The following is a 70,242-nucleotide window of genomic DNA, read 5'->3' on the forward strand; positions in this document are numbered from 1 at the left end:
TGTCCAGCAGATCATACCCACAGCCACAGTGGTACCTGGTGGCTATAGCATTGTCACCCACTTCACCCCTGGCATCTTCTCCCATGCTGTCGTGGGAACCCAGGGTGTAATGAGAAACTCTGTGCAGTGGCGATGGGAAACAACAGAATATGCTATGCAGCATGGAACGCTGTACTGATGGGAACAGTCATTGCTTTAATATTTAATTCGAAGCGATCCAGCTCTGAGAAATGGATCAGGAGCTGCCACAGCTTCAAGCACATGCTCAGCGCTTGCAGAGGGATTTCCACGGGGTTTGCTACGCTGCGGACTTATCGATATTCTGGCTGGGTGACATGGTAAAGCACCTCATTAATTAACCAACTCACAGAGTCATATTCCTTCCATTCCCTTTAATTAATCAAGCATTAAACACTTCTAGGGCTCGCTTGGACACTGGGTTGTCATTCAAAGAGTCTTCGCTCCATTGGACCCTGGCTTGTGGTCTCTGCAGAGCAAACGTGGGCTGCTCACGTTGAACTAGGTGGCATTTCAGGAGGGAATTTCCTTGCGTCATGAGCCTGTCAAACAGTGCAATGCAGATAAGATTCAATCCTGCCTCTTACCAGTAGGAACTCCCTGGTGCTGTACGGGCTCACGTTGTGGTGAGACCAGAAATGAAGAGCTGGGCTGATACAGGCAAGAGATGGGTCTCACTTAAAACCTGCCCGTTCTTTGCCCTTTTAGGTGGGTTCAATTGGTCCCAAACCATTTCTGGGGCTGAGATTCAGCCCGCAGCAGAGCCAGGTTTCCTCCGTGCATTGGTCTCCTGTCTTCAGAAATCCCTTTGCATGCTCCAGACAGTTTGGGTATCATCACCAGGGAGCTGGGCTTCAAGGGAGCCTGATTGCCACCATGATGGCAAACAAACGACCTGGAGAAGTGGACTGGTCAGAACTATAATCCAGGTAGGTCCTAGTTCCTTGCTTGTACAAAACCATCTGCTTTTTATCGTTACATCTGCCTCTCTCTGGTCCTTCTGCAGCCCCCATCCCTGCAGGACCCAAATCCCTCATGGCCTTCAGAGTTCAAGTGTGAGCAGTGGGAGCAGATGGCGAAAAGACTTTGAAGCCTAAATGCTAATGTTTTAGCTTTGGCTGACACGTCCCAAACTGTAGTCCTGACCTGCCCCTCACTGGCACTCACATCTCCCTTGACCACCTAATTCCACCAGCCCATTTTGCTCCTCAGATCCCCTGGACATCTCCTACTTGTGGACCAGCACAAGTTGGCATGATGATGCAGTGCTGGGGAACAGTTTGCTACACCAGCTTGCCCTAGGGATGGGTTTGGGGGTCCTTGCTTTGGCATGGGCCAAGATGAACCTTCTCACCTTGCTCTCCCTGCTCTCTCTCTTGGTCCTTCCCACTCTGCTAACCCAATGACTGTGTAGCTGTGCCATGAGACATAGCTGCATGTCCCTTCTCCAAGACCTCTCCTGGTCCCCTGTGCCTTGCTGCGGGTGAGGAGATGGAACCTCAGCACTTCACCCCCCAGGGCAAGGCCCTCTGCACCATGAGACACCTTGCCAGGTTTGTCGGGGGAAAGGCATGAGCTTCACCAAACTGCCTTCATGCTGTGCTACCCAAAGCCATGTCCTACCATTTCTCAGTCCTGCTGAGTAATAACACTGTCATGTATTTTTGCTGTTCCTTGTCTCTCCTTAGCGTCCATGTCTGAGGCATGGCCCCAAAGGCCCACGGAAAGCAAGAATGCTGAAGAAAATCCAGATATGCCTCTGCTTCTTCTTCGTCTCGGGCATTTTGTACGAGATCTCCCTGCTGTCCGGCTGCTTCTCCTCCTGTATGCCTACGTCCAAACACTTCCTGACACCTGAGCAGGTCTTGAACCTCGGCAAAAGCATCATCTTTCTGGAGACAACGGAGCGCCTGGAGCCGCCCCCGCTGGTGTCCTGCTCCGTGGAGTCTGCCGCCAGGACTTACCAGGACCGGCCGATCATCCTCTTCATGCAGGGACTTACGAATGAGACGGCGTTGGACTTGAACACCAGCTATGCAGCCTTCTCGCTTTTGTCTTCTATGAAGAATGTCTTCATTTTTCCTCTCCAGATGGAAACTGTCTTCCAGGAGACCCCTCTGCTCCAGTGGTACAACCAGGTGAGAGTTATAATAAGGGTAAAATAGGGAAATAGGAAAATAGTTAAAAGTGTGTGTGTGTGGGGGAAGTCTGAAGTAGGCTTAAAATGAAAGGAGGAACACAGGACTGTCTTTGTGAAATGAGTCGATTTTATTTTTTTGGTTCGGAATAGATTCCTTTTTGCCATGTATTGCAGTGTATTCGTCTATCTGTTTGTTGAACACATTATCAGCATTTCCCCCCCTATCTGGAGAATCAGATTTTTTGGCAAATGAAACGCTGGTAAAAATAGATTGCATACGTGTTTTGATAAAACATCGCTGAGTAATCTTTCTCAACAGAAGCTGGTTGAACAAAATGTGCTACCCGAGTCATCTGAGCGCTTGTTAATGCTGCCACACACCGACAGAGCCCACAGTAGATAAGATGTGGGGAGTGATTTCAGTTTTTCTAAAAGCAATATGCAAAACCAAGGCTGGATCTTGCAAGCTCCACCCTGGAAAGAAGTTCCTGGCAAACTGCTTGCAAGTCGCTTCTGTCAAATCTGTTTGACTCCTTCTCTGTGCAGGGCAGGCATATTTTTTCCAAACTCTTCCTTCTAAGGAAAAATGACTCCAAATACCAACAGCACCAATGATAACCCTCCAGCCTGTTTCAAAGTGCTGGGAGTGATCAGGGAGTGTGTTAAGTGGGTTGTGTCCCACTGAAATAGCAGGCAATGATTCATGGCGTCGTTGATTTAATGTTGTAGTTCCATCAAAACACCCATGAAACGTTCCTGCATTCATTCATATTAACAAAGCATTGCTCTGCAGTGCCCTTTTACCTTCTTCCAATAAAATTCAATAGCTGGAGGAAGAACAGGCAGTCAGGGAAGTTTGCAGGTGTGCAGGTGTAGTTTTATGGTGCAATTTGCAGCCCAATGGATGGATGTGGTCAGTTCTCTGCCGGTGGCATCACTGTCTCTTCTTTCCAACTCCACAGGTAGTGCCGGAGCAGGAGAAGAACTGGGTCCACGTCAGCTCCGATGCCAGCAGACTGGCACTCATTTGGAAGTATGGGGGCATCTACATGGACACAGATGTCATCTCCATCAGGCCCATCCCCGAGGAAAGCTTCCTAGCAGCTCAGAAGTCGCAGTTCTCCAGCAACGGGATCTTTGGCTTCCCTGCCCACCACAAATTTGTTTGGGACTGCATGGAGAACTTTGTTCTCAAGTACAATGGGAGGATCTGGGGGAACCAGGGGCCATATTTAATGACAAGGATGCTCAAAACCATCTGCAATCTCACGGATTTCAAAGGCACTGAGGACCACAGCTGCCAGAACATCTCCTTCCTCAATCCCCAGCGTTTCTACCCCATACCATACCCAGCCTGGGGCCGATACTACGAGGTGTGGGACAAAAGCCCTAATTTCAACCACTCCTATGCGCTGCACTTGTGGAACTTCATGAACCACAACCGGAAAGCCGTTGTTGCGGGCAGCAACACGCTGGCTGAAAAACTGTACAAAGCTTACTGCCCCACCACGTACGAGGACCTGATCCAAAATGCAGAGCTGAGGGATTTCACACACTCTGAGGACGTTGCATGACATGGCGTAAGGAGGAGGTGGGTGATCCTTCCAGCCCTCCCCGTCATGGGGCCAAACACAGTCACCACTGGTGTCAGTAGCTGGCTTTGTAGGAGAAAGACATCTCAGTCCTAGTGAAGGAACGCCAGCATTTCCCTTGTGGGTGATGAAAACGGCCTCTGCCAGCAGCTCCATCGCACCAGCTGACGCATTATATTACAGCATGGAAGTCAAAACACTTCTACTGCTTTACACCAGCTGAAGACCTGTCCCAGGCAAATGAAAGCAAGAACTGAAGAGAAGAAATAAATCTTCAGAGCTACGTTCCCAGGTTGCCTAATGCAGTGATTTTACCCTACCCTTTTAATAACCACCATCCCTACTCCCTTGGGATGTTAAGAAGCATCTGTAGAATGGTGGTGGGTATCCATCAGATATAGCCTTCAGGGACACTAAGGTCACCTTTGCCTCGGTTTTGTTTCCTTATAAGTGCCCATGAATCAAACCCTCCTGAATCCAAGGGATTTACCGGCCTTACTATTCAGCTTTTCTACGGGAAAAATTCCTAGAGAGATGCATAGCCTCCTGGGAGGAATTTCATCTCTGCACCTCTTGGCATTATTGGCAGCTATCAATGTCAGAGAAGTTGCAAACACAACAGGCTTTGGACTGGGCTGAAGCCTCTGAGGCAAGTGTAATGCAAATGTATAGCAGAGAATGGATGACAGTAAGTGCTAATGAAGAGAAGCCCAAACCACGGTCTTTTCATTAATCTGTGTTTTTCTCACACAAACTTCACACCCTACGTTTTTGAGAGGGACCTTACCAGTGCAAGTGAAAATAAAATGGCTAATAAACCACCACTCCTTTGTGCTTGCTTTCCCCTGCACACCCCTAGAAAATGAGTCCTCTTGTTCAAATGTTTGTGCTCCTGTACTTTTTGGCTCCTTCCAGGAAGGGGCTGCACTGCCCCATCCTCCGAGGTCAGTTCTGGCTGGAGAGAGTCACATGTCCCCCCGGAAAGGAGAAGCTGAGGCACCAAGAAACAATGGGGATGCCCCTCCAGGGCTGCCACATCCCTTTGAATCAAATGCATTTCAACTGCTCTGCAAATGAGGTGCAGCAGCTCTCGAAAGGCCCCAGTCACCTTCATCCAGCTGTGCCATCTATTTCTGCAGATTTATCTCTGTTTCATGTTCTTTTTTGGTCTCCTTCCCTCTCGCTGGCATCCTGCTCACCCTGAAGGTGCTGGTTCCCGCAGGGTTTGCTGTTGCCAGCAGCCAGAAGCTGCCACTCCCGCGGGCCTACCAGCCTCTCTGAACCCCCCCCCTGTGCTGCTCCATTTCTGGGGCCATCCATGTATTGTCCAGAGCAGGACCAAGCAGGAGAAAAATCCCCGTTCAACCCCAGCAGGGCACCCAAAGACTCTTTTTTTCTGCCGGAGAGCAATGCATCCCCTTGCATTTACTTTTTTCCCAGGATGATGCCAATCCACCCAACCCCCTGAAAAGAAGCCCAGCGTGCAGATCCCTTCTGAGTCTGCCTGAGCAGCTGTTTTTAACCTGGGAGCAGAAAGGCGGGGGTGGATCGGTGGCCCGTCATCAAATGTTTGCCATCTGCACAATGCTATCTTCTGTACACACAGCAGCTGACCGGCACGCTGCAACCGGCCGCCCGGGTTCTGCAGCGAGGAATCACAGCGGGGTTGATCGGGAGAAGAAAGCCCTCTGTGTGCAGGATTTATGCACGCTTCGTGCCGTGTTTAGACACCGGGCTCACGTCTCCTTCCAGCCCCACAACCACCCCAGTAAATTCAGTCGAGCTGCACCGGTGCGAGGGCAGACCGTGCCAAGCCGAGTGCTGAGGGTTGTCAGTGTGGCGGGGCTGGGGGGGGGAATATTTTGCTGTTCCCTTTGCCAGGGTGAAGTTCTCACAGCTCAGCCTGGGACCGTGAGTTTCACCCGTGAGTTTCACACCTTGGTGCCATCTTTGCTCCCTGCTCTGCTGCAGTGAGTTTTGCCTGCCCACAGCGTCGGGAGCTTCTTTTCCTGCACGGCTTTGACTTTCCTGGGCTGAGGGGCTGCAGGAGGGGAGGGCTGAGGTGAGAAACATTCCCGAGGTTCTGCTGGGTTACGTAGCAGCTCCTCTGCAGATGAGGGCCAACCCCTTCTCACTTGTCTCTCCTGCCTGTTGTTTACTGTCAGGACTTTCACCAAAGCAGGGCTGGTGGCAGCAAGCAGAGCTGATCTCAGCGCAGGTCCTGCATGGAGGCTTTCTCCTGCAGCCGTGTGGGCGAGCCGCTGCTGCTAGACAGGAGTCCCAGGAGATCCCATCTTGGTGAAAGCAGAAGCTGAGAAAGGGAGGGAGGCCATGACCGCTTTTTGGAAGGGTCCGGAGGAGGTGGGGAAGCTGTTCGAGCAGGTCATGAGCAGAGTCTGGGTCTCCTGACACCTCTCTGCTCATGGTAAGGCATCTCCCAACATTTGCAGGCTCCCAGATCGGCAGAGGAGCAGAGGGATGCTGGCACCTGGGGAGTGAAGAAGCCCTTGCAGAGTTCAGGGAGGTGAGGAGGGCCCCAGTGTGTCTGCGGGGAAGGGTGGAAGAAAGCGAAATGAGGAGAAATTTCCCTGCCAAAGGCTAGAGGGTTGCAGGGAAGAGGACCATGCAACAGCCTGCCCCAGCAGCAGTGAGCTGGGACAGCAAACACAGTGCCTGCCATCCTGAAAAATGAAAGCCCATCACTTTTGGAGACCTGACTCTACCAGCACTTCGGTGGAGCTGGTTTTCACGCGGTGAAGTGGAAACAGTGCAGGTGACCACCTTCAGCTCTAAGGTCTGCTGGGTGGTACTAGCTGCTACCTCTGCGATGGGCCTGCACCCCTCGAGGCTGATGTCCTCATCACCCAGTGGGCAAAATCTCAGTCCTAGTGAAGGAACACCAGCTTTTCCCTTGTGGGTGATGAAAACGGTCTCTGCCAGCAGCTCCATCGCACCAGCTGACGTTGCATTATATTACAGCATGGAAGTCAAAACACTTCTACTGCTTTACACCAGCTGAAGACCTGTCCCAGGCAAATGAAAGCAAGAACTGAAGAGAAGAAATAAATCTTCAGAGCTGTGTTCCCAGGTTGCCTAATGCAGTGATTTTACCCTACCAACGTGCTGCTGAAGCCATGGTTGTGCTGTCTGAGGCCTTATATATAGCATTTTGTAAGAAGTGGAGGGGAAAACCCAGCAGGCTCCAGCAGCCACAGGCAAGACTGAAATAGGTGATGGGGCAATCGCAGCCATGCTGCTAAGCAGCAGGTCGGCATTAAAGGCCAGTTGAAACACGGCTGGCTTTGGTGCGTGAAGACCTTGTTAATATTAACGAGGTTGTGCAACACAGCCTGCCTCCTGGAGTATGCAGTAGATCGTTAGGCGATTTTTAATTAGTGGTCCCTGCAAACCCTTCCTCTTTGGGATTTTCTTAATTCGTGCAGCAAATCCTCACCTGCAGGGACCACACAGGGTTGCCCAACATGCCTACATAACATGCAGCTATGAGTCAGGGCTATATTTACATCTGTATATACACATATGTGTATATGTACATGTATACATTCATACCTGTGTACACTTCACTTTGCCTGGTGCAATGAATTGGGTTGTCTGACATTGCAGTGCTGCTAACGGCGTGTGTGTCACAGCAGTGACAACAGGAATGATCTTTGCTGGCTATACAAGCCTGGAAGCGAAGGGGCTTGCTGATCCGGTGTTTTTAGGTAGGCACCAAAAAAAAACCAAAAAAGCAAACTCTAGAGGGAAACTATGATTAACGACGATGTTCACAGTGATCCACAGCCGTTCCCGGAGGCTTTCATGCCTCGTCTGCAGCAGTGTGTGACCCCTTCCTCGGCTAGCTGCAGCCCTGAATCAAGGCTTTCCTGTCTCCTGCTGTCCTGAGGCAGGGGAATAAGAGAGAGAGGGGTGGTACAGAAGAGAAGGTCAGGTAAATCCGGTGTGAAGCTAACAGGTGCTTTAAAGAACCACCCAGGTCAATCCAGACGGGTTTAATGCACTTGTTGACCCCTAGTATTTACATGCAAAAGGGAGGGGCCCTGGTGGGAGGTGGGACTACAGGCAAAAAGATATTTAGGTGCCTGACGAGCTGACTAAGTAGCCTTAGATAAAGGCAGAGATATGATGGGCTTCATGTAGGGCAGGAGGGCACCCTCTGTCCCTGAGAGAGCTTTGCAGAGTTTGCAGTGGGCTTGAATGCTGCTGAGCTGCACTGAGAGCAAACCAGCCTCGCGAGGACATGGGAAGCACCATGCAGGTGAAGCAATCCTGGCAGTGAAGGTAGTGGGGACCCTGGTGTAGGGGTGGAAAAATAGTCCCATGGGATGGAAAGTGCTCACGGCCTTGCAGACCTCACTGGCTGCAGTATCAGCATTGACCAGCTCCATCCTGTGCAACCCCAGATAACTCCTGGGAAACCCTGTGGTTGTTTCAGTATTTAAAAAAAAAAACCCAAAAAACAGATGAGAACAGGATCAGTTTCTCCTGGGACACGTGCAGGCACCATGAAAACTGTCTCTGCTAGGCTCTCAGTTGGAAAACCCTGCATGCAGGGCTGGCTCAGCCTGGCAGCCCCTTGCTCTGCTCTGCCCGTACCACCATCACCCTGTGTGCCTGGTAGGGCCAAGCCTTGGAGAAATGCAAGCTTTGGAGCCTCCCACTTGCAAACAACATTTGGAAGACTGAATTTAGGGCGAAAAAGCTGCTTTGGGCATCCTTTCTGCTGCAAACAGGCAGTGATAACCACTGCACCCTCTTCCTCTGTTAGTTAGCAGAGGAGAGCCGAGGACAGCTTGGCTTTCTGGCACCGTGCACGCAGTTATTCAGCGTCTCCCTGGGTTGCCTGACCGTCCCGGTAGCACAGAAGTAGCTGCAGGCTGTGCAGGAGGCACAGGTGTGTGCAGAGTGGTGGGCTGGCCAGGACTCGCGTTACCACAGTACACAGCACACCCAGCAACACACCGAGACACCAACACTGCTCTGGCTGCTCTGCCCGGCGTCCCGGAGCGCTCAACCTGTGCGGGAGCCCCATCTGCATCCAAAAATATGGTAAGTGGCCTTTCAGCAAAGAGGGTTTTTAAGAAATGAAGTGTCTTAAAGGTGGCAGGTGGGTGTAGCAGAGGGGAAATTGTAACGTGAGGCAGTTGCAAATCCCTAGCTAGACACTAAGAACAATATAGGTCTATTTCACAGATTTAAAATTATGTATTTTAGCTATATTTGTTTAATTCTTGTTCAGGACGCAGCTAGGAAAATGAGCAAACACTGCTTCTGGAAGTGATCTAGGTTTCGGTCGGAGCAGGGCACCGCAGAAGGCAGCAGGGTGTTGTGATATTAAAGCGTGTCCAGTGTTTACTGTGTATTGTGTTCAGAACAGGCTAATTCTGTTTCCCCAGAACAGGTACACTCAGGAGGGATTTACAAGTTCATTCAGAACAGTTTATTGTAAAGAGTTCCAATACGACGCTTTTAGAAGTCTCCCTTTCCAAAAGCAGCTGGTGAACAAACTGGCAGATTTAATTTTTTTTTTTTCAAAATTCAGCAAAGCACTAGATAGCAGTTCTGGACGAGGAGGGAAAAGGAAGGGTTTTGTTTGCTGCCATGTAATATAAGCTCTGACCCACTCCCCAGTGCCCTCAGTGTGTGCAGGCTGGTGGGGGCTGTGGTGGAGCCGGAGGATGGCTGCGGGGCGAGCCCTAACCCATCCCTTTTGCCTTCCAGCACTTTTCTGCAGACTTCTACCACCCGCTGCACCAGCCTGGGGCTGTGGGGATGCCGGGGGCGTCCCCAGGACTCACCATCCCCGTGGACATCCCTGCCTTCCGCTTCCAGCCCCGCCGTGTTGGCCTGGATTGGCGCCGCTTCGTTGCCATCGACGTGGAGCGGGTGGCCCGGGAGGTGGACGTGGCCGCGCTCCAGGAGCACGTTGCCACCATCACCTTCTGCAACCTGGACGGGGAGCGGTGCCCGCACTGCGGGCAGCCGGCGGACCCTGTCCTGCTGAAGGTGCTCAGGATGGCCCAGCTGAGCATCGAGTATCTTCTGCATTGCCAGGAGCGCCTGGGGACCAGCCTGGCCACGCACGCCCAGCGCCTGCGAGCCGCCCACGCCGAGCTGGCTTGCACCCAGCAGCAGGCAGTGGAGCGGGCAGCGCAGCTCCGGGGGGCAAAGGAGGAGAGCAGGAGGTGGAAGAAGCTGATTGCCGTGCAGCAGCTCCTCCTGCAAGCTGGCCCCAACACCTACTGCAAGGTGCATGGTGGAAAGGTGTAAGGGGTGTAGAGTGATTCCCTGTGCAGGATGCTCTTTGTAGCATCCTGGCTTTGTAGCCCGCTGCCAGAAAAGGTGCTTGGCCCTAGAAAAGGTGCTGCCCAGCCCTGCTGCTTTCACCAGCACTGGTTCATTGCCTTCATGGAGACTCCAAAGTCCTTGCCAACCCAGAGGGAATCTCCCTTGTTTCGGGAGGTGCCAACTACAGGTAGTCAGAGCCGCACAGAGAGTGGGAGAGGGGGTCTGTAAAGGGCTGGCTGGGAAGATCTCATGAGATCCCTGTGTCCTGGGGGATATCTCGTGCCAGGGAGACTTTAAGCATCCTCCAGACCAGTGAAAGATTTCTGGATACTCCTGGATTTGGTGGTGATTTTACTGTTTTCCCACTCATTCAGCAGGAAGCTGGCTGGATGTGCCTTTTTTCCTGCTTCTTCCCCATTGCCAAATCAACCTTCTCGCTTACTCCTGCAGAGTAGAAACCACCCAAACCAGGTGATTCAGGTTCTTACTGCCCCGTCATCCCTGCCAGCACAGCTCTGCCTTCCTCTAGGGCCAGAGCAGGACCCTGTTATAAGCAGGACCTCACTGATGCTTTGACAACCTTATTGCACTGCTCTGCTGGGGAAAGCAGCATTTTTTTTTTCCCCCAAGCAGTATCCTTGCACCATCTTGTCTTCTGCCTTCTCCTGACTGCTAAAGGGGATTTCCTTTGGCTTCAGACAGAAAAAAACTCCTAATACCCTCCATCTACATACCTCTGACACAACATCTGCATCTCTTGAGGCCTCCCTTCTTGCTTTAAAGCAGCAAAGCTTTGTCTGCCTCGCTGGCGACACGCGGAGTGCCCCTTTCTGCAGAACCCAGTCCCTCCACTGACTTTTCCTCCATCTCCAGTGCCACTTCTGCGATAAAGCCTTCATGAACGACTCCTTCCTGCAAGACCACGTGCAGCGCCGGCACGCGGAGGCCACCGAGGCAGGTGAGCACTGGGCCAACTTCTCCTTTCACTTTCCCAGGCAGGTTTTCCCCCCATTGGATGTAGATGTTGGAAGCCAGAGTGACCAGAAGAAGTCAAAGAAAATTTCTCATAACTTCTTTCTTCTTCTGAGTTTCTGTGAATAATGACTGAGTGCTTTCTGCTTGCTGCCTTTTCCTCAAGCACAGGTAGGAGATGCAGTTGGATATGAGACTGCCTGTGCGTTTACAGCTCATTTCTGTGCCTCGGTTTCCCTGAGGACCTTCACCCAAAGGTTCCATGGGACCGTGGGGATGGAGCTAAGTTGGGGAGTACGGGAGAGTGTGCTGCTACAGTGGGAGAGGGGTTCACCTTCCCCGTGCCCCCTTTTTGGCAAGGAATTGATGCTTCTTTGCAAAATGTTTTGAAAGCTGCAGGTGTGAGAGCCACGGAGCCGTGTTACAGCATCACCTGCACCCAGCACTTGAACTTGGCAGATAAAAAGAGCTGCTTTTGCTGTTTGCTGGCAGGTTGAATCCCCAGCCCAGGGCTGAAGCAATGCAGCAGGTCCAGCTTTGCTCCAGAGACACCTTCCTCGGTGCAGCCCGAAACGTCCAAGCAGGGCACTTTGGCTGCTCGGGGGAGCAAGCCCAGTGCAAAGCCACGCGTCTCCACGAGCCGCTAATCTCTCAAAGTTCACCAAAATTATAAATAAATAAAAATAATCAGAGGCTGCATGGCCGCGTTTGTCGTGGTTTATCCCGCAGCTCAGCTATCTGCTTCTCCACCCTGAAACCCTACAGCGGTTTTGCTTGATGCCTGAGTAGGATTCCTCCCCACCCAAAGCGAAATCCCAGTAGGAGCTGGCAGATTGCACCCTTGTTCACGTCGCCTCTGTTTCCCTGGGCTTTGCAGAGAGGCAGAAGACAAAGCAGGTGGAGCAAATGGAGGATGAGGTGCAGGAGCTGAAGGCAAAACTGCAGGAGATGCGGCAGCAACTGGAAGCAGAGAAGCTGCGCCGGGAACAGGTATGGGGCGAGGGCACTGCTGCCGGTTTGGAAAAAATGGGGAGAAGAGGGAGAAGCGACGAAACACAGGGTGTTTTTAAAGCACAGGTGAAAAAAGTGCTGAATAATATTTTGTGGCGGGGCTCATGCTTATTTCTTTGGAAAATTTGCCCCCCAGAAATTCCGGTGGGGAGTGTCCTATGAGGAGAGGCTGAGGGAGCTGGGCTTCTTCAGCCTGAAGAAGAGAAGGCTGCGAGGGGACCTTATAAATGCTTACAAATATCTGAAGGGTGGGTGTCAGGAGGATGAGGCCAAGCTCTTTTCAGTGGTGCCCAGTGACCGGACAAGGGGCAATGGGCACAAACTGAAGCACAGGAAGTTCTGTCTGAATATGAGGAGGAATTTCTTCCCTCTGAGGGTGAAGGAGCCTTGGAACAGGCTACCCAGGGAGGTTGTGGAGTCTCCTTCTCTGGAGATATTCAAGACCCACCTGGACAAGGTCCTCTACAGCCTACTGTAGGTGACCTTGCTTCGGCAGGAGGGTTGGACTGGGTGACCCACAGAGGTCCCTTCCAACCCCTACCATTCTGCGTGATTCTGTGTGAAATAAGGACTCTGTAAGTGTGCCAGCCCAGGAGGCTGTGCTGCCTCAGCCTCCCCACGGTGAGCAGGCAGGTTCTGAGCAGTGATGGGTGCAATGAGAGTGTCAGTGCTCATACCGCTGGTGTCAGGGCAGAAGCCCCAGTCCTTGGCACTTCTGCTCTGCAGCCAGGATATCTCTTGCTCTGATTTTGCTCTCCCTTTAGGGAACAGAGAGAGCTCGCCAGCAAGAGGAGGAGGGCAGGAGAGATCTGGAAAGGTGGAAAGAGGAGGAGAGGACGAAGCTGCATGAAGAGATAGATGGCCTGAGGCAGCTCTTCCTTGCTGCGTTCAAGGAGGTGGCCAGCAGGAACAGTGCCATGGAGGGGGTAAGTGAGCCACCCACATGTCCCTCAAGGCAGGCGAGGGGATGTCCAAGCTTGCTGCCTCACCTGGCCCAGGTGGCCTTCAGGTTCACAGCCTAAAGAGGCCTCATTTCTTTCTCCTGGGGCACATGTGTGTTTTGGGGTTGGAGGCAGAAACTGGCCAAGGTGGGGCTCCCCGGGAGGACAGTAGGTCCTCATGTGGGTCACAGCTCCATCCTCTCCCCACTCCAGAAACTGCAGGAGCTTCGGGCCAGAGAGGTGGCGGTGTCCAACCTGGGGACCCTGCGGGATGATGACACCGAAGAGGCATGGTGGGAGTCACCAAAACAAGCAGAGCCGCAGGGCAATTGGGAGCAGATGGCAGTGCAGGTGAGCAGTGTAGTACCTGTGTCCTTAGCCCTGCTGCACATCCCAGAAGGTGCATTTGGGTGAAGGTGGACCTGTGTACATGCATCAATATGTGCATCTGCTTCATGGACGTCTGGTCTCAGCTCGGGCTCAGGTAGTAATGGGCTCCTGATGGTGTAGAGAATGGACAGTGCAAGCTCAGAAATAGGACCTGGAGGGTGCAGAGGGCATGACACAGTCCCAGGTCAGCCCTGCTTCCCGCAGGGAAACCCATCTTCACCAAGGCACTGAAGAAGCTCACCACATGGAAAAACATTTGAAGTAGCAAATAAACGAATTTATTCACCTATGTACCAGCTGCCTTCTCAACATCTAAAAACACCTGAAGAAGTCTTTACCGTGCATGGTACCTCTGAGCATGCAGCAGGGTGGGAAGGGCACTGCTGTTAAAGCGCCAGCTGTTCTTCAGGACCCATGGGAAGCTGAATTTCTTTGAGTATGAACATGATCAGGTGTCCATGCCCGCAAGAAGCCCCAAGCCCACAGTGCCAGGAGGGAAATGCCTGTGTGTTTAATTTGGCAGAGGGCAGAGTGAGGGCAGGCACTGAGGGAGCACTGGGCACAGGAGGTGCAGGTGGGTACCAGATGTCCTGGCAGCTCCCAGGCACCTCGCTCAGAAAAGGCCTGGATGTTTCCCTTATGGTTTTTTTCCATCTTAGCTTCAAACCCCAGATATGTTAGGTCTCTTCAGAAAAAACAGGGGTGCCCTCTCTGCAGATCAGCCCAGTGAGTGGTAGCCAGAAAGAGTCTTGGTTGGACTTCAAAGCCAGGGCAACAGAGTATAGTTATTATTAGAATAAATGAAATAAAGCGACCAAAGCTGTGTCCTGCCGCAGCCTATGCAAAGACACGAGCTTGCCACCAGCAGACTTTGAAGCTGGCCACATGTCTTCTGCAAGGCCAGATCCACCCTTTGGAGGACATCTCAACAATGAACAAAAATCCAGCAAGCTGCCTTTGCTGGTGAAGGGAAGAGGTGGTTTCAAACCCATTTTTACCATGATCAAGCCTTCTCATTCCTCTTTTTGCCCATCTCAGTTGAAGAAAAAGAACAAGACACTTCGTGCCGCCCCATTTCAGGACCAGCAGGCAGTTGTGGACAGTGTCGATCGGCAGAAGGATGCCCTCAGCACCCGGCTCAGGGAGCAGCCCAAGGTCATGAAGTCCCAGGAGAAGAAGGCAAGTGAAATAAAAAAAAAGGAGACCTTGGTTCATGAAGAGGGTTTAAGCAGATGTTTAACTCTAAGCAGTCTTAAAAGATCTGCTGAGTGAAGACTAAGCCTAATTTCAAGCCCATTCTGTAATGCTTTGCTAGGTTCGGCTTTTTTTTGCACTCATTAAACACGAAGCATTTAATGAATATCATCTGGCACGAACCATGCCCGGGGGGGTAGATCACCAGAGCAACACTTTGCATTACAATTTGGAGCATCTCTTACTCGTTATCAGATCTGTGAATAGCACATGAGTATAATAGGATGTGCTCGTGATCGTATTATGGAAAGGAGAGCCCCTAAGCTAACCGCTTGCAGGTATGGCCTGCGTAAGGGAAATAGCACCTGGAGCGTATGTGCCTACTTTAGGCTCTTGCTATTTTCTGCTCCTTTTTCGAATGCATTTAATAATAATACTCTGTAGACAGAGGAGAAGTTACCCAAAATTATAGGCAAAGAAATGATCTTTGAATGATACCCAGTCTGTTTCTTTACAGATCAAGCTGCTATCTGCAAGCAAACCTGAAGGTAATGATTGCATTTTTAAAGTGAATCAATTTGGGTCTAGATAAATTTTTTTACAGCTAACAGCCCTTCAGACTGCAAAGTCTTCTCTGTCTCCCTCTAAAAAAGTGTGCCGTGGAGTTCTCTCCGGGGAGCTGGCTGTGTGTCCTCTCACGTGAAGCCATGGAGTGGACACCTTCCAGTACCTGGGCTATCTGCTGCAGCAGACCACAGACCACAGCTCTGGACGCTGGCACAAAACTAACTTGTCTCTTGGGTGGGTTTTGCTTTGTAGCCATACCCTGAAGGAACGAGATTTCAATCAAGCACTCAGAGCAAATGGATGACCTTGATGCCAGTGGTTATTTGCATAAAAATAAGGAGCTGAGGCATGCTGCCGTTTCTGCTTTACAGTCTGGGTTTTCTATAATCAAGTGCCAGGGAAAGAAAATGGGGACTTCTCATCTCCCCAGTGCCTACAGTGCAGCCGCAGACCCGGCCAGGTGCTGCTGCTCAGAAAACAAAAAAGGCCATAAAATAGGGATGGTTATTAGCAAATACCCAAGGGGTACGTCGTTCACCCCAGCCCTGAGGGGTGGCAGAGGGCTGTTTTCCCACTGACATCCTCTAGCTGGTGGCCTTGGCAGGAAAGCACACCGGGCTTCCCTTGGGGATGTCCTCCAAGGACTGGTGCTAGACTTGGGCCAGCCTTGGCTCCCCAAAAGGACAAGTCTGTCCATACTTCCCATACAGGAAAACCAGGTGGCGATCAGCGCTTGCTTCTACGCTGGGGCCTCCTCTGCTCTTTGACTCTCACAGGCTCCTTTCTTCCCTACAGTGATCCGGGAGGTGACCAAAGTGGTGGCTGCTGGGAAGTCACCAGGTGAGTACTGGAGTTGGGACCATCCCTGTTCTGAGAACACCAGGATGAAGCTGGTGTTTGGCTTGGGGTGTTGTGTGGTGAGGATGAAGGGGTGCTGGGCAGAGCTGGTGGTGAATAGGTGGTGGGCTGGGGGCAGAGGGGATGAGCTCACTGGTTGCCTTTTGGCTGTGCAGACTACGCAAGCTGTCCCAGGCAGCTTCTGGGCTATGGGTGGCAACTTAGGAAATGCTGCAGGCAGGAATTAATCAAATTAGAGGAGGAAGCTGCCCATTGATAGAGGGATGCAGTCTGCTGAGAGCAAGCAGTTGCTTGCTCTGGGTCTGATGGGACCCATGTCCTCAAAGAGGAGGGCCTCACCAGCCCCCTCCCCAGGGCACAGCCCATGCGTTGATACGCTGGTACCAGCACCCACCTTTACTCCAGACAGGGAGGAGGCCACCCTGGGTGGGAAGCAGAGGCTGCTGGTAGCCCTGCAGATAAACCCAAACCTCCTGAAGCAGTTTCGCCCCATCCTGGAGGAAGAGCTGCGGAAAAAGCTGGAGAGCATGGGGATCAAGAGGGTAAGTCTGTCCTTTCAGTGCCAGCATTTGCAATGCCAGCCCTGAGCTGGTGCAGGGACACAAAGACTGCTCTGAACTGATTTGGGGGGGAGGGGGGAGCAACCACAACACTAATAGGCAGTGAAAAAAGACCCCATCTGGAGCAATCACACCCTGAGAGGCAAATGGGAAGGTGGAGGCAGAATCATGCAGTAGCACAGGGAATAAACTGCTGTGCTCCCATCTCTGAGGTTGGTTATTAGTATCTCTCCAGCAAATCTTTCTCACAAGCAGCCTTTCATATGCTAAATTACCCAGGGCTCCCTCTCTTCTAGGGAAGGAGGGTGTTTGAGGGCACAGCAGCCCCTGTCACAGGGATTTCAAGGGGACTTTCACTGTCCCAGTCCTTTTCATGCCAAGCATATTAAATATTACCTCCCACAAACGCTCCCGGCAATGCAACACCACCACCTAGCACCTTGCAGAGCTGATGCAAGGGCAGTGAGCAGGCAGGCAGCAGGCACTGCTGTTGGGGACCCGTGTTGCTCCATCCACCTGCATTTCTGTTTCAGGTCCCAAAGGCACGAAGAGAAAGCAGTGACTGAATGACTTCTTGTGTCATTATTTCGCGTAGGTGCTTTTAATGAGCACTTCTGGGTTCATTTCACGTAGACTGGAGCCCTGGCATGTCCCCCCTTTCCCCAGCATGTTATTCGGGAATGCTGAGGTGGTGTCAAAAGAGACGGAGGTGGCCAAAGCCAGATCCACAGGCAGATACCCCCCCTTCACCTTTGACTTCTTATCATTTTACATCTCTACAAGCCCAGGACATTCATGATCACAAAGCCTCCTCAAGCTGTAAATATCTCCCAAGAGAAAATGCTGCACTTACCCTGTGGCCTAGAAATTGCCCAAAATAGCTGAGATTTATTCCTCAGCAGTCATTCACCAAAGCAGATGAGGGCTTTGCAAATGTGGGTTGTTTGCATGGGATAAGTTGTTCTGTGGAAATGATGGGTGTCAGGGATGGTGAGAGCTTCCTTGGGGTTTGGACAGGGCTTGGAGTTTGCAGGATACTCTTGAGATATGGACAGTGCTGCTGAGGGCTTGTTTCACCGCCCAGCACTGTGGAAAGACCATGTCAGGCTCCTCAGCCATCCTCTGCTTTAGGTTGCGAAGGGGATCTCCACTCGGACTTATAAAAGCCTTCAGGCTCTGGTCAGGCTTCAGCAGCAACAGAAGGCTGAGAAATTTCCTGGTCTTCTCCACCTGAGGGACGAGCTGGTCCAAGCAGTGATGGGGAAAGTCAGGCGATGCAAGCAACCCAGCACTACTTTGCCTCAACAGCGCTCCGTCATCCCAGGTGAAGTGACCTCCTGTTCTCTCTACTTACCAACTGTGGGGACCTGTGGCCACCCACTGATGGCTATAGGATGCTGTTCCCTTACCCAGTGAGACAACAAGACAAACAAAGGGCAGGGAAGAGCATTTAGGGTGATGCCGGTCTCTGCAGTTGCTCTCTGCTTATTGACCTCACGTGGGCTGGCCTGGCATGTTCAGGAAAAAAACATCAGCTATCCCCAAAAGCCCCAGCAGAGTGGGCTTTTTCCTCATTTCTACACAACCCCATGTCGGGTGGGCTGCGTGGCTCTCTCAAGGGTGGCCCACAGGACTACTAGGAGGCAGGTGGTGAAGCTCCTTGCTCTCAATATTGCCTTCCAGCTCAAAGCCCGAAGAGACCCAGGTCCCTTCGTGGGTCACAGCCCATGGTGATACCAGCTGTAGTAGAGCCTAAAGCCTCGGTGATCCCCCAGCTAGCTCCTTGGAGCAAGGCCGGTTCCACCCACAGCCCCCCCGGGACTCCCTGGGGCACCCCGTGGACCTCCAAAGCCAGCAGGTCCCACAGAGCACCTGTTCCACAGCGAAGGTGAGTCTCATCGCCTCCTTTCAGTCTCCAGGCAGGCGGGCAGTGCCCAGGACCCTTGGGCACAACCTGTCCCCAAGTATGCGGAGCATTGCCCAAATACCAGTACCTTTGGAAGCTGCTGAATGGTGGGTGATGTGGCACCCCAGAGAGGTTTGTGTGGAAAAAGCGTTTCCTGGGGTCTCCCTGCCTGTGTGAGATGACTCAGACAACTCATCAAAGTCAGACCTGTGGGCTTGCATCCCACCGTGTGGTGCTGGAGACAAACACAGGACGTTTCCCACTGGTATTAACTCCTGCTTCCCCTCCCAGAACCTCTTTGGGGAGAAGAAGGACTTCTGTTGTGGTTTTGGAGCAAAAGTAGTAAAGATGTAAAATAAAAGCTTGGAGAAACAGTGTAGACCGTGCAGAGAAGAAATCACTTGGAGAGGGTGTGAGATGTTAGCAAAGAGGAAGAGAAGCTCATCTGTAGCCGAGAGCAGGCAAGGAAAAGGAGTTACTGGTTTGCTCCAGAAACAAGAGAAAGCCAGATCTAGGTTTTAAACTCAACCAAAGCAATACCAAACACAGACAAGGTACGAGGTGAGTATTTTTAGGAGACGCTAGCAGTAAGGTGTTTGCAGTCAGTGGGTGCGATGGACCTGTCCATGTCCATGGGGAATGCCAAGCTTCTCCACGGGCTGCCATGCTCAGGCTGGATCACAGCCCAGGGCATCGCAGGGCTTCCCTGCATCTGCTTCTGGAGTGGGGAAGGAGAATGCCAGAGCAACCCCACGCCTGACCCATCTCTCTGTGTACCAGACCAGAAGCTAAGCTGGGAGAGAAGAAGCCCTCCCCTTCCCCCGTGAAGCTCAGCCCTCGGCAAGAGCTGGGGGTCTCTGCAGTGGTGCCAGGGGATGAGACTGACTCCGACGTGTCAGACTTGGACTCCCTGGAGGAACTGGCTGGTTCAGGTATCACCTGTTCTCATAGCAACTACTGTGGGTCAGTAAGGTGGTGGGGAAGGAGCCGGTTAGCACCATTAGTGGTGCTGAGTTACCTTCTTCCCAGGGCTGAAGTGGGACAAGTCTTACCCCACCATTCCCAGTACCCAACCAGGCAATGGGACACTGGTGGCTTTAACCATCTGCAAGGTGTGTGGCTCACCCTGCCAGGGTTTTCTCCTAAGGCACAATAAATCCTGCAGCTGTTTCTTTGCACAGAGGGAAACCAGACTGTCTAGAGTATGATGAAATGCCACAGGACCCAAAGGGCGGCCAAACACAAGAGGAAAGCTTGTTTTAACTGTCAGTTATATGCTGTAAAACCCTGTGTCAGGGGACAAGGTGGGGACTGCTCCTGAGCCCTGGAGAGTTGGGGGGGCAGTGGGGGGCACCTCTTGCCTATGTGTTAACTGCCGACAGCAGCAGGTACTCCTTGTGTGTGGCTTTGGTGTGTCCCAGGCCAAAAAAGAGCTGTCGGTGCTCTGCCACAGACCGCTCGCCCAGACTGGGTGTATGCATGGAGGTTTCCTCCAGCATCCTTGCACGCACAGGAGAGTTACCCACCCGGCGCTTACTCCAGAAGGGAAACCACCCATGTTTTATTGTATGGAAAGAACATTTGCTTCCTGAAACAGCTCCATTGGGACGGGTCCAGATAGTGCTACTGAGTTTAAGCTATTTGGAAACCAACTTCCCCTGGGGCAGCTGGTGGGCCTCTCCCTTCTCACCAAGCTATGCCACCACCCTGCCTTGGGGCTCCCTGTTTAACCTGTGCTGCCCTGCACAGGGACAGCCATGTCCACGATTGTGCGGCGCTTGGAGAGATGCCTGGATGCAGAGGCACGGAGACTGCCCAGTGGAGTGAAACTCTCGTCAGCCCTGAGCTCGGCATCGCCAAAAACCAGTCAGCCCACCAAGAAACTCCAGGTATCTCATGCAAATGGCCACAGCGGTGTTCTCTGACATAATTTCCAGGAAAAAGAGGTGCGTCAAACTCTCTTCGTTGCTCATATCCATCGGCAGTGCCACAGGGCGTAGCCTGTGTGCAGGGAGTTCAAACTTGCAGCAGTGGAGACTTGGCCCTTGGTCCCTTCATCCAGTTGCAGATGTCTGTCCTTCCCCTGATGTTTGTCCATTCACCCTCTTTAGGAAGGGGGAAAAAAAAAAAAAAAATCAGTATTCATGCAATTGGGAGCAAAACAGTGAGCGCCAGAGAAACGAATCGAGCAAAGGTCTCTGGAACAAATCCAGAGATAATTGGAGTGATGCAACGATGAAATTATTAAATTATTAAAATGAGACTTAAACATAACCTCAATTTATGGGGGAGAGCTGATGTAAATGAAGTGGTGGCAGTGTCAGAAGCAAATTGCTTTTAAAAAAAAAAAAAAAGTTTAAAATATTTTACCCAAAGAAGCCCTGGCAGAAATACTGGGAAGATTGGTGGTGGTGGTGTTGTTATTGCAAATTCCAGGCCTTCATCTGGCAAAGTAAAAAATAAAGAACGAAAACAAACAATAAAAAAAGGAAACAAGAGGTTTATGGGACACCTTGCAAGCCATGGAAATGGAGAAATGGTCTCTTCTGGTGTCCTGATGCAACCACGTTTGGCCCTCTGTGCTCTAATTTTTGCATCAGCCTGATGGCGCAGGAATCCCTGTGGATTTCTAGCTGGGCGGGGGCACAGGGTGCAAACGTGGGGAGTGGGTCCGGCCCTGCTGCTCCCTTTCACCCTCTCTGTGCTCCTCTCCAGTTTGCAGGTGACAGCAGTGACCTGGAGACCTCCTCCCTGGAGGACCCGGCCGAGTCACCGGCGCTGGAGGCTGCTGATGCTCGGGGGACCACCTTGGTTCCCAGGCTCCGCAGGAGCCGGGCTGCAAGGGGACACATGGTGGTGACAGGGAAGTGAGAGTCCTCTGCTAGCAGCCACTGGATGGTGCCACAAGACCAGAAATGGGCAGCAGCGACTCTGCAGCCTCCCCAGGCCTCCTCCTGCGCTCCAGCCGCCCCTCTTTTTGTGAAGACCCCAATATTGGGGTTGTCCCAGACTGCACAGGCGGTTTGGGTCCTCCCTGGCCAGCCACTGTGGATCACATCAAGGAGAAGTGCTGCGTGGTCTGGAAAGCAGAGTTTTCTACTCGCCCTTCACATATACACATGAGCAATAACAGTGCCTGATGGTGCCACGAACTTTCGGAACCCCAGCAGCTCTTCCTGGACTCTACATCCCACAGGCTGGGGCCAACTCCCCGCACCAGACACAGCCCGGCACTTGCTTGTGGCTTTTTTATTCTTTAAGCAGCCCAAAAAACAGAGTCAGGGAGGGGAGAAAGCAGCTTTCCTTCTCATTGTGTCTCTCTTTGGCAGTGCTCCTGAGGGTGATGGAGAAGGTCTCATTTTCCTGCTCTAGGAGGAACCTGGTCTGACTGCACTCAGGAGGAGTAACAAGTCAGCCACTGTCTCCCTCCTCCCTTCTTTCTTGAATTGGTGGAAACTCCAGCCTGAAAGATGATTTTTTGCACTGTAAACACGACCACATAAACCTGACCCTGCTGATATTGCTTATCCATGTAAATTAAGTTCTTTTTCCTAATTCTCTCTGTATTTTGTACATTTGTAGCAAAGTATTTATGATCTTTATCGTTTAAAAATATGAAATTTTGGAAAATGCAACAGTAAAAACTGGCACTTCTCCATTTCTCCTCTCTTTTCCAACTCACTCCACTGCCAGTTCAAACTTCTGCTATTCCTCATTTCTAACATTTCCACGTAGATTTCCATGCTAGGGAGCAGAAAGCCCAACCAGAGCTGAGCAGAACAGGGTGAATTAATTTCATTTCACTGGGCACCAAAAGTGTCTTCCAGATAACTGTCCACAAACATGTAGAAAACAACCTTCATATTTTGCAAATCTACATGTCTTCCAGTAGGTGCATATTCACCCACATTCGGTGGGCTTATACGCACCCATATGGCATAGATTTGTAGCTGCATACCTTGAAAAAGAGTTTTTCCATCTTAATCTTTCAAGTTTAATTGAGAATGATACCTGGTTTGTCTTATTAATTGCTTACAGTGCTGCTGCCGCGTATGTTACTTCATGTTTAGTTTAACAGCTCTTGTTCTTTTTGGTGAGTGCGATCGTAGCGAACACTGCTTTTAATAAATTAAAGAGGGATGTTTTCATCCCCTTTAGGGTACTGGTAACTGGGAAAAAGAAATTATCTTTTTGCCTGTTAAAAATTGCAGGTAGCAGTGAGCGTTTGCTCCTGTGAGAGGGGTGATGATAGGAAACCCGTCCCGGCTCACACACCTCTGCCTTCCCTGCCTGCCATAGAGCAGCCCTGGGCTGGGCTCTGGTGCTGGCACTGTCCAAAGCCGATGGGGAAACCGATTTCTGCCCAGAAGAGTAAACAGGTAGGAAAAGGGCAGAAAGCAGAAGCTGTTTCACCTTGACTACGTGGCAAGCTTGGTGCAAAGGCAGGCGCCCTGCCCAGCGCTACAATCCAAGTCACGCTCATCCCGCCGGCTGCTGACCAAATCTGGCCAGCCCTAGGTCTGGTTGCTTTCACTGCTCCTGCACAAGTTCATCTGCCACCAAGTGCAAGAATCACTCTTCCATTAATTTTAACCAGCAGTTTTCATGCCTGAGGTGCTTTCGAGCCATTGCAGTGAGCTTCATGCACTCAACACTGAGTCCTGATGGTGCTAGAAAGGTAGGGGAAAAATTTCCCTCCAAGTCTGGGAAACTCCAAAAATACCTGGCAGCCGTGTGCTACGAGAAAGGTGACAGTCATACTCGAATGAATAGAGACGCAGACAAAGCGTTTTTATTTCAAACAGGACATTTTGAGCCAACAAGGTCCATGGGAAGTTGTTCTCTGCGTGCTGCAAGCTGAGTGTGTGTGGTGGGCATAGAAGAGCTGTGAAGATTCACCTTGGGTTATCCCAGGTCATGGGTTCTGTTGGGAAGGGAAGGGACTCCAATGATATCGTCTCCATCAGTGTGTCTTGTGCAGAAAAGGCTTACTCATTTTTTTTTTCCTGTTGTTTTATGGACTCTTTCCCCACATAAAGCAACTGCTTATCTACCCTTTTTTAGAGTACTGTCCTTTTCTTGCTGACACCAAATCGGGCCACATAGCCAGGTACCTGGCACAAGTCCTGTGCTCAGTGGCACTGCCACGTGCTCGTGCTCTGCTGCAGGATGCCAAACCAGCGTAGAGCAGCAGAGTTGGTCCCTGAGCAGGTGGATTACTACCAGGAGAACGCAAAACAAAGCAAAGCAAAACAAAGCCAGCAGAAAGCCCATAGTGGAAAAGAAAGTCAGAAGTGCAAGCAGGGACTCCTGCTCGCAGCTGAGGTTAAATAGGCAGACAGGTGTCCTGATATTTCCTTCGCACAAAGATTTCTTTGTGACTGCATTAAGGAAACAAATTCGGCTTTTTCCACAGGAGAACAACAAAGGAACAAGAGCAGACTCCAAAATTCATTTATTTCCCTTGCCCTGTAAAGATGCAATGCTGCAACGCCACTAGACAAGGCGACTTCGTTATCAGTGAAAGAAAGTGGGGCGGCTGCCGCAGGCAGAGATGGCCCATGCAAACCACAGGCATCCTACCTTCACACTGCCAGCACCTCTCATGGCCTGAGAGCATGTCCCCTCCCTCCCAAACCTTCACACCCGCTCTTCGGGTGGAATCCTGCCCCCCTGCATGCCGTGGCTGTGCACCACCAGCCTGCTGCTTGCTAGCGGGTGATGGAGAGGGTGCTGCAGCAGGCTCCGTCCATGGGCTGGAGCAAGCGTGCTTGTCCATGCTACTTAACACCCAGAGGCTTTTCCTGAAAAGCTAAAAAACCCAGCAGCTTCGTTAAACGACGGAAGATGCAACCCTAGCATCACAGCATGATTTGGAGGAGCGGGTTCTGTCCAGTACCCATGCTTCTTGATACGGTTTTACCTCTCCTCCAGTGCAAGCAGCCCGATCATCAGTCATGTGCCTTGACCTAAGGCCTCCACCTGGACATGTAACCCCACCCCTCCCATACCCAAACTCCTCCCCTTAAATTCCCGCAGGTTTTTATTTTCGTCCCTCTAATTTTTCAACCTTGCCTTCAGTTTGGCACAGCATGGAGGGTTTTCCATGATCTTCACCAACTGCTGAAACCTTGTTTCTCCTACCAGAAGTGTGTCTACTTTGTCCTCGCTGGAGTCTCTCAGAATGGTAAAACATGTTCAGAGCCAGAAACAAACATGTTCAGAGCCAGAAACACAAAGAACTAGCTGGTTTAAAGGAGAAACCATGAGAATCAGGGTTTCCCTCTGAAAAAAGGGACTTTGCAGCACCATGGCAAATTGAAGGGTCGAAGAGAAGCCTGAGGTTGGTTTGAGAAATGCTGTCCCAGCTGATGCCTACACAAGCAGCTTCAAGATTGCAGGTACTGTAAGAGGGCCATACCAGGTAGGACATCCATGGGGCATAGACATGACCCTGTGGGGGCAAAGCAGCACAGCTACACTGGAATTGTTGTTCAGGCCCTTTGCCAGGAGTTCAATGCTGTTGGAGCCTCATGCTCTTCAAAATACTATATTTGGTATTTTGTTTTTCTCAATGAATGACATTTGTCTTCGTGAGACTCCATTTGTTGGTAATACTTTTATAAAGCATGACTATGTGTGGGACAATTAGTAGATAATCAAACCACAGCACTAACAATCTCAGAATGCAACACAACTCTCCCAAATAATACCAAGCTGAAAATAATAAAGGAAAAGAAAAATACTATCAAATTTATTCAGCTGGAATATCTCATCCTGAGAGCTATTCTCCCATAATATTTGGGGCAAGCACAGTGTCATAAATCTTAATGCTATTAATCCGTAGACTCATTCATCTCTGTTCAGCTATATAAAAGCAATAACCTTGTCACTATAGGAAGGAAGATTGGGCTTTTAATTGCATATAGATTTCAGGAGAGTTCTTATCTCATAGTCCAATTTGTAGCTTCAGATATGGGTCTTTGCGTCCCTTGGTCAAAGTCCATGTAAATCTGCCGTGCTCTCATATACTTAGTAATGTTGCAGAAGCTCAGAAAGAACCTATATCAAGCTCTGCTGGTAGATAATACACAGTCTTTTCAGCCTTTGCTTTATTAGACAAGCCTATATTTAATTAGCTCTTCTGAAATGGGATATGCATTTTTCAGAGGACGATCAAATTTATGGAAACGAAAACCTTTCCTGAGTGCACGCATACAGGCATACACACATTGCCGGTCACAATTTCCCTGACTCATCTCCCTTGGCTCTGCAAGTGTTACCAAATGCATCCTTTGCTGTGCAATTTATTGTCAATAAAGACAAAATAATTGGCAAGGGGTCTTCCAGCCCTCACTGGTGTCAACTGCAGGAGGAAAAGCTGGATCTACTCATGGGGCCGGGAGATCTGCAGTATCTGGGCTCCAATTATTTCCAGGCTTTACTCAGCCGAAGAATTCTAGAGGCACAAAACTCCTTGTTGCTGCGCAGTTGTTCAGACCAGCAAGCCCAGTTCAGCCCAGCACATATTTAACTGCTCCTCCCAAACTGCAGCCAGGCAGGATGGTGAGGGCTTTGCTCTGCGTGCCTTGGTACGGCACTGTACCCTCCAGAAGTTTCTACGTGCTGGAGGACTGCCTGAGAGCAGCGTCTTGCTCCTTTGAGCAGCTCGGTTTTGCACATAGTGCTGGGTTCAGAGCCTAAATTCACACTCTTTAGGGAAAAGTGCGTCCCTGCAGTGCTGGGGACCCAGGCACAGCTCGGGGTGCAGAGGCTGTGTTTTGAGTGGATGGCCCCAGGGTGCTCCCCAGGTGGCATAAGGACCCGATGTCCCACCTCCCCGTGCAGCTGGCACGTAGCACCGTGGGCTGTGGACGTGGGACGGGGTTTTGTCTCCTTTGCATATGGGCACTGGGACACAATAAGTTGCCACCAAGTCAAGGTTGGGTTGTCCTGGAGGGGCTTTTGGATCTCACTTTTTTTCTTAAAGTCCAAGAAATAATTAGGACATCCTCATCTTTTTTAGCCTGCAGGGCTGCAGAGGAAATCCTGGAAATAGGAACTCGTTCTCACCAAAGACCAAGAGCTCTCCCTAAGCAGGTGGTTTCAGCTGCAGGGCTTTCAGGAGACAGAGCAATTCAGCTCAAAAGGGGATATACATTTTGGTGTCCCAGGACAGGAAAACACCAAATGCTTTCTGCAGCAGGAATCGTGGGCCTGTGGCTACGTGCGCTGGTTCTCCACATGCTGTCATTCCCCTGATGCACGATGCTCGCCACTCATGGTGGTGCCTGCCACGAGATAAGGTCCGTTATGGCCAGCAAAAGAGGGGACCAGCAGTATTATCAGGTGTTGTTACACAGCAAACAGGCTCATAAATAAATGATTCTCTGCTTCGGAATTTGATTTTTTTCAGTTAAATTCACTGCGTTAAAATTTTTCATACTACAAGTTTTCGGCCAAGGTAAGTAAATGAAAACTGATGTTGGAAGATTAGAAATCTACTGAGGGCAGGAAATCCTGGATACAGCTCTGTCTCAGCTCTCTGCTACTTTCCATAACGCTCCTACCTGCAATCTTGTCATCTACACGCTTGCACACATCAAAGCGAAACCGAGAGACAGCCAGCTCGGTGAGTTTGTCATAACATTTGTGTTGCATAAAAATAAAATGTAACTTTCACAGGTGCTTCCTTGTGATTTTATGTGTGTGCCTTGTTTTGTTCTAATGCAGTCGGAAACCTGTATTTCAATTTTTTCTGGACGTTTTTCTGTATTTTCCAGTACCCTGTGTACCTTTACCTAGCCACCACTTATGCATTTCCTATCTAAATTAAACATTCCCGTTCTTTTCATCCCCTTTCCAGTGGGGGCTGGCAGGAGTGAGAGCATACCAGCAATTTTTCTGCCCTCCTAAGAACAATGAAGTATTTATGAGTGTTTAATTGCTACCTTGAAAGTCAGATGCTAGCCTGACCAAAGTGGCCTCAAACCCTGAAAGACCCACTCACTTGCTGAGCTGTACTCCTCAGCAAGACCAGGGTCCCAGCCAGGACTTCTGATTTCACTGCACCAATGACTGAGGGGTTCCCTAATGCTTATTAATCTGATTTTCTGATATTTTGTCTCAGCATAATAATTAATCATATCTTCTAAAGGAAAAAAAAAACACCTCATCTTTTTTTTTATTCCCCCTCAACCACACATGTCCATACTGCTCCCAGTAAGCTGCAGAACCTGAAGCTGGCGTGAGTTTAGCTGAGTTGGTAGCTGCCATTCATGACAAGGAGAGAACAAGTGAAGCAGTGATTTTGGTCTTAAAGACTTTTTCTTTTTTAATATTTGAGTAAAAAAAAATAACCAACAAGACAAACAAAAAAATAAAACCAGCATGCAAAAAAGAGGCAGAAATGCTAAGTCTATACTGAAAGATGGGGAAAAAGACATTGTAAAGAATATTGGTATTTTTAAAATAGGACAGGATTTACCTCTTCAAAACTGAATTGTTCTTTCTTTAAAAACAGATCCTTAAAACAAGTTCTTCGCTGGTATGAAAAGGGGCAGGGTCAACACTGACATCCAGCCAAGGCAACGATCTATCCCAGGTGGCAGCAAGGGCCAACGTGCAGCCCGAGATGGGACCAAGAGCTTCTGTTGGATGTAAGCTCTTCCCACCCCTCTGCATGGTGGTCATCTCTTCCAACCATCAGCCCCTGGCGCCTCACCCTGCCAGACATTCCCTCCTCCTCTCATTGACCTACTCAAGGTTCAGCCTTTCCCCAGCTCCTGGGCCTGTGCTGGAGATGTACCTCCATGTGGTGGTGGAGAGCTGGCGGTTATGGATGGCTGATTGTTATGGATAGCTGGTGAGTATGTTTTGTACTCACTGGGAGCGCTGATGTTCAGCGAGACAGCCTGCTCCTGCTATTCGTACAAGCCATCGGAGACGCCAGCTAGACTGGTAGCTTGACCTACCAAAGGTCCAGCTCTGGGGAAAAGTTCAGTGCTACCTCTGATCCCTCCAGAACATGAAACCACTCAAGGGAATATCAATGTTTCAACAAAACAAGTTTTCTGGTGAACTCCTGCAGAGAACCTAGAATCATTACAAGTGGAGCTAAAACCTATTGAAGATATTTATCTAAATGGCTGCTTTAGAGGTTTCAGACCCATTTTCTGTCTCTCTTTAACTTCTCTCTCAGTACTCTTTGCTCTGCTCATAGGCACTTTCCAGAGCTTCACTAAGATGTGCTCTGGAGCCAGGTGAGAGGACCTGTTAATGGCACGTGGCTTTCCCCTCCCACGTAAGCTCTTGTTTCTCTTCCTGTGACACCTTTGAATAAACTTCCTCTCCGGTGGATTGGCTAGAAGACTCAATGCCCCACTAAGGAGTTAATCTTCACCTCACTGGGGGAAGAATTAACACAAGAAAGTCCTGATGTCAGTATGGAGTTACACATCTAGTGCTTCCTGGGATTTCTGCTCCAAATGTAGCTCTAATTAATTCTAAATGAGAAATTCATCTAGCTTCATTAAAGATGACATCTGCAGGAACACCAGCTGCACACAGAGGTTTTCACCTAACACAGCAAATATCTAGCACAGGAATAACAATAGATTATAGATATTCCCTGGAGAGATCAGAAGAACTAAATACACTTTGGTATCGCGGGATATAGCAAATGTCTAAGTAACATAAATCAGATTAAATATCACAGCAGATCAGCATCACAGTACAACCAGCAAAGCAAAGGCATGTCTAAGTAGAAACAGCCACCAGGGAGGAAAATGCCTTGACTATGGGGTCCGTATGCATTGGTCACAGCCAAAGGGACACAACTGAATTTACTTAAAATACACAGCAAAATAATATGGGAGACTAATAGATTATAATTTTTGCTTTTCAACCTGCTCCAAGAAAATTGTGTGGCAAAACCAGAGCAAAGATACAGTATTACTGTTTTTTCTGATGAAAAAAGGGCACCGAGGTCACGGAATGCTGTTTACCTCTCCAAACTCTAAGAAAGTAGGGGATGACATTGCCTAATTGCATGAAAGCCCACTCAAAGGGAAAATGGCAATGGGGTAGCATTGCTTTTACATCTGGGCTATTATTAAATGGGAATGTTAACCTATTAGAAGAATTAGAAAAGGTCACAAGGCACAATCCTGGTCCTGGATATCAGAGTTTATGTGTAAAATATGAGCAAACTGTTCTACTCTGAGAGCATAAAAAGGCATTACTTTTGTTATAGACCTCCTCATGGTAGGCATACTAGCAGGCAGTCAAATAAAATCGGTGTTCATAACAAGCTAGGAGACAACCTCAGAGCAGGGGAAACATGATAGAAAACACAATCCTATTTACAGGCTGCTTGGTTTGCATATAGTTTTCACTTCTGAAGTGAAAAATATTTTGTAAAAGATAACGCGCCTGAAGCCCAGAAGTCTACTAGACATAATCATATTTTGAAGGGTACGAGCGTCTTCCATCCTCGCTTCGAGCAGCTTCTTCATATCCTGTACCCTTCCTAGTCTTCATTTCAGGTTCATACCCCGAACCAACCTTATATGGTCCTGTTCTGTAGGAGATATTTCGCCCCGATGCGTTGTAGGACACCGCTTTGTAACTGAAAGAGACACGAAGGATGACATCAGCCACTGTGACCACCCAACCTTGCACACCGTGTTCCAGCTTCCTCTTGGATTTTAGGCAACTTCGTACTGTGTCATCCCTTGGAGCCACTTGATGCCCTCAGAGCTGATCATCCGTGGACAGGCTGCAAGTCTCTCTCGTGGTTTTTAATAAACTTATGCTTGCTCTCCCATGAGCAAATCCTTGGTTGAGTGAAGGACCTGCCTCCAACAGCCAGCTACATAGGCGTACAAAGCCTTACCTGATGCAAACCATAGCTCATCTGACACAATCTACACCTACTGGTGATTTGCTATGCAATCTGCAATCAAAGCTGTAATTAAGGGGCCTGACTTAGGCAGCATATTGCAAATTTTAGATTTTAAGGCTCATCTCTCCTGTCCTCTCTATTTGTTTGCAAGTCATGTAGTCAGGGAAGGGAAATGGTCACTTTTGACCCATGGTACAAGGTGAGCAGATGTATCATCAGAAGAACTCCTGCAACAGGGCTATTACACATAGACATATCCTGTGGTGTGCTGGCTGTATGCTATCCCAATGCCCAAGGCTTCATGCAACACCTTCCCATGTCCGCCACAGACAGGCTTACCGGGATTCTTCTGGAATCAGCCCTTTACAAGCAAGGCACATCAAGATGCCTCCCACAAGGGCCAGGCCACCTGCTACCCAGCCAACGAAGAGGGCTGAGCCAAAGGTGTACCTACGAAACACAAAGACATGGCTGGTTAATGCTGTGCCAGTGGTCCAGTCTGCTGCTTCTGAAATGCACTGGACATTGTCATTCTCTGTCTGGCACTGCAGAAGTTCCTTTGAGCATCGTCCCACCTGCAGACTCATCCTCAATGGACTCTCTACCTCCTTCCTGAGGTGCATGAACAGAGAGATTCCAGACATTTTGCTTGGACAAATTCTCTCTGGTGTAGATAAGAAAGAGACTCAAGAAATTTTCCAAGTCCTGGGACCAGACTAATATGCACCCAGAGTTAGTCTTTCCTTCAGCTGCAGCACACCGTGGCCCTGAGGGAGATCTGCACTCTGGAGCACCCCGAGCCAGATGGCCACCTACCTGTTCTGGACGTTCTGCATTCCCTGGTACATGTTGGTTGTGGACATCCAGAAGTTTGTGACCAGCATGTTGGCAAACACAGACACTCCAGTGATAGCACACAGACCTGAGATCAAATAGAAGGGCAGACCACAAAGTACAAGCAATACCCTTTGGCCTTGGGGAAGCACCTTACAGGTCTGGAAAGGTGAGTGAGACACGCTTTTTGTCCTGATGTGGTACCTTCAGCAGCAATGGGCACCCACATCATGGTCACATTTCTGCCGGGATTTCTACACATTTACAATCCAGCAACAAGAATGTAACTTCACTGCAAAATCCCAAGTCATACCAGCAGGAATCTTTCTACTGATGTGTTTTCTCACACTGAGTTAAACAAACAGGTCATTTCGGCTGCTAAAAATATCCAGTAGTTCAGTTTTAAAGATTTTTTTTACAATGAAAAACGTGGACAAAAGATTCAGTATCAGAATTTGTTTGTTTTTTAATGGGAAAACACCCTCTCTGTCACATGGAAGGGAAGATACATTTGATTCACAACCTGTTCATCACCAGGTGGTGATGCCTCCCTGAATCTGCAGGCAGCCTGGAAGCCCAGACTCAAGAAGCAGGAGCTTCTCACATTCATCTGCACAGGCGATCACTGTGATGCCCAGTGATGACAAGCCTGGCAGCAATGGCATTATCACTTGCTATTTCTCTATTGCTTTCCAGCGTTTGCTGTCAAAAAATATGGATTCCAGCTTTCCTGGGCATCCCAAGCCCTATTTATCCTCACTACACCCACCAAGACCTCAGGGTCTTTCCTGAAACTCACAGCACTAGGGAAGGACAGAGCAATCGATAGTGCTTCTGCCTTAAGTCCCCATATAGCCTTCACTATCCTGGTACTTGAGTGCCACAGTCCTTAACACTTCTGTCCTGAAAGCAGTCCTTATTTTGGGAAGAAGCACAACCCCTAGCTCACAGAGGTGTGGCTGAGGGCCAGATCCACAATGGCATGTGGGCACCCAACTCCTTGGCTAACTAAGGACCTTGTTGTGAGATGGGTGAACCTGACCAAGCGATGTCCCACCCCAAGAGTCTTTCAAATCATTGTTTTAGCCACCCTGTCTTCAGGAATGCATGGGTGGGCTTTTCTAATATCCTCATTGGCCAAATTCTCATCCCACTTACTGAGATGATAAAATGGTAGATTTTAAGTGCAAAATTAAAGCTTTGTTGCACAAGGTGGTTTCCTCTGTGGAGCTTGTGCTTATTGTACGTTTTTAAGTTGCTGAGTATGTCTCACATCCCAGCAAAACTACATGCTGTTCAGCTGTGAGGATTTTTAAACAGGGACATTCTCCTTCCCTTCATTAGGATACAGATTTGATTTGATTACTCATCTGCAATAAATTGTGAGAAAACCTGTAAGTGAGGTTCTTAAGCATTTGCAATTTTGAAGGAGCTAGGCAACACTCAGCATTCCTGCAGTCTCCGTCATAACGCAAGGTATTAAAAAATTACAAGCTAGGCTACTACAACCCTGAGAGTCCTCATAATTTCTTATGCATAAAGCCTGAGACTCTTCATGAAACTATAACACATAAATAAAGAATAGAACAGCAATATACATATAACAATTTAAGACATATAATTTTTTTGTTATCTGTGGGCTGTGTTTTCAGCCTTCTGTGTTCTGTCTCATACAAACTTCTAGTTTTCTATTACTAAGCAGAGGTAGAAACCACTTGACCCCAGGAAGCCAGGCTGGAAGACAAATGCCGATAAATTCATTCAAGCATCAACGCTTTGGGTTGCTCCAGAGCACCTGCTGCCTATGACCAGGAGTGCATGAAAGCTCGCCCAGGCCTTATTTCCAGGCAATTGCAATGCCTTGCACATGAAAGACATCACACCACCCACTTACCAGCAATGATGAACATGATGCCGGAGGTCAGAGTCATGGTGGCTTTTGCAGAATCCTCCATGTTGCCGATACGGATGCATTTCAGAGCAAAAATGCACACAAGGAGGCCAAGAATGCCCAGGACGATACCTACGATCATGAGGGCTCTCACAGCCTGGAACATAGCTGCAAAACAAATCGACAAGAGGCACGCTGAGCAACTGAAAAGAGATTCACCAGAGCCTGGGATGTTTTTAAAGATTGTTTCTGTCTAAAAATAAAAACATCAAAGAAAACCTTGTGAAGCGGACACCAGGTCTACTCTTGGTGTTATCTCAGACACTGCTGGAAATGCAGCTGTTTGTCTCAAATTCCTAAAGAGTTTGGCAGTTCAGACACAATTTTTTGTGAATGTTCATCGGCACCGGTTGGGAATCATCTGAAACCATGGAGAGGAGTCGGTGCACAGCTGGAATAAGTATTATTTGTTTCATAAACAAAGTGATTGAGGACGCCTTTTTTTTTCCCCCCAAGCAGCAATGAAAACAGACAGCTCCACCCAGTTATCTGTGGTATTTCCAACTACTATGTGACTCAAAGTGGAATTCTGTATGTTCCTGCTTTACAGTAACACATATGGCATGGCAGGAGAGGAAAATCACCTTGACAAACATTGTGCACACACCAAAGGAGAGCAGCAAAGCTTTGGCAATGACCTCTCCCAGCATATACTTTCCATGGTTATTTGTAATGTCAGTCCTATATACATCTGTCAACGTTCATTAGTACAATACACAAATACTCTAGCCCTGAATTTATTTAACAACCTGCCATCAAAGTGGGAAGGCTTGATTGGAGGCAGGCTATGATGCTAGTGGGTTGTGCCCGTGGGAGCTGAGCACCGCTGTCAATCAGATGAAGGTAGCAAGAACTTTCCAGAACCCTCTTGGCTGAAGTAGAGAAGTAGAGGGAAAAGCAAAGGGAAAGCTGCGCCTTTTAAAATGGAGACATGAAGGGAAAAGGCCACGTGTTTGAATACCAAGGAGATTTTCTAATAAGGTGGCTAGTATCCCATCTTGCCTGCAATTCAGTGCTGGAACCAGACACTTCTCCTCCCCGCCTGTACGCGCACCCATGGCAGAGACAGAAAGGTGACAGCACTGGCAGAGCACTGGGACGGGGTGGTCAAAAGTCTTTCAAGGGCTGCTGTGATTTGGCTGGGATGCTTTGCAGCCTCCTCTTGACCTCCCATGAGCTCTTGCGGCCCTGAGTTTGGCTTTGATGCTTCCTGCACGTGACTGTCCGTCTTCAGGGAAGATGACATGGGCTTGTGACCAACTGAGAGGGGCAAGCAACATATCCTACAGCCCCAGGGACTTCACTTAGCCTGCCTGTCACCCCTTTTGCTGGGTTGGCCAGAATGGCCATGGTGCCCAAGGGTCCCGTATGGCCTGACTGGAGCAGGAGGCACTGGTGCAGGAGAGCAGGGAGCAGACCCTGCTGGCCATGCACAGGCTGGGAGAAGGATTTAGAAACCCTCCCAGGAGAGCAAGGGTGGGTGCTGGGATACCCATGTGGGTCTCCTTACTTGTAGGGTACCACAAACCAAGCAGAACCATGCTGGCACTGTGACACACAAGGAAGCTAGTGGTGTGCCATCCCACAGGTTGGGAATGCACCACCTTCTCCCATCTGGCAATCCCACTGGGGCTGCTGCTCTTATGACTCAATTTGCCCTTATCAGCTGATAACAAGTGCTAACGAGCCTGGGATTTTCAATCTCCCATTCATCAGACCCCAGGTGTGAGCTCATTAGTTATTATTCATCAGAGAACAAGAAGCTGGCAGATACGCTTTATCAGCCCTCAAAGGTTGTTCCCAGCACCTGATGCAAAGCAAAAAGCTGAAAAGAGAAGAAAATCACTGTACTCATTAATCTTTACAGTCACTTAAGTTTCTTTGCAACTGCTTTTGTTTCAGGGCAGACAGGAGAAGCTAGTACTCCAGGGCAGCATAAGACACTACAGGTTGTGTTGGAAGGTCTCCAAGACAGTCCTTCACTCCTGGGATGCTTCCTACAGACCTTATGGTTCCTAGGTGCCATCATTGTGGCGGTCTCAAGCCCTCAAGAAGAAGTGACACTAAGCTAAGAGCTCACAGGGATATTGTGGACTCCCAGAAGAGATGTTCCCAATGGCTGGGGTGCCCATGGAAGGGCACAATGGAAAGGCCAAGCCAAGCAGCTCCTGGGATGTTGCTCTTCTGCTGGAGCGCTGAAGTCCAAGTGTGGTGAATCTCCATTGAAAAGGAGCGATCTGCAGCTGTTGGAAAGGGGGGAGAGAGGAACACAGCAGGGCACAACAGAAAAAATGCGAAATAGCCATCGGCAGCAATTCCTCTCTCCTTGAAGTTGACTTGCACCATCTCCACAAAGGGACAGAAAGGAGAAAAAATGACTCCCAGGACTGCTGCAGCCTGAAGGCCCCTTCACTTGGCTCATGGGACTGAAACTGAGAGCTGTTTGGAAAGAGAGCACTGCAGTTTCAAGTGAATTTTGGCATCCATTGAAAGTCCTCTGAATAGAGCTGCTTTCCAAAGGTGAATAACCTCCCCTAGAAGAAAGGAGTGGAAGGGCTTAGACAAACAAAATAGGAGACTAAGGAAAAAAAAATTGTATCAGGATCACTAGGTAGCAAACAGCCCTATAGTTAAAGTCAAACACAGAAACTACCTGCCGTTTTGCATACACATTTTGCATGAGGTAGGATAAACTTGTTTCATACCTGCACACAAGTTTGCTCGTTTTGCACACCTGATTTCCATACGAAGGGATGGTGTGCACAGAAAAGAGTAACAATGCAAGCACATTCATCAAAATAAATGTCAGTGATCTGAAACCAGTTTGCATCATGATGTTTTTCAGACCTACGTTAAAATGGAGAGTTTTCTTATCCCCTTCCGTTACTGTCAGTAGTGAGAGGTAAATGGAATAAAACAACTTCGTCATGTAAACCAACATCACCCACATTTCTGTCACTAATACAAAATACAGAAGTGGAAATCTAACTTTATGGCTAGTTACAATTAGTGGAATACAGAAAGTTTAGGGAAAACATGAGGTTTTTAAGGTACCCAAATTCATTCCTTCTTCATGTTTTAAGGTACTCATCAACTAAATGGACACAAGAAGAGAATAAAACTGACAGAATATCTCTAAGACACAACAGAAAATGCCCATGACTGCACTTTTCCGTATTGCTGTATTGCCTAAAAATAATATGAAAAGTAGAATCTTGATTATGAAAAATTGGCACCTAAATCATGGTTCTCATTGCTCTTTTAAAACACAGTCACCTACTGTCAGCACTGTAAGGATATGTGTACGTATTGATCAACATGTGGATATATAGTTAAATTTTTTTTCTTGAAAACAAGTGGGCCTGTAGCAGAAGTGACTTCAAATGTCAGTTTTGCTCTTCCAAGTGAAAAACAAGTCGCACAGCAATCCTGAAGCTGGGTACCCAGAAACACATTTATTCCATTGCAACCCTCAGGATGGTCACAGGCTTTTCTCAAAAAGCAAACACCGCAGGCAACACACAAAGAGCTTTTGCTTCAGCAAAGCTCTCCCTCTTGCCTTGCGGGGAAGCAAGGTTGGCATCCCCGAGGAAGCAGGGCAGAGGGCCCCCATCATGCTCTCTTCCACACTGATCAATAGATGCAAAAGGCCTATGTACAGTGGTGCTTGTACCTATTTGCAATCGTGCACCAAGAGTGAAGAAACACTCTCAGGGCCGTATTTATTACTAGCTGGCAGGGCACAGGCACGACAGGTCACAGGGAGGCACGGTGAGCCAGGCTGGCTGCTCCACTCCCATGGGTCCAGCTAGCTCGGGAGCACTGGAATATCCACGCAAGCGGTGGGGTGAGAAAACCTGCTCTTTTTGTAAAGTAAGCAAGCAAATAAGAAAGTAATACCCCTCTGCAATCTACTCCTACAACCACTAAAACTCCCCAGGTAACGTGAAGTGACTAAGCGCACTCTTCCCCTTCTCACCCTTTCTACACACGCTGCTCGCAGGCAGATTTCTTCAATTCCAATTTTCTCTTCGGAAAAAATAATATTTCAGTTGTTTTCTGTAGAAACCGTTATTCTGATAACAACACAAAAATTACATGCAGCTGTTTTCCTTGTGTTTCAGTTTAAAGGGACAGAATATCTGCAGGTTTAAACATACTCACTCTCCTCACATCAGTGGAGCTGTGCTGATTTATGCCAGCCATGGGGCTGAATCCGTGATGCTCATCCAGAGATCACCTACACATGCTCCAAGTTGTAACCTCCACTGAGTAAAGGTATTCTTTCGATAAGAATTACACACACATTTTTATGCTCGTAGGCTGAGTAGCCTGGAAATTTTATTCCTCATAAAGTGCTTTAAGATATCTGCTCCTGCTTTGGATGAAAACTGTGCGGAGCTACAGGAGAGCTCCTGGGTTAAACCTGGTGCATCTTTTGCCCCTACCTGGCAGCCCAAGAATGGTGAAATATGGCCGGCACTCTGTAAAGCCAGAGCTCTGCTGCACGCAGCTCCTCCACAGTCCCTGATATTGGAAGACGGCTGTGACCGGGTTGTCATACAAGTCCTGCGTGCTCCACATATCCATGGCAGTGGACACGATGCACCCCGCAACACCCAGCGACGAAACGATGAACCCCGTCACCTGGCAGACGGTTGTGGACATGGTGTCTCCCCCAGAGAGAGGAGGTGAGACAGCCCTGATGAAGCCGCAGACCTAATGGGAGCACTGAAGTCCTCTTGACTGAGCCACCAGAAAAGCAGCAGCTCTTATCAGATGCTTTCCATTGAGCAGTGTGTTTGCTCAAAGTGTTTTTGCAAGATAGTCCCGTTTCACTCTCGCTGGGTACGTTTGTGCTGGCAGGGCCAGAGATATGAGCCTTTGTCCTTTAGAAGTGCTTGTCCTTCCCCAGCTAAGCAGCCACGCTCTGTCAAGTGTTGGGCAACCCACTTGGAACATGCGCCGTCTCCCCACCAAAAGCTTCACTATCCGTTGGGCTTCTCCTGCATGCTTGGCATGGTGCAGACGTGCTGAGAGGGGCAGAGGGAAGGACCACATTCCCAGGTGAACACAGCATCAAGCCCAGGTCACCGCCTCCCTGTCCCTCTGCTTATGCAAAGGGGGAGTAGATCTACCACCAGACCAAGATAGGGGCATCTCTACACCCATCCATCCATGCAAGTATCCACACAAGAAGCACGGTGATAGATAGGGATGCCAGCAGCGAGCTCTGCAGGAGGATGCTGGGCCACAGCTCAACTCAGGGAACAAACAGGGACATGGCCACTTCAAGCATCACGAAGGTTGCCTTGGATGCTGACCATGGCACAACCCAGAGCACTGAACCAATAGCCCCAGAATGACCCAGCAGACCTCCTGCAACCCTGTTCTCCCAGCCACATCTCCGTCACCTGTCATGTGGTCTCGCTGAAACCCATGTGGGGAGAAGGAGGGTGCAGGGACCATCTGGAAAGTGCCTTTTTACAGCTGCTTGTCTATATATATGTTGGCTGAGGGGATGGTCCTGGAAAAAGGGGTGGGGGATATAAAAATTAGGAAATTAATTATCTCTCTGCACAGTGGAGAAGTGCTGGGCTCAAGGAAGCAATCTAAATTCGCTGTGCCACTCTGCCAATGGAGCGCTGTGAGCTACAAGCACCTTCCAGCCTTCACGCTCATCCATTCCCATCTAATATCCTGCTCCAACTGGTTTACTTCAGCCCTGACCCAGAAACAAATTCCCACTTTATCCAGTCCTGATACCGCTCTGTGCCACAGGCACCGCCAATACCGTAGCCTAGTGGTGAAGCTGCATGAAAGCCACCAGGAAGAGAGGAGAGGGTGATTTCTGTGGATGGATGAGTTACAGTGGGGTTATTAAACATTGTCTATTGCTTCTGCCTTCTGGAGAAGGGCTGCCCATGACAACTCTTTTACTTTTGTGGCTGTGCAGTGATCTGGTGGACAGCAGATGGAAATACTTTTGCACTGGACTCTGCTGTAGCAGCCAGAGCACAACTTAAGTGTCTAATGGCCACAAGTCACAGCCGTCAAAGACCCCCTGGGTCAGACATGAGATGTCTTTCCTTACAGTAATTTTATTCAAATTTAGTCATTTCCACTGACTTGGCAAGTTTGTATCAGGGGAAGGGCCAGCTTCAACATACCTAAAGGTCAGAAGTTGTCAGCAAAAACAACAGTGTGAAAAAAAAAAAAGGCATAGAAGTGAACCCTCAGAAATCAGAGATGATAAGCCCTGCTCATCCTCAGTGAGGGAGAGGGCATGCTGACTAACATACCTCATCTTGGATAACGCTTCGTGAAAAATCAGGACTGGAGAGGACCTAGAAGCTGGGAGGACAACAAGGGCTTGGAGGACAGTAAGTGCTAAAACAAGTAATGTGGCCCGCTGTCCACCCCACTCTTCACTGCCCCACAGCCAGACTTGTTTCCCAATCCAGAAAAGCTGGTTGCACCCAAGCCCTGACGCTCCCCAGCCACTCACCAGGACTTCTCTCCTTCTTCATGCCCCAGGACTTGCCGCTTTCTTGCCATCTGGTGGTAAGAAAGCACATCGCTCTTTTTCCAGACTAGGCCACTGACCACTTCAAACCATGTCCCAGGAACAGATGTTCCTCTGGGACATAACCTCTATTCCCAAGGGTGTCCCTGGCAGCATTAGTGTGCAACGGCTCACAGGGCTGCAGAGAAAAATGGACCCATGGACTGGTCACAGGTAAAAATCACCACTGGGGAGGAAAAAGAGAAGGGAGGGGAATACAAAGGGCAAACATATATTTTTCCAGATTTTTTTTTTTTTCAAATATCTCTACCACTTTTTAAATAATTGTTGTTTCTGCTAAATTAGACATCTGGGTGGTTGCATGAATACCAGCGGAGGTGGCCCTTGCATGCACCACGCCTGCATGTTTGCTTTGTCGGGAGGAGAGCCACCACTCCTTCCTCTAACCCTTTCTGCTGGTTTCGGCTGCATGCAGCTGGAGCAGCTCTTCTAGCCAATAGGGAATTTCTCTCCCCCGCCACCATTTCACACCCCTAAGGCCCATTGATCCCCCAAAAAGACCTATTGGAAAGAGGGCCATCCCCTGAATTGCTGGTAATTGTGCCCTGAGCCAGGGACTGCCACCCAGGCAGTGTTGCCTTGCTGATCTTTCCTGGGGCACATGGTTTTCTCCTGCTCATGAAGGATGTCACTTCTCATCCCTCTAACTCAAGGACATTGAAACCTCAGAGCAATGGTGGAGCAATCAGAAAATATCGTCAGTAGTCTCCAGGCATGTAACAAAGCCCAGGTAAAATGATCTATCTTTGATTTTGAGGGCCAAATTGCATCATGTCTCTGAAGAAGATCAGCCAGCATAGGGCTGCACATTCCCTCCTGAAACCTCATGCATGCTTCCTCCAAAAATGGAACTAAGCAAGCAACTTCATTAACAAGGGCCGTGTTACAGTCCTTAGCTAAGAGGCAAACAAACCCTCAACCATGTTCAGCACTCTGGATGCTGCTGTCTTTGAAGAATTATCATTTTTTTTGAAAGGTTTCTATTTGCTCATCCCTAACCATGTTGCCAAAGATGCTATCCAGCCATCCCAGTATTAGCTGCTTGCCATTTCTCATGTTCTGATTACCATCACACTTGTAAACCCTGGGAACTCAGAGATGCCACAAATACCTTCCACAGTGCTTGGCTGAAGCACAGTTCCAGAGAAAAAACACAAACTTATTTTCATCCCAACCCTTCCCCTAGTACATTTTCTCTGCCATTCTGAAAAGGTCTTATTTTAAGCTTGTTGCTAATGGTTGTTTCCAAGCCACTCATGACAGGGAAACATATGTTTCCCTTTGCAAAATACTCATGACTCCATTTTCCTGATGCCCAGCCCAGTAACAGAAGATAATCTGGGAGTTTTATCTGAACCGTTGGCTCAGAGTGCAAGCTGAAAAGCGGTTGGGTGATAGGATACCTGTAGAGCATATGTCTAAGCATCTTTACCACAACCTGATGCCCGTTTCCAGCCACCTCCGGGGGATGTCTACAGCCGGGAGTGGTTGAAGGATGGGGGAACTTCTTTCAAAGCACATGCCTGTTGCTAAGTCTCCAGCAAGGTGACTGAATGCTTGGGCCAGAGGGCTGGCCATGCCACATGGTAATGCTGAGCGATATCTAAGGCAAGGACATGATGGGGAGACAGCTCTTGCAAAGGCCAAGCTTTCTCACCAAGAAGCAGAGACAAGGGCTGACTCCCACTCTGAGTACTGGGACACCCACAGTGGTTGACCCAAACTAGGAAAAGGAAGGGTACTTTGTGACCGCTCCCCTCTGCAACCCTTATTTCAGCTCATACTTGCTTTATCTACCCTGGAGTTGACTCTATATTATCTCAAAACAGTTCACTGGACCCATTGCAACTCCTGAATGTTATCACCGCCTCTCCCATAAAAATCACCTACAGCTCATGTTTACTTTAAAATTTGCAAATATAGCTCACACCCTGCCAGTCAATTCCAGCTTGTTCAGACTGAAACAAAGCAAACTCACCCTTCTCTTTCTGTCCCTCCATTGTGATGACCACAGCATCCAGGAGCGTGTGACCCGCCAGGCCACAGGATGAGAAGGGCTAACTGGCCTTTCTGAAACTCAGTGGGGAAAAGGAGTCATGGAAGGCCCTGGTCCCCACTCAGACCCACTCTACTCCATTGGTCTTCAGATAGTCTAGAGGAGCTTTGGAAGTCACTCAGGACAGCTGGGGTGCATAAAGCTGCGTCCTTCCCTACATGCCTATGAGCTTTAGCCCAGCCCCATATCTCCACAGCCTCTTGCCATTTCCCTTGCCTTGCTCTTCTACTGGCCCTCAGCCCAGAGCTTTTAGGATTATTTTTCATGTCTCTTGTCCTTTTGTGGTGGCATGAGACAGTAGCAAGGATCTGATGCACGCACCTAGCTCTCCAAAGTCCCTCAGAGGGCTCTCTGCCATCTCTCCCCACCCTGAGTGTCACTGGGGAGCAGGGTTCCCGAGATATCTCTAAAGGTCTCACATCAGCTCTTTCCCCATCCTCACAACTCCTTCAGCTCCTGCTGCGAGTGCAATGCACCACGACCTCACTCGCTCCCTTGGTAGGTTATATCATCTCTCCAGCCCACGTGGGACACCTAAACCCTCCTGTGCATGAAACAGTCTCAAAAGACTTTAAGGAAGTTACAGCCGATGTCTGCAGACATTTCAAAATTTGGAGCTGGATTGACCAGGTTAAAGGATTTTATGTAGCAAGCAGAGCCTGGAAGAGGCTTTGCCATGGCCATCACCGGTAGAGGATCATAAGACAGCAATTAGGAGTCCCCTTCCCTACAAACTTTGGGCATAAAGCAGTTCCAGGGAGCAGAGATGCTGTTTCTTCGGTCAGGGGACCACTCTATCTCCAAAATCCCCAAAGCAGGGGTTTTGCTAGGGTTGTGCCACAAAACGTGTGTTGGCTGCATGAAATGAAAGAAAACCTTCTCAGAACATCAATATAGGAGAAAAAAAATCCAGCGATGCCAACATTAAGACTTCCCAGACATGAATTTTCCTCAGGGAACCTCTACCCATCTCTGCTACCCTGCACCAGCAAAACTGAAAGCAGTTGTTTTATGCAGAAGTCTAGATGGTCATGGTTCCATTCCCATGGCTAATTTTTACTCTGACCGCTCTAGCACTACTTACTCTTTTACTAGTTGGAGAAGTTTAACAGGATGCTCTCAAACTTTCAAAGTTTGCTATTGGAAAAGCGAAAATATTCTTATTTTTCAAGTCACCGGCCTTTTGTTCCACAGCAGAAAGATGGCTCAGCCTTTCTGAAAGGCTCAAAAGGGGTTTTAACTTGAGAACAAAATGTCCTTTCAAAAATGGCTGAACCGTCTACTGAAGAGGTCTGGAAATAAGAGACCAAGACAGACAACAGGAAAATTACTGCCCATGTTATTGTAATTTAGCAAACTTGTAAGCAACAGAAAAACACTCTTTTTAACAGCAAGTGCCGCGTGACTTCCGTGCTAGGTGAAACTACCAGCCTTGCCAGAGCTCTGCTGTTGCTCTGTGTCTATTACTTGTGTGTTCAAATTCAGATCGTGTCCTCCAGACCATCACAGTAAGGTCTGCCGACACGCCAAAGCCAGCAGCTAAAAATAATAAAGGAAAGCAAAATCAGAACAAACAGTCTTAGTTCTGAAGTGACATATTTCACCAGAGACCGACTGTTTATAGCCAAACAGCAAGGGTGAGAGCCATAAACTACCTGTGTTATTTCTCATTTTCATCTATTATCTTGATTTTTCCTCAATCTATTTGAAATTAAAATTCCCAACTAAATTGAAGATAGATGATAGGCAAGACAAGTTTAATCTTTGCTGTGGGAGCAAGGGATTGAGAAAAAAAAGCCTCTGAAACCAAAACTTCATTGATGTACTCAGGTCACCTCGCTGCTTTGCTAGAGTCTTATTATTTTTATTCACTCCGGCACTATTGTTCCCGATATAAATTGCCATTGTCAGAATAATAAATAGGGGTTTATAATGGAAATGCTGACAAACCATTAACTATGGTGTGGTTAGCAAGGAGGGTTTAATGGAGATCGGAGATCAAGGTGCAGCACGGTTAAAATAAACACTGGGATGATTCCCCTAAATAATATCTTAGCAAATTAATAATTTGACTTTTGGCATTGTTTTTCCCTCCTCCTCTGGTTGGGATACAGTTGCCCTTTGCTGGTGGCAGGTGGGAAGAAATGCCCGTAGGAGCAGACAAATTCAGGAGATGGAGCCAATCTATAAAGCACAGCAGTGGGTCGCTTGTTTTTGCACCAGCTTCTCCAGAGACTGGAGGTGTCAGACAATATATAACAGGAGGGAAAAGCAGCGGGGGGAAAGCAAGGCAGTGACTTCAGAAGAACAAGCACTGTCCATTAAAAAGAAAGGAAAAGAATCCACCTCAGTTTGTAGGGCAGTGCTGATAGCACCGGTCACAGAAATCATCTGACTGGGGCAAATGCACATCATTATTTCAGATGTGGACACACCGGCGGGGAAGGCACCGACGCTCCAACACCACTGAGGATGAGGACAGCAGCTTCAGGGCATTCACTCACCTTTATTTTTATAAGTTGTGCTTTATCCTTTGGGCTTTTTATTTTAATCCCTTTTTGTAGGTGACCAAGATAAGCCCAGCAAACACACATGGTAATTCCACGCTAAGATGGCTGGGTCATTAGAAACCCTGACATTTAGGATAGGACGCTTATTTCTGTCCGCAACAAGGAGGGAGCCGCAGAGCCTGCTGGATGTAGCCGAGGAGGGACAGACCTGTCTCCCGCAGCCCATCTGCTAAATGAAGGAAATCCATCCCCTCAACATTGCTGTGTATTTCCATTTTAGGACATTAATACCCACCCTACAGACACCAGTCTGGAGGCCTGGGAATTGCAAGGAACACTCTAGCTTTTCACTGTAACGCTGAGGTTAGCAATGGAGGTATTCTGAAAGAACAAAAAAAAACCCCAAAACCCAAGTATTCTGTTTTCTTCAAAGATTACAGTAGCTCCTAGAGCTGAACACTTAAAAAGTTTAATTGCCTCTTCTGTAGAGTAAGATTTTCTGTAACTTTAAGCTTTCAGAGCTGAAGAACTGAGGAAGTTCTGCAGTATGTGATGAGACTATGTGTGGGGGGAGAAGGATTTGCATTTTACACCTCGATTTCTTCCTCATATGGCAACTTTAATCTCTTTACCTATAAGCAATTGGCCTGCTGGAGTCAAGTTTGACCAACCTGTCCTGCTCCTTGCTGCACACATTTTCCCGTGGTGAGACTGCTTGACTTCGCTGACTGTGACAGCTGTGTGTGAATAGAAGCCCTGCACAGACATCCCTCTTTGGGTGTCACCCTACACTCATTTGTACCCTCTGCAACACACAGCTTTTGCCAGGGGCTGCACAACTGGATGCCCAGGCAGGATCAGGCCCATGTCCTTCTAGGAAAATGCATGCCAGCACCCCAGACTCTATGTGAACAAGCAAGGGCATTCAAAGCCACAGCTCCAGCAAAAGGCAGCTGTTCACAGGCATCCCTGGCACCTGCATGGGGATGCTGTGGCACAGCTAACGCCAGACAACAGTTGGGAACGAGGATCCAGAGATGAGTGACATGGAAACACAGCTCAAGGGACGAAACGCTCCTCCTGCTGGTGTCTGAGGCCACAGCTGCATTGGGTTACACTGGTTTGATTTGTGCAGAGATAGACTACTTGTGAAAGAAGTAATTTTTCTGCACAATGCTTGTTTCTGTGTGTTTTGGAAATGCCATTTTGCGGAAGTTCTGCAATGATTTGCTGATATAATTGGCTTCTTCCCTCCATTCTTGCTGTGTCAAAGCATAGAGGCTAGATGGACATAATAGTTTAAGTGCCTTTTTTCTCACAGTATTAAAGCAAGAAGGAAATCCAGATAATCCTGTTGTAACCTAATTGTTTGTACCCCTAGGTACTCCAGGCATAACCAGGACAGGAATGATACCAATGGAGGAAAAAAAACAAAACAAAAAAAAAAAAAAAAAAAAAGCAAACAAAAAACTGGAACCAAAGCAGAATTAGGGAGAAATCCAGCCTGGTGTTGTTAGCCCGTACGGAAATACAGTGAGCTGAACTGTGACATATCCTCTTAGAAGAGGATCTTCTCCAATGCCAAGAGTATTAACGGCTTCTGGTGGGAAGCCACGCACTAGCCATGCAGCTGGGGACGGAGCGTATACCCAAGCCAGCCACAGCATGGGGGACGATTCCCTCCACAGAGCAGCCACTGCCCCAGGTGTTATTGCCTGGACAACACCTCAGGCACTTGATGCGTAATCAGCTATAATGAGTTTTGCTGAACCTCAGCTTGGCCATGGGAGGGAATTCGGGTTGAGATACCTCCAAGGGACCTGTCGTCCAAACAGGGTGAGCACCCGAGTTACCTTTCGGATAAATTTGGGTTCTTTGCTCTTCACCGAAAATCACCCGTCACCACTGCTCATGCACAGCTTCTGGCACATGCCCGTGGCTCTGCCCTCCCACCTTTCTGCCCTCACAGCCAGCAAACCCTACCTGGCAGCCCCAGGATGGTGAAGTAGCCGCGGCATTCGGTGAAGCCAGAGCTCTCCCGGACACATGTACGCCAGAGACCTTGGTAGTTGAACACCGCCGTCACCGGGTTATTGTACAAGTCTTGGGTGCTCCACTGGTCCATGCATGTTGATGCGATGATGCCTCCTATTCCTAAAGTGGACACCACGAAGCCCATGGACTGGCATATTGTCACAGACATGGCACCGAGTGTTCGCTAGGCAGGTCCTTGGCGTGCACAAGCCTCCACAAGCCGGGTCTGGGGCTCACAGCCAGAGCAAAAGGGACTTTTAGCTGGAGGCACAGCCTACGTCATGGACGGGAGTCAGGAGAGGTCTGGTCCACACCGTACAAACCTACCCTTTCCCTTTATCTGTTTCGGTGAGATAATTTTCCTCACTCGGTACCAAGAGCCGTTTGTTACGCATGGCGTGAACGCCTCGCTCTCTGTTTACCTTCTCCCTCCATGCAGTGGTGCAGCTGGCATGGGGCAGACGGGGACCAGCGGGTCCCTCTGAAACAGCCCAGGGAGTGTTTCTGCAGAAGCAACTGCGTTCTCCAGGAGGCCAAACACAGAGATGCTTAAATCAGATGAAACAAATAAAAATTATGGAGAGCCTAATCCTTTCCTGGCAGGGATGATGCTTCTAAGCCAAGTGGAGAGGCATTTGCTACCATGCCTCTGTGTAGGGATGTTTGCTTGAACAAAACATTTAAGCAAAGGATAGCATATAAAAGAGGATAGCAAAGGAAGACTGCAGCAGATGCTCAGATGGACCTTGCTGCTTGGTGAGGTTGGGGTGGGACCCCATGGGAAAGGCAGCAGTTGCAGAAGAGTGAATGGTTTGAACTGCAGTTTGCTCTGGGAGGACCAAATCTGGCAGGCAGACCAAGGAAAAAAATAAATAAATAAAAACATAGCTACATCTTCATTTGCTATTGCTTTATCACCCCCATCCAAATGTGAATTTGGACTTTTTAGATGGATGAAGAATGAGGGCAAGGCAGACATGTTGCTATGCATTACTATAAGACAAGAGCGCCCAAGACACCTGACCTTATTGCAGAAAATCACTTTGTTGGGTAATGGTTTTTTTTTTGCCTGTTCTGCTATGTGCCTCACCACTTCCTTCCTAGACCATTTTTTCACCGATGCCAGCCTGTTTGTTTTTGGAGAGTAAAGGGGGATGTTGCTGGAAAGCTGCTCTCCATGGGAGGGAAGAAATTATGAGCCCTGTTTTAGCAGTGCCAGACTCACACACAGCATGTGGAGGGTCCAGGAAGGGATCTTCGGAAGAGGGAGGAAGTAAATCCCGGTGGGGTAACATTTAGGTCGTGGAAGGTCATCAGGGAGCGTGAAGAAGTGGACGATTATCATCTGGCTACATTCACCCTTGCCCAAGAACTGTTGGGTTTCTCCCAGATGCTTGGTCTTGTGTGCAGATGGACTTGCCTGCAAAGCTGCTTCTGAAGAAGATCTAGCCTGTTGTGTGAACATAGTGGTTGGCTCCTAGAGGTTATTTTGTTTCTGTGTCTTTTTGAGAGAACTAAGCAAGATTGAAGGGACTTTGGAAAGTCATCCTGTCCTTCCCCACACCCAAAGCAGATCAACTCTACTTCTTGTAAATCTCTGACCTGTTGTCAAAGAGCATCCACAAGGGAGATCTTGCTCTTGCCCAAGATAAATTATCCCAGACTATCAATTCTGATAATTTGATGCCTGATACTGAAGTTCATCACACATCACTCATGAAAGGTAGTGCCAGAAAGTAGACATGGAACAGGGAACAGTTAACCCCATGTGTCTCACCAATAGTCCTCTGTTTTAGACATAACATTACCCTGTTTTCCTTGTTTTCCCTAGAAGAACAGTATTGGTGATATATGTACACTCTCCCAGACCATTTTTTGGACAAGGTGATACCCAGTCCCAGTGACACACCTCACCAGCTGCATGTCGTGGCTTTAATTACTTGCAGTATCGGTCAACATAGCTTAATCACGGAAAGCTTTCCCAGTATCACATAGCTAAATATAGAGCCTAGGACCAGAGCGCAAATACACTCCCTGTGTTTGTCACAACCAGAATCATCTGGTGACAAGAAAGTCTCATGACAGCCAGGGATTGTTTTCAATAAATTCATCAAAAGGATAAATTTGCCTTGCATTTGATCAACTTGCGAAGCCTGAAAAATGCATCTCCATTTGGTATACATCGATCCCTGGGTGGGAAGTGCTATATGCATGCAAAGGAACAGATCTTGGCAAGTCATTGCTCTGTTTATTGCAACGACTGTGCCACTTTACAGAAGCCAGGAGAGCAGGGTCCTGGTGTGAGAGTAGCATCATTCACAAACAGAAAATTCATACCTGTAACCAAAGGAATAGTTTTATCTACTGACAGCATTTCACATTGAAAGTAATCAAGGACTGAACCCCTTCAGCCACCTAAACTTACGAACTTGATGTGAGAGTAACACTTATTTCCATCATTCAGAACTCACCAGCACCTTTAACCACTGTTTCTTGTGTTGAAGTGCGATCTGCGACTCTCACCCAGGTTACCTGGGAGGATCAGCCACCATTATGGGCTCTTGACTTTGCTATTTCTCCTCCTCTTCCCACCCTTCACAGTGCCTCTCATCTGAGCACTTCCTCCTGGACTGAAATAAAACACAACCTGCCCTATTTAGGTTTTCTGTATAAGCTTATTCTGAGACTGTGGTTTTCCCCAGAGCAGTATCTATGAGCAAGGACTGGTCCACCCTCCAGAGAACAGTGTCAGAATAAGATTAGGTATGAAATACAAGTGCTTTAAATTAACAGTATTTACTCACTGTAAAGGAGCAGATTTAAACAACCAAAAGAATTTTTTTTTTAAAAAAAAAAGGGTGAAGAGTGGGGTTTCTTCATTTTTTGTTACTTAATCTAGTATCTTAAACAGAAAAATGAAGCTCATCCCAACCTCTTCCCTAGGTCTGTTAAATTTCTGCTATAAAGCAAACAATTTCTTTTATTTCTAAAGAACTGAAAGAATGCCAGTATAAACCTCTTCTGAGTAGCTATCACCTCCGGTATGAAAAAAACCAGCAGGAGAAGAAAACATCTCCATAGGGTCAAAGATCTCACAGCATCTCCTCTCAGGATAAAAAGAGCTGCACCAGAGCTGACCTCTACTGAAGCGTAGTTGTAAATGTATTTTTGATGCTACAAATAAGATTAAAGCATAAAGATGTGCCTGTGAATATTCATGTGCTTAGTGCGCACCACCAAACCTCAGCAATGGTTTGATGTTTTTCCCCACCCGCAACCTCAAATAGACCATGTGGTCCTGCAGGCAGGAGGATTGATGTGACTGGAAGGCAACACTCAGCCCAGGACAGCCCATTTCATACTCTTTCCCTGGGTGTCGAACCCCCGTGAACTTTGCAAACTAATATCTTAGGAGGAAGGACAAGAGATGCTGAAGTTGAGGGAGATGTTACAAAGAACAGATGACCCGGAGTTTGTTTGTCTACAGGGATTAATGACCTTTATGCTGCGGAGAGTGTTGCATGAAGAGATGCGTAGAGAAAGAAGCAACTTACCTCTCTTTGGGACAATATCTCTAGATGGACCTTGGGAGAGTCAGCCTCATGCTTGCTGGGTGATGCTCACCCATGCTGCCCAGGGCTCTGCCTCTTCCTTCTGTTTTCAGAAAAACAAAAAATTATACACAAATTAGAAAGAAAAAGTTTGGGGAGAAGACCAATTTAAAAGTAAACAGAACAGAATAGGAGGATGGAGCAATGAATCTAGACCTGCAGTTTCACTTGTTCTGGGCCTAAAATGAGAGTTATTGCTGGTAAAAACTAAATGATATAATCTCATCTCAGTCAGCTATCTCCCACAAAACAACAAGGGTGAATTCTTCCCTGGGTGGTTTTCTAAGGGCCTCTTCAGGGATGATGCCAGCTGCTGCTCCTAATAGTCCAAGTCCTACCAGCTGTGCCCACCAGCTGTTCCCACTGCCCATCACAGATGCCGTGACTTCTTAAGCAAAAATAATACCTGTTTGAGAGTAGAGTTTGTGTTGTTCTCTGTGACTTTGATGATTTAGACTGGTTTTAGTCATTGCTACTGCCCCAAGATCCCGTCACGGGACCCTGCCTGGAGTCATCATCCCCTTCCCATCAGCAATGTCCGCTCTCCATCTAACACATCTCCTCACCAACTTCATAATCCCATTAAACTTCCTTCTTCCAGCATGGTGGAGAAGATCTCTCCTGAATACGGGATTTGTCCCTGCCAAGGAGGATGCCTTGACTCTCTAATTATTTTATTAATAAACTGGCCGTAATTTCAAAGGCATCTAGGTGACCTATCTAAAGCTAAGTGAATCCCTCAGCCCGGAGGAGACCCACTCTTCTTGATCCCTCTGGGGAGCTGGGGTTGGGTGGCAGAGGAGCTGCCGGGGGAGTTATGTGCAGCCGGACAATGAGAAACACATTGACAAAGTGTTCACATTATTGGCTGATAGGTCTGCATCAGTCACTCATTCACAAGCACAAGGTCTAAATTGCAGAACCAATTAACGGCACTAATAGCCCTTGCCTGAATTAATCTTTGAGACAAAAGAGGAGAGAAGTGGAAGAGCTATTAGCAAATCAAGCTGTACCATCCCTGCTTTATTGCGGGAATCTAAGTGTCTGTATTTGGCTATTATGAACTGACTGCAATTACAGCCCTCATTTAAAATGATTAAGTGGTTATAATTATTTTTCAATTAAAACTTAGATCTTCCATTTATACAACATTGCCGGCTTCAATTAAAGTCCTTTTTCCTCCTTTTTTTTTGGAGGCAAAAAAGTACCACTGTGCCAAAAGAATCTTGCATCTTTTCTACCCATTAAGAGCCAAATAACACACTAATAATGCCTTTGTCTGCATCCCTCCTTCCTGGCCGCGCTGAACTCCTACATGGTGAAGGAGAAAAACTGCCAGGCACAGAACTTGCAGTACCTACCAGAGGTCAATAAAAACGAGCTTGGGAAGCGGTACGGGCCTCGGCTGCTTCACTGAAACAAGATATGCTGAAGTGAAACGGTGGGTTAATCATTTTCAGGGCTAGGCACTGCAGTACTGCGTTATTTAGGAGGAGGTTTTGGGTTTGGGGACTCCGTTTGTCAGGGATTTTTGCAGAGACTAAACGCACTGGAAAACACAGAACTGAAGTGAGCATGGCAGCAGACAAGGTCAGGTCAGGTTTCTTCCAGATCTGGTTTTAAAAACTAATCTGAGGAGAAAGAAGCCGAGATCGTCATACACAAATTTAGCAAAATGAACACTTTTTCCACTTTTCATTTCAAAATGGCATTTCTGTTTCTAACTTCACTTATAAGAACGTAAAGAGATTTAAAAGAGGAAAGGAAAGGATGTTTGAAAGGAAAGAGATTGAGAAGAAACGTGTCCATCCATCCAACATGTATTTTCCTGTGATTTTTTTTTAGCCACATGCCCCAAAAATTTATTTATGCTTTTCATCAACTATACATGGCTAGAGACTTCTAATGGTGTTACTTGCCCAGGACTTCTATTGCCAAGTATGACTGGGGAGTGTTAGTCATCAGGCAAGAAAGGCAGCTATCATCAAAAGTGCCAGACCACACCACAAAGTCTCTCCTTCCATCACTGTGTGGCCTCTAACATGGAACGGCACAGTAAGCTTTGTCCCAGAAATGCTGGGCACACCAGGCAACTTTATATAAAGTATGTTCTGTAATTGGCCAGGGAGGGCTGGGTGGCGAGGGTGAGTCAGAGGAGCAGGATAAGAAAGGGTTGGTGGCCCAGGAGGGCACAGGCAGCAGAGCTCCTCTGCGTAATTCTGTTCTTGCCAATGAGAGCAGCAGCCATGGCTTCACACTAACAGGGTCTTCAGGGAAAGAGCAACAAGGAGCACTTTCTGTCCACTGACTCGTTAGCTCAGCCATGACACTTCCTTCTATATGCCCAAGCAAGAAGAGCTTCTCAGGAAGGGTGAACCTCACGCAACCTCTCAACTACTGTCCCCAGGAGGAGGAGGAGGAAAAAGTATGGGCAGGAGAGCTTTTGTCTACCAAAAAGTCTTCAAAAGAACTCGTTAACTGCTGGATGTTTCCCTGTTTTGTGATAAGGAAACACTCCCCATTACAGGGGCTATCTTTATGAACCTAGCTGGCTAATATTTCTTTTGCTAATATTTCTTCACTAGATTCATTGGTGTTTGGGGACACCTTGTTTAAATCTAGCACTTGGCGGGAGATGACACAGTGGGCTCAATCTAGGACCACAGGCAGAGACTTCTGTGAGCAAAGAAGAACAAGCAATAAGCTGCAGGTACAGGATCTTGTCTCACTTGTACTAATACAACCTAAGAAGATGTCCAATTAACTGTGCATTTAAATATATGCCTGAACAGTGTTATTCTCCTGGATCAGAGCTTTGCAAGGAAGAATCTGAGTATGGCCCAAAATAATGGATGCGGTGGCTTTGACTTGGTGGCTTTGAGCGACAACAGAAACCTGTACTGCGAAGAGATGGCTCAGGTATTCTTAATGAAGTGGGCAGGAGTGGTCCCCCAGGACAAGCTCCTACAAGCACACAGTGCCTTTTCATAATGTACTTGTCCATAAATCAATGCTCTTGCTGACAGCCAGCTTAGGTTTCCTTTCTTTTCCAGATTTGGACCAATAGGCCTTGTTTTCCCACCTTGAATAACTTCTTGTTCACTTTGTGCTCTTTCCACTCAGGCATTTGTATACAAATAGCATCTGTGCCACTTTTGTTATCTTTCTTCTAGGTGGCATGGGAGTTACCCCTTCATCTCACTACATGAATCATGTATTTCAATCTTGCATTGTATTTGTTGCACAACCTCAGCCCCCTCCATGTTTCAGTGGTTTTTTTCTTACATTTACGACTCGCTACAAACTCTTTCTCTTGTGCTGATACAATGCTGGGGTTGCATATTTAAGTACTTAAAAGCCAAGAAATGCAGAAACTAAGGTTAAAAGTAGAATAAAACTGCGGTATCTTGTACGCATTTTGTGACATGCTCAGACCCTACAGTCTTCAGCTGAGGAGCGGTTGCCTGAAAGGTCAGTGTGTTTGACGTGCGTAAGGATTTCAGAGCTGATGGCATGCTGCTGCTCAAACATTTCAAGGCAATATGGTGGACTCAGTCCTTCCACCTTCATTTAGTTCTATACTGGAAGCAATCCATGAAAAAGTTTTGTGCTTGTGAGAGGCAGACAGAAAGAATTTACATATTGTATCAATCAAAGCATATAAATTTGATGTGCAATGGTAAACTCCGTTTACCTGACCAAACGGAACAATTTTAAGCAGTGTTTTGGGCGACAGAGCAATGAATTTTTCAGCTCCTATGTATTTAAGAAGTCATTAATGATTTCTCAATAACTGTCTTTGGAATTTGATGTCGTACTTTAACTGAGCGAGCACCAGATTGCTCAGAGGCTGCAGGGCGACTGGAGCAGGAGTGTTCTAGTTGCCACATCCAGTGCATGAAGAGAGCTAACACTGAACAGTATCACAGGGACGATGCTCTGGTTCAGTGGTTTTATAATGCAAAATGGCTCAAAGAAGGCACAACTTAATGTTTTGTGGTATCAGTTCTCATCGGTATGTCCTGGTGCCCTACTTCTCTGTGGTTTGCCAAAAGCACAGTGTTTCTCAACCTCATGACCACCACCACCAGAAAAGCTCCACTTCATCTCCACCAGCCATCCATGTATCTCAGGCTCAAATCCCAATCTTAACCCTTCTTGGTAAACCCTCTCTATCTCCAAATCTCCCTTTGCAGCATGGATGGCCACCAAAGCAAGAAGTCTGGAGGGGTGGTGATGTTACCTGGGAGGTCACCCAAGGCAACTGGAGGGAAACCAGTGTGAGCACAATCACACCCCAGCTCCTCTCGCCTACCTGCATGTATCAGGATCGGTGCTCCCTCTTAGCTGAGAGCATCACCTTTGTGTGCTCCCACATTGTGTGGCAGGGGAGCAGGAGTGACCACCTGCAGCTCCATCCCACCCACTGGGCTGCTGCAGCCACAGCAAGGAGCTCCCCCAGGCACAAGTGAGTGACTTACTGAAACACCATCAGTGCACCTGCCAACCACATCGTTCTTACACACAGGAACACCATATTAAAACTATTCCACCAGCAGCAATTAATTTTGGGGGGAGGGAGGAGGGTGATTTTTAACATCTAAAGCCCAAACAGATGGTAAATTCCTGCTTCAGGTTTTGTGGCCAAAATCTAAAGGCTCAGATGCATCTGTCACAAACACCATTTCAAGTCTTTTTCTCCAAGCCTTTGTTTTCTTCTCATTGCTTTGACACCAATGGATTCCCCCTGGAAATCCAGGAATTGTGCTTGCAAGTAATACAGCCTTAGCTTTCTCAAGACCTGAAGCCTGGCACTGAAGAGAACAATTATGTCTGTCTCCAGCTTCTTTGGAAAGACAAAATTTACTTTGGCAGTGCTCCTCTGCATTGGTGGGCAGAAAGCGCCTAAGGACACTCTTCTAAATCATCCTCTTTTTAATTTTTTTTCTTGTATTTACTTATTACTCCCAAGAAAGCCTATGTAGGCCATACTAGAAGACCTCTCAAGGTACCTTTCAGCCTTGATTTCTAGTGCTCTGGGAGGAGCACATGAAACAAGGAGAGGTTTTCACAAGTCTCTGATTTTAGGATGAATGCAAGAGGGAAGATGAAGCATGTGAGGAATGAGGACAGATGTCCCTGCAAGGCTCCAGCAAAGTACCCGGGGGACAAGGGGTGAGGAATAAACTCTCCCACCAACCCCTGCATAGCTGTTAAGACTCAGGATTCATTTCCCCCTTCTAGGGCAGCTTTCAATACAGTCCAGGAATTCAGAAGGTGTGGTGGTGGCACTGGTGAGTCCCAGTGCTGCGACGGAGCATCTTTGAACAGACAGAAAAGAAGCCTCCAGCCCATTAGGGTATGTGCCTGCAGATCCTTTGCATTCTATGTTTGCATTTTAAACTCATAATTAACTAATTTGTTTACTCAAAAGCATTCCAGTCTATCCATTGATCTTATATGTAGCTAGACAAAAAAGCCACAAGGAAAAGTGGATTTTCATTCTAGAAAAAAAGACTTTCTCTCTGTTTGCTGTTGTTATGTCTGTATACTTTGCTGCTGTCTCTTGCTCTTTCAAGGAAATCAGATATTCTCTTTTTTTATATAATAAAAGGCTCAATTTTCTATTTAAAAACTTCCTCAACTCCTTTTTTTTAGGTAAACTTCATTGGAAAAGCAACTAAAATGGAGCTGGCATAGAATTCTGGTATGCAGAGTGTAGATGTTTCTGTGCAATGCCATTAACAGAAGGCTGCAGGTACTCCCATTTCAGAGTCGTAGGGTAACCTGGGTTGATTTTTCAGAAAGAAAAGATGGAAGTGCCAAATTACTGCATTTGTATTGGCCAAACCTCCCCTCTCAGGTGAGAATTTCAAGTTTCGTGCGGAGCACCAGCCTGCTGTCTTCCAAGTTACCTTTCTCCCATTGCCTCCTCTTCATTGGGCAAAACAGGGTAAAACTGCAGAGTCGCCCCTGGATTTTCCCATTCTTAAGTGTAGCTTTTTTCCCCCACCCCCTCATCCTCTTTTTCATCTACCTTACTTTCTCAGGCTGCCTCCTGATACGGCAGGTAGAGAAACTGTTAAAAAATACCCCATCCAAAGCAATGACAAAGTTTCTGTTTAGGTGCACGCATTACTTCAAAGACAAAAGCCCTATAAATATTGTCACTAGCCATATCAGTAACATTTCTAGGGCTCTGTGTTTTCTAAGCAGCTCGCAATCATTTGACTAATTAATTTCTACACGAGGCGCAAGCTGCAGGAGGAGGTCCTGCAGACCCCTGAGAGCGTGTGGCAGGTACCAGAGCCTCTCATTTTGTCTTCGCATCGCCCTAAGAGCATCCTAACCCTACACAGAGTGTCTGGCTGGTATTGGCTTTAAATGTGTTGATAGGCCTATTGATCTGAATAAAAGCAATATCTGGGCTGTGACCTGAACAAACAAATATTTATAATTACTTTGTCGTGTTGGAAGTTGTGCAGTCTCTGGAGTTTTGATGATTCTGTTATTGCAGGAGTGATGGGAACTCACCTACCCAACTCAGAAAAATTATGCTTTTTGTGGTGGAGAAGCATGCAGAGATTAACCCTGCAGATCTAAACCTAGGGGAAACTTTCACAACAAAATATGTTTGCAAAAACGTTGTGCAGGCAGGGGAAGAGGATCCAGCTTTTGCGTGCACACGGCAGGGAGATGCCAGCAGCGGGGCCGAGAGGAGCAGCCTCCGCACATGCTGCCCATGGGACAGGAGGGACATCTGCCTCCACCTTCCTCAAACCAGAAATCTCTCAGAAAGAGAGGCACCAGGCTCAAGCAAAGCAACGCGGAGCGTGGCCACAGGATGGCAGCAGAAACTCGTCGATCCAGCGCTGGCCTGATTTCTTCTCGCCCTGCTGTGGTGGACTTCCTCTGCTACAGGCAGTAAATTGAATCATTTTATTGTCTGCCGGAATTTTCTGCAGTTTTCCATCCAGAGACCTGCTTTGGTATTTCAAGGAGATGGCACATAGATCAAGGGTGACGATGCCCACACACGTGTCCTGTGCCCCGCAACACACGGGTTTCCCCCAGTGGGACACGGGCACCCCTCAAGGGCACGGTGCAAAGGTCTGGTGGGTTAATTGGTGGAAGAACTCTGCTACTTCATCTGAGACACTGCAGAATCACTGAAGACATATTAAATAAATATATAAAGGCTGTTCATTCACCTTGTCCACCTCCCTCCTCCTCGCTGCTCGCTCCATCCAGGACACTGGCTAGCCAGCCTTTACATACTTAAGCTTTTCAGTCTTTCCAGCCCATTTCAGGTGCATTGTTGCTCTTCTTCATCTTCCCTCCTTTTTATTGACTTGTCAAGCTGTGCTGTTGATACTGGTTGCTTGGCTGTACAGCCCTGAACGCACAGCCAGGCACCTGCAAACCTGCCCAGGACACTGGAAAAGAAAAACACCCTCCCGCTCCTCCCTGTCCATCCATCTGTCATCTTCCGACTCTCCTCGCAAAGGCAGGGACCAGCTTTCGGCCACAGCGCTGTATCAATGTCCGATTTGCCTTTCCTCCTTTCCATGTGCTCAGCGCACAGGAACGGCTGGGTCTGAGCGGTGGGGGGAGAGACTTTGTAAACTCCAAATCAGTGCTACTGCCTCTGCCCTGATCTTTCTGTCTGCTCTCTTTGTGGAAACGTGGCCACTATTTCTCCTTTAACAGGCAGATACTAGATGTTTATGCAGGCAAGTAAGTTTGGTAGCCCTAGGAATTCTTTTTTTTCTTTTTGTTTAAATTTCCATACTTTGGTGAGCTTGAATTGACTGTCAGTGTTCAGCCAGTGAACGAAGACATAAATTACCATAGAGTAGATTCATAGAATCATTTAGGTTGGAGAAGTCCTTTAAGATCATCGAGTCCAACTGTAAACTTAATGTTATGCATACAGATCTCTCAAGATCAGCCCCTAGACTAATATCCAACCAGAGAGTTGGTTTGGTTGATGGTTTTTCTAGTTTAATTGCTTTGCAGTATAGGCAAAGGCAAGCCATGTGCTTTTTCGGAGGCCATATTTGGCCTTCGTTGTTCAGAGCTTCACCAGTCCCACTGGGGCCTCTGACACTTTACCTGGATGTGCAAGGAGACAGCACTCTGTATACAGACCTGCTCTTCTCTAAGACATCTGCTCTTAAACCAAACCACCTCCTGGCAGCTCTGAGCATCCCAGTCTCTAGGTCATACTCCCAGGGCTTTGCAGAACTGCACAGAAAACAGCCAGGGAAAAAGAGACCAGTGCAAAGATGTGATTCACATTTCCCTCAGAGAGGCTCTGGGTTTACGTGCAAAATTCTGGCCATTCAGATTTTGCATCCAGAGTTGACAATGCTCCCAGCCTAATCTTTCTGATGCTATTTCAATGCCCACAGGTGCAGAGGTTGGAAAGGAGTTGAAGTTCAGTATTAGATAAGTTATCAGGGCATTTTTTCCCGCTCAGTGGAGGAGTGCTGCTTCCTCTCCTCCCAGATGAATTGTCTCCCTTTGAACAATTTTTCCCATCTCATTTTCCTGTGTAAGTCCTCAACTTACATAGCATCTTTCATTTTAATAATTAGTTGCAGGTTTTTAAAGAGACCAAGGAAACCCTTGGACCAAGAAGACCAAGGAAGTCTGAAGCAGACCAAGGTTTTCTTCACACCAGATGAACAGCAGTGTGCCCCAGAGACACTGCACCTGTATGACACCATTACCCCAGACCTCAGGGCTTGAAAGGGGGGATATAGGAGCAAGAGCTGGTGACTGCTCAGGACGGGTGGGTAGATGAAGGTCCATTCCCCCATGCTGACCACCTTAAATTATCTTACCCACGGGTGTCCAATAGCCGTAGAGCCGGAGGAGTGATGGGAAAAGTAACTGCGATGCAGTAGCACTCCTCGTCACCCTTAGAGAGAAGCAATGCCTCAGTGTTTGACATCTGGGGGAGAGAATGAGCACACAGTAGCCATCCTCCTCTATTGCTAAAGGTCCCACTGATGGGTCCGTAGCAGCCCCTTGCCAACAGCGTGAAGGGTGCCCAAGTGGATCCAAATCTGTCCAGACCCACTACTGATGAAAATTGATGTCTATCATCTGTCAGAGGGGTTTCTACACCACTGCAATTTGGGGTTTTTTTTGCAGCTCCACATTGAGAAAGTCCATCCCCATCCAAATGTAGTTTAAGTCTGGTTTTCATTGAACGGGAGTCCGTATCTCTCTGCAGCCAACATTATCGTCAGCAGAAAGATCTAAGACTGAAAGCATGTAGAGATTCAGCTAACCATGTCACTGAAAAGAGTGGTCCTGTTGTGATCCCTTTGATTTGGCCCTAAGAAATGCCATCAAAAGATGCACTAAATTGCTGGCTCATAGAAAAATAGAAGTCATTTTATCCAGGCTTTGGGGAAGATACATTTCCCCTTTGGATATAGTATATAGCAAGTCCGTAACTTAATTGTTATGTTTTGTAGATGAATATGATATCTTACCAATATTTTTGCCAGTGGTGGGTACTTTGAGCTTCTCTCACTTGAAGGATACAAAACCAAGCAACAGCATATCACTACACAGTTACCAAGGTAACTGGAGAGGAAGATACAACCGGCTGGGGTTACACACTTTGTGATCTCACTTCATTAGCTCATTTCTTTACATCAGCTTGCTTTTCTAGCTCCATTTCTCCCTTTGCCTTGAAACTACACAAGAACAGCCAATTCTCTAAGTCTGTTATAAGCAAGGTGATATTGCCCAGCGGCTATTTTGTAAGAAGCAGGAAAACTGTTTGTGAGCCATTTGACACTCTGGTTTCATTCTGGAAAACATTCATTCACCTCAAAAGAGGAATAACGGGGGGAAGTGTTGGAGCGGGTCCAGAGGAGGGCCACGAAGATGATCAGAGGGCTGGAGTACCTCTCCTATAAGGACAGGCTGTGGGAGTTGGGGCTGTTCAGCCTGGAGAAGAGAAGGCTATGTGGACACCTTATAGCACCCTTCCAGTACCTGAAGGGGCCAACAGGAAGGATGGAGAGGGGCTTTTCACAAGGGTGTGTAGTGATAGGACAAGCGGGAATGGCTGTAAACTAGAGGAGGGCAGATTTAGATTAGATATTAGGAAGAAATTCTTCACCATGAGGGTGGTGAGGCACTGGAACAGTTTGCCCAGAGAAGCTGTGGATGCCCCCTCCCTGGAAGTGTTCAAGGCCAGGTTGGATGGAGCTCTGAGCAACCTGGGCCGGTGAAAGTTGTCCCTGCTCATGGCAGGGGGGTTGGAACCAGATGATCTTTAAGGTCCCTTCCAACCCTTACCATTCTATGATTCTATGATTCTAAGTGTGTCATGAAGAAGGAACTAACAACGCAGCTGTTGTCCCTCTACCTTGGTGGCCAAAAATGTTGGCTTTCACTCTCAGAAGAACTCTATGTCCAGGGGCCAAGCCATGACGCCCATCCTCCTCCCATGCCTGGCATTAATGAATTCTTGGGCTCATGCTCTGGGGCAAAGCCGGAGCAGTGGGGAAATGGTCCAGCTGTGATTTGCAAGGTGTCAGCTGGGATTAACTCCTCAAGGATCACAGTGAGAGCAGCTCCCACAGAGACCTGTCACAGCATTACAAAGGGTGGGTGCTAATACCAGTGCCAGAGAAAAATCAAACTGGGAATAGACCTGACATTCAGAAGAACGCTGCATAAATGTACAGCAAACACAACTGCTTCCTAAATGCAGTATTTAATAAGCACCCAGGTGACTACGATGCAACATCAATAAAATGCATTCAGAGACATAGAGCTAGAGGGTCTAGTGCTTCTAACAATTTGGAAACAAGGTTCTTCACTAGATTTTTTAAATGCATTTGCATGAGAAAGTGTTAAGACAAGTTGATTTGTGACAAAATCTGTTCAGTATGTATCTGTATTGTATGTTCAGTATAAACCCATAACTCAAGCCATGCACTACTTTGAGAAGTTACACTAGGATGGATAGCTGTGCAAGTGTAAACCACAGAGCAATATGCTGCTGATGAGACGCAGATATAAGACATCCAGAGATACACACCCTGCTTTAGTCCCTCCCCACTGTAAGAGAGACAGGAGGGTGAGAGAAGGCAGGAGATGATGTCGTGTGTTTTAACCTGTATAGCACTCAAGACCTCTCCCACATAGAGTTTTGATGTTTGCCTTTCACTTGCAGTGCTGTAACTGCTCACCTGCATGCCTAGAGGCTGCTGTGGCAAAGTCTTTACCCTGGCATCCCAAGTGCTCTTATCCTCAGGGCCTTTCACTGATGGATATGGAAACGCCTTGTGTTTTACTTCGGGGATGCTGTAGAAAGCAATCGTCATTGACTTGTGAATCACCCTTATTTGCCCTGTCTCACTGCTCTTTCCCTTGTTGCCTTTAGTTTCTAACTTCATAGCCTAGTATATAGTATAGTAGATAACAGTAATTCACATTCAAAGAGATAATACCCAACACTGTACGTGCACAAAGCTCAATAACCGGCTTATAACACCTGCACATGATCATGAGTACTCCAAACAGCGCTGAAAGCAGAAGAGAGAACAGCCCACAGAGTCTGAGCAGGTCCTTATGAAAACTATATACTTAGTGCAGGGGAGGTCATCGGGGCAGGAGGGATGCACTGGAAAGAATCCCAGAGGAGGACGCTTGCCTGGAGACTCCCAGCTGGCATCTGAGCTACCACCTGAGTGCCCAAGGATGGAAGAACAGCTCCAGCCTCTGTCATCTGCTGGAGTCCAAGGACTGGGGTCCTGGGGCTAAATTCCTCCTCCTTACCAACCTCAGTTCCGCTTCAGACGTCTCTGTGTCATGGGTGTAAAAACTTACTGGATGCTGGTGCTAGTAACAGGCTAGGCAATGATCTCAGAGACATTGCTTACACAGAGGCATATTTGCACCTGGTTGCAGTAAATACTGAATCGAAATTTCCCTTGCCTGGCTCCATGCCCCCACCATATATGCACTAAATGCAAAACTTGATACAGAAAATAGGGAGCCACAGGAAAATCAAGCCCAAACTATTCTCTGTCCCCCTCCCCCCGTTTTACTACTTCTTTCCAGTTCCAAAGAGAAGACAACACTTATAAACCTGGGCAATCTGAGACATGAAGAATACAGATCTTGGGTATTAGGATAGCCCTCGTGCACACCTCTCCTTTACACCAAGTGTTTCCCACCTCTATCACCTTGTCATAGCCTATTTGCTGTGCAGACGGGTGAAGCATCATCCTGGGGACATCAGCCCCCTTGCCAGCTTGTTAACATTCCAGCGTTTGACTCATTTTAAACACACATCGCAGACTTGAGCCTTGCACAACCTCCTCAGCACCGCACTGGTGCTTCCGGTGTCCAGGAAGCGTGTGCAAGCCAACGAGGACCATGCCACAAGCGTGGGGAGATATCCCACAGAAAGAAGGGACCAGTAGTCCAAGAGGGATAATATTTTTGAAATAAAGGGGTGGGATTGTGCCAGTAGCATCTGCTGGTGGCGGCAGCAAAGTGCTCACTGATCGCATTTGTGGCTTCAGTATGTGTTTGGTTGCCCATACGCTGACGGCTCTTTTTTGGCAAGGTTGGTCTGGGTTGGGGGCAGGCACCAGGAACACCTAGCAGCTCCATGCCTTCCCTACACCCTGTTATGTCTAAAAGATATGCCCAGAGGACAAATTATTTAACATAGGAACTATCTGTACTCCCTCTAGGAGATACCTGAAGCATGTTGGATGCGCTATCAGTAGGGGGTAGGGAAAACCTGTGAACGGGATAGTTCTCCTACTACACCCTGTGCTTACTATTACCCCCTCCCCAGGAAAAAAAAAAAAAAAAAAAGCTGCTGAGCCTTATATCGCCTATTTCAGAGCACATCAGCCTATCCCACTGCCTACTGGGAAGAAGATATGTCTTGGCCTGGTTTCTGACTTTTTTTTTTTCTTTAAAATAATACTGTTGTCTCTCAGGCTGTGCATTCTTGTTTCCCTTTCCATCTTCTTCCTTTGAGAATGAAAGCAAGGACAGGTCACTTGCCTTTTTATATGAGCATCTCTCTGAACACCTCCAAGAGGGAGACGAAGAGAAAAGGAAACCAAAAACACAAAACAGAATGAGAGAACATTTTTAATTGGAAGTGTTTTGTTTTCACCAGGATTTTAACTTTAGAGAGCACCTCACAAATACTCTCTCAGGGTCCACTGCTGAACGGCTTTATTCTGCTGCAGGCAGGCTTTCATGGTGCAGCACAATAGCTTTTGTTTCAGAAGTATAGGGCAATGAGGACCTTGAATGCCAGAGGTCTGTATTATATCCATAACTGTAGATTTGGATGGTGGAACGGAGGTTGGGGGAAGGTGAGAATGAAAAATTTCTCCATTGTATAGATGGAGTCCTTCCAGCAAACACTGGCACAATAGGAAGCACATTCTTAAGAGCTGAAGCAGACTCTGGATAAAGACTCACTCATTTTGTACATAATGGTCCCTGTGCTTTAACCTTGTACAGCTGCTATGACACCTGCTTTTCAAAGCCATTGTCAAAGAACAAGCAGAGCTTTGTCTGCTGTATACATTCTGCACCACACATGTTAACATTTCTCTTTTTGTATTTACTTTTGTTTCCCCCACCTTCTCTCTCCCCCTTTTTTTTTGCTTTTTAAAACATAACAGTTATGAATGAATGGCTGAAAACTAATTTCAGCCTTGATTCCGGCAACATCGTGTCCAGTCTGAAAGTCTCAACATGTTGTAAAGCAGAATAAAGGGCAGATATTAGACGGGGGAAGTACTATTTTCCTTCTCTATCAAACCATCGGTCTTTGTGCCTCTGCTTCCTCCTCTTCTTTCCTGTTTCCCTCCCTTTCCATCTCTCTGGCTCCGGTTTGAAAGGATAGGCAGAACCCAGCAGCTGATCTCCCCTCCAGCAGAAATAGCTGGAGGACTCCGTAGCACCAGCTTGCTCTGTGACTCACTGGGACACACCTGGGATGGACGATGGGAAGTCCAGGTCACCAGTGCCTGTGGTGAGATGGGAAAAGTTTGGGGCACCACAATCCTCAAGTGGCCTTTGCATGGGCAGGGATCCAACTGGAGGCAAGAGCAAAGAAAGCCTGCAGCACACGGTATCTCTGCTGTCTTCCTCTCACTTTGCAATCTGCAGTGGAAATAGGACAAAAACATCATGTCCTTCTGAATTACCTTGAAGCTCCCCTGTTTCCAAGTTTGCTTAGCTGAGTAGGTGCTGGCTACAGGGGACAACGGGAATAAGAAAAAGTGCTACTGATCTATCAAGGAGTAAATGAAGGATGACTGGCCAATGGAGCAGCTGAAATCCAGGCCCCAAGATCTCGTAGGGAATCATGTGATGACAAGGTTATTGACGATGCCCACTCCATGGAAGCATCTGCAAAGCATTGAGTGTTCTTCTGATGCCTCATCCCATGGGTGACAGTCTCTATGCCGTACAGCGGATCACCTCTATAGGAAGGAAGTTCTGCTTAGTTTTCTTCAGTGAGCAGAATCAAGACCAACAGCAGCCACCAGTCTGGGTCTGCCTCTCCTCTGACGAGCTCAGGTTCCAGCTTTGGCAGAGGCTTAAAGCTGTGGTGATGCTGTTAACCTTGTCCTTTTATGAACACACATACAGGAACATCAGAGGACGGCCAGAGGGGAAAACAAGATGTCTGCTCACATAAGGTTGGTTAATCCAAGCATGTTGCATTGCCCCTGAGCAGTATAAGTTAACAGGTCCAAGGTGCAGCAAAACTCTTAATAACCATCACCATTAAAATTGTCTGGGCTTTATGCTTGCATTTGTTTTTGTGGCTTGGGAGATTTCCTTTGGTTTGTGGCTACAAACCCACCTCTGCTCAAAGGCAGATTTTGAATGCTGCAGGGAAATGTCTCCTCCTCAGCTAACCTCCCTTCCCAGAGCGTGAGTACATGGGAGGATCCCTAGTGCCCAGACTCTCTATCAGATTCAGCTGCTTTCTGACACTGCTATTACCATGGCATGAGAGGAGACCTTAATGAGCGAGAAGAGTGGGGTAGGAATGGTTCCCAGGTCCTAGACACTAGACATGATTTTCCTTTTTTTCAAAGACAAAAAAAAAGGAAGAGAGGCCATAATGTTAAATTAAAGGCAGAAGGCTGATTTCTGAAATCCCTATCTGAGTTTCAGTTCCTCTTGAGTGTAACTCAGACTTATTTGTTTCATGCTTGCTTTCATTTCTAATTATTGAAAGGAAGCGCCTACTACATTCGCTTGATCTTTAGCGTGTTCATACTTGTTGGGGAAGGGAAAAATTCATGGATATATCAAGACGACATCCACTGTCTTCAGAATGTGAACAGCTGGCAGAATGGCAGGCAAAAAAAAGGGACAAGCTGGAATAGGGCTAAACACTTAGCTTCTGCTGGGCACGAATCTTGGATGCTGGGAGAGATTTATTGGCACAAAACCTGCCTCAGGACTACGTCTATTAGAGCTGCTGCCTGAGATGGGAAACTTAAACAGGACTCTCATGAGATCAACATTACTTCTGAAATATCACGTCTTTTTTTTTTTCTATTTCTTTTTTAAGTATGCTTCTCATTTGACCAGTTTGGCGTGAAGCTTGGACATGTGCACCTTTCAAGTCCAGACCCTGGGAGCTGAATGAGAACTAGTTGAATGAGAATGATGAGAACTTACACCACAACTGTTAAAAATAATTCTCAAGGTTTTCATGCCAAGCTTCTGAATTAAGCAGCCTAACTCTTAGCAAGGCATGAGTCGGACTGCTGTGCTGCGCGAGTCCTTTCTGGGTGTGTTGGAAGGGAGGTGTGAATCCCAGTAGGCTGAATTTCATAGTATCTGTAGAAATAGGAATGTTTCTTCAATTTAAAAAAGAAAGCCAAGAAAAAGCCAGAGTGGGTGCAACTTGCACATTCAATACTCAGTCCTCTTTCATGTCAGACCCCCGAGATCAGTTCACGCCTCTGTATCTAGACTGTTAATAGAGCATGAGACAATTCAGGCTCCGAGCCATCCGGAGCATAATCCTGCCATTTGAAAGCACATAAAGGCACTTCATAGCAGCAAGTGTCAATAGCCACTCCCCTATTGATGTAACATCCCTTCCCTCCTCCATAAACTCCATCTGGCAAAGAAAATAAACAAGGGTTATATGAAATCTGACCTCAGCATAGCTATAAAAGCTGCTTCATAAAAACCAAAAAAATCAGTATTTAATCTGCTAATCCATGCTCAGGTCCCTGCTCATTGTTTAGGAAGTGCATGCACAGAGCAGTCCTGATTAGGGCAGAGGGGGAAAGAGGCGGCTACAGAAGGACCCCTTAAGCCATAGTCTCATTGCAGACCATTGGACATCCCAGCATCACGTTTGATTTTTTGCATCCCTAAGTCACTGGGGGACACAGCAGCAGAGCTGAGAAGGAGCATGGATCAGAGGTGTGCTGCCAGAGGACTTTAGAAGGGAACCAAACCCCAGCTCGCTGCAGACACATAGCTTGCACTGGGGCTCGCTGGAGCCACAGCTGGGACGCGGGCGGTGCTCAGCCCGCTGAATCTGCCTCTCACGCCCGAGCACCCTGCCCCGTGGGTAAAGGCAGTGCCGGCGTGGCAGCAGGTCTTCCTGCAACACTGGGCTCTGTCTGTCAGACGAAAGCATCTAAACACGTCACCGTCTCTTTCAAAATGCCTTGCAGTCACCCTGAAAAATTCCAGGTCTGGGATTTCCTTGAAGAGCAAGGAGAGACAGTTAGAGGGTAGATCTGAAAATCCCTAAGGAGTGATTAAGGAAGATTTATGCACCTACATCAAGAAACATAGACCACAAAGCCTCTCTTTTGGCAGCGGAGTGTCTGCTAGTATCTAAATCCCTGCTAGAGTACACACGCAGAATTTCTTGTCCTTGTGTGAGGGCTGGCCAGTTGGGGATGCCACGTGTTCTCCAAGGTACAGGGTCCATGAGAAATATCTGGGCCAATTCCTAGGAGTGTCTCAGGAGAAGGTCTAACTTGTTGGGTGGAGGAAGGTTGGATGTTTCTTACCAGTCCCATCAAAGTGGTGTAAAAAGCAGTGCATCTTCCACAGTGTTCCAGCAGTCCAGTTAACCATGCCCAGCAACACGTCTGAGATGCGAATACCAGCCTCAGAGCAGGTCCTTACTCTGTGATACAAGAAAATGCCTCCATCAGAGAGTCACCATTTCTCCAGCCTCAGCTTAGATGTTTCCTAGGCTTTCTCTACTACCACACTACTCCATGCACTGGCTGCAGGGACCCTTTTGGCTATCAGCATTCCCACTCCACCCAAGAGGTCTAATCCACCCATACCGAGTCCGTGAAACCCATTCTTGGCCCCATATCAAATGTGGGGACATAAAGCACCACCAAACCTGTGCCCTCCTCTGGGTCTGGGACTGATTTGAGAGAAGGGTCTGAACTCCCAAAACTTACAAAATCTTTCCCATAGTCCTTGAGGAAGACAAATCTCCCTCTTACCTATCATCCTAGGCTCATGCAAGTTTTTCAGAAGGGTCTTTTGCTTTGTTTCCAGAAGCCAGTGGTTTTGGGAGCTGCTGGTACCTGTCACTCCCAGGAAGCTATGGAGGCAACAGAGCATCCTGAAAGGAAAAGCACAAAATAAGTGTGAATTACTGTAAAACTGGTAAATGGCACCTTTGCTGTCCTGATGGGGCACAAGGGTGTACTTCACTTTCATGGAAGCAACCAAAAGAAGTAACAAGAGACCTTCAGAGGCCAGAGATGGGGTGAAGCAGAGGTGACTCGGCTGTGCCCAGTCTTTGCATCGGTCAAGTGAAAGATGATTTGCAAAAAGAACGACCCTGATTGGTTAATGAACATCTCTCAATTTACAGCAGCAAAATGCTGGGTGCCATCAAATGCAACCCAAAGTTAAAGCTATGACTGCTTTAATAATCAATGACTGCAGAGTATTTAAAAAAACAGCTAAGCTTTCAGGGGCTTAAGACTTATTGCTTGCATTTTCTCAGCTTTCTTAAAGAAAAAAGGGGTGTTGTAGAAAATGGTCAAATTTATCATTTATAGCAAAATATTAATGTAGCAGCAGGAGACTTGATGTGGCCATCTATCTACAAGCATTCAGACTTCAAAGGAAGCATAAACACGAAATTAATGGTTTGTCTAGTGTAAAGGAAAAATAAATGCAAATGTAGCCTCATTAATACCAAGTGGGTGACTTCTTGGTTTATGGGGTTTGGATTGATTTTGTCAAAGGCCAATAGATTTATTAAAAATGTCTTTTAAATTTAGCATCCGTATACCCATTAGTTGAAAGAAATAAAATTCTCTGCAATTGCCACCACCTCTCCTCCTCCTCTCCCCCCTCCTTGGATGTTGTTTTACCTAAATAAAGTTCTTGCATTAGGACTCACTTTCATACTGAAATATGTCTCTTGTAGGAGCCGCTATAAACGTCAGCATTTTCCACAGCGTTAGTTTATGGGCAGAGTGAATTTTAATGGCATCGTAATCTCACTGCAATCAATTGTGGTACATGGGATGGGGGGGGAAACCTTAGAGAGTGTCCATTAACCAGAGCTCTGCATCACTCCCAGTGCTCAGGAGCTTTCAAAGGGTGTTGGGAGGATTCTTTTTCTTTTCTTTTTAATAACGATTCACAAAATGTTGGTTCTTGGCTGTTTCACCTCGTTATTCGTGGCTTAGTGGGCTGAATAGATTCTACCTCCTCTTCTCAGGATGCGCTTTCTGGCTGGGACATCTCATGTCCATCCTCTGCCACCCCTCTGCTTCACCAGACCAGAATGGGATGCTTTCCAGATGTCATATAGACAACGATGGCAGCTGGTAGCTGCTTGATCGTGGTCCACAGGCTAGTTTGTTCTCTTACCCCATTTAACATTCAGGGATGTGATGATAAATCTACCAGCTGGCATGACATAGTGGCTGAGCTGATTTAACCCCTTCAATGTACACTGCCCCAACACAAACTGTCTCCAGCAATGAGGCATTTGCCCCAAATCAGAGATCAGCAAAATGTGTTTGTGCAACTCAGGCCCTTGAGCCCCAAGGTCCCAGAGCAGCAAACAGAAAAGAGGATGTGGGAGCGCTCATCCTAATCATTTGTGACACACAAGGCAAAGAAAAAGCCTGAACTCACACTGCGTAAGAACCATTTCCTGTGTCTCTTGACCTGTTGAAGCTGACAACACTCTGCACTAGGTTTCCACAATCCATGGCAAAGAAGCCACTCCAGTCAGGGAGCAAAACTGTAGGATCATGTCCTCTCCAAGACAAACCACTAACATAGCATGTCGCAAGGTTAGCTGACGCATACATAGCATCGTATTTTCTTTAGGAGAAATAGAAAAATACAACCCTGTAGTCCCATGTCACACGTTTTTGGGTTGCTGCAGGACTCAAGGTCACAATTCCCCACTCCAAAAATCATCAGGAAGTTGTCCTGAAACACAGTTCTTTGGTTAAAGTTGACTTGTTCAGGCCTTTTTAAAGAAAGAACTTGCAGAGATTGCTGTGCTGTCATGTCTGTGTAGGAAAATTATACGATATGGGAGAGAAAGAAATGGAGAGAAACAAGGAGGGTGAAGAGATCTGGGTCCCAAGGATATGTTTGGTCAAGTAAAAGATGAGGCAAGGAAGACACAGGCGACTAGGGGAGAACAGACCTAAACTCAGAAAAGGCCTGAAAATGGCAAGCTTTAAATTCCTGTTAACAGATGGGGATGTAATGCAAGGGGGAGACACACATATGTATCGAATCTGTGTGTACACAAGAGAGAAAATAAAAGGTCTTCACTCATTTTCTTCATTAAAAATAAGTGGAAAAGCTGCTTAAGATAAACTTACTCTAAAGTTCACAAAAGAAACCCATGAAAGCTGCATGAGCAGCACTCTTTCCTGTACCTCGGTCATTTTATTTCTGTAAGTCTGATCTAACTCCTTGTTGAAGCAGACTGCAAAAACTGAATTTGAATGATTACTTTCACCACACAGAATAAACATTTGATTTATATGATCTTTACCATGACAAAGTCAAAAGAAATTAAGACATTGGATTTCATGGGAATTGTAGCTTTACATACACCTGAGCACTAATGTAAACATTGCACCTCCTGCTCTGGTGCAGGATACCGCATGGGTGCAGTGATTTGTTCTGGCATTCTTCAAAACTCTAGATTTGCTCTCCCACTGCAGATTTTCCTTCCACCAGAAAAAGAAACCAAGATGCAAGTAGATGTTTTG

The 70,242-nt window shown here is 47.6% G+C and overlaps 3 protein-coding genes across 4 annotated transcripts; 2 read left to right on the forward strand and 1 right to left on the reverse strand.

The window, feature by feature from the left end:
• The first annotated feature begins 830 nt into the window (after positions 1–830).
• A4GNT (alpha-1,4-N-acetylglucosaminyltransferase) lies at positions 831–3,732 on the forward strand. Its single transcript, XM_009940806.2, has 3 exons — positions 831–947; positions 1,707–2,156; positions 3,121–3,732. The coding sequence occupies exons 1-3, from the start codon at positions 831–833 to the stop codon at positions 3,730–3,732; spliced, it is 1,179 nt and encodes a 392-aa protein (XP_009939108.1).
• Positions 3,733–8,276: 4,544 nt separating this feature from the next.
• DZIP1L (DAZ interacting zinc finger protein 1 like) lies at positions 8,277–21,329 on the forward strand. Its single transcript, XM_075417846.1, has 16 exons — positions 8,277–8,303; positions 8,540–8,626; positions 9,493–10,020; positions 10,933–11,017; positions 11,909–12,021; positions 12,807–12,968; positions 13,197–13,334; positions 14,412–14,552; positions 15,085–15,115; positions 15,930–15,974; positions 16,398–16,534; positions 17,684–17,876; positions 18,236–18,440; positions 19,239–19,390; positions 20,208–20,347; positions 21,174–21,329. Exons 1-16 carry the CDS (start codon positions 8,277–8,279, stop codon positions 21,327–21,329), a joined length of 2,340 nt encoding a protein of 779 aa, XP_075273961.1.
• Positions 21,330–29,909: 8,580 nt separating this feature from the next.
• CLDN18 (claudin 18) lies at positions 29,910–46,503 on the reverse strand. 2 transcript variants are annotated; one of them, XM_009940769.2, is made up of 5 exons: positions 46,284–46,503; positions 33,092–33,256; positions 31,180–31,285; positions 30,703–30,813; positions 29,910–30,087 (listed from the first exon to the last, which is right to left on the reverse strand). In XM_009940769.2, exons 1-5 carry the CDS (start codon positions 46,501–46,503, stop codon positions 29,910–29,912), a joined length of 780 nt encoding a protein of 259 aa, XP_009939071.1. The 2 variants fall into 2 exon arrangements, with proteins under 2 accessions (XP_009939071.1, XP_009939070.1); XM_009940768.1 differs by lacking the exon at positions 46,284–46,503 and adding an exon at positions 37,597–37,816.
• Positions 46,504–70,242: the final 23,739 nt, after the last annotated feature.

This window comes from Opisthocomus hoazin, chromosome 4, assembly GCF_030867145.1.
Source record: "Opisthocomus hoazin isolate bOpiHoa1 chromosome 4, bOpiHoa1.hap1, whole genome shotgun sequence".
NCBI lineage: Eukaryota > Metazoa > Chordata > Aves > Opisthocomiformes > Opisthocomidae > Opisthocomus > Opisthocomus hoazin.

Excerpts from the sequence above, each read along its gene's own strand:
- A4GNT (XM_009940806.2), top strand. The coding sequence starts at position 831 with ATGCTCCAGACAGTTTGGGTATCATCACCAGGGAGCTGGGCTTCAAGG. Across the intron at positions 948-1,706 it reads TGGTCAGAACTATAATCCAG|CGTCCATGTCTGAGGCATGG; the intron begins GTAGGTCCTAGT and ends GTCTCTCCTTAG. Across the intron at positions 2,157-3,120 it reads TGCTCCAGTGGTACAACCAG|GTAGTGCCGGAGCAGGAGAA; the intron begins GTGAGAGTTATA and ends CCAACTCCACAG.
- DZIP1L (XM_075417846.1), top strand. The coding sequence starts at position 8,277 with ATGAAAACTGTCTCTGCTAGGCTCTCA. Across the intron at positions 11,018-11,908 it reads CGCGGAGGCCACCGAGGCAG|AGAGGCAGAAGACAAAGCAG; the intron begins GTGAGCACTGGG and ends TGGGCTTTGCAG. Across the intron at positions 15,116-15,929 it reads ATCTGCAAGCAAACCTGAAG|TGATCCGGGAGGTGACCAAA; the intron begins GTAATGATTGCA and ends TCTTCCCTACAG.
- CLDN18 (XM_009940769.2), bottom strand. The coding sequence starts at position 46,503 with ATGTCTGTGACAATATGCCAGTCCATGGGCTTCGTGGTGTCCACTTTA. Across the intron at positions 30,814-31,179 it reads ATGCAGAACGTCCAGAACAG|GTACACCTTTGGCTCAGCCC; the intron begins GTAGGTGGCCAT and ends TGTGTTTCGTAG. Across the intron at positions 30,088-30,702 it reads CTGATTCCAGAAGAATCCCG|TTACAAAGCGGTGTCCTACA; the intron begins GTAAGCCTGTCT and ends TGTCTCTTTCAG.